Source organism: Mesocricetus auratus, unplaced genomic scaffold, assembly GCF_017639785.1.
Source record: "Mesocricetus auratus isolate SY011 unplaced genomic scaffold, BCM_Maur_2.0 Super-Scaffold_100006, whole genome shotgun sequence".
Lineage (NCBI taxonomy): Eukaryota > Metazoa > Chordata > Mammalia > Rodentia > Cricetidae > Mesocricetus > Mesocricetus auratus.
This window is the reverse complement of record NW_024429190.1, coordinates 67,651,556-67,722,228: the sequence shown is the minus strand read 5'-3', so window position 1 is coordinate 67,722,228 and position 70,673 is coordinate 67,651,556. Positions and strand designations below refer to the sequence as shown.

The window sequence follows — 70,673 nt, the reverse complement described above, 5'->3', positions numbered from 1 at the left end:
ATTAGTGTTTGATCTGTGCATGCAGTTGTGGATATAATAACTGAATAACTGAATAGGTGTTGTAACACCGGCTTTACCAAGCACCAATCAGGAAACAACTATATATTTATAATAACAATAATAATAATAAACACTTGTTTTACCTTTATTTTTGGTTTGGTTTGTTTTTTGAGACAGAATTTCTCTGTGAAACAGTTCTGGCTGTCCTAGAACTCACTTTGTAGACCAGGCTGACCTGGAACTCACAGAGATCCACATTCCTCTACCTCCCAAGTGCTAAGATTAAAGGCATGTGCCAAACACCACACAGCCTTGTTTTACTTTTATTTTTACTGTCAAAGCAATTTCAGTATCTAATCTAAGGTTTCTTTGGGGGCTGGATAGATAGTGCAGTCAGAAAAGTGCTCACTTTGCAAACATAAAGACCAAAGTTCAATCCACAGAATACAAACAAAACAAGAGCTTGTGTGTAGATGCAACTTCAACATAGGGGAATGCCAGTCAGGCAGGTCAATCGCTGTGTTTCCAGGGACAACTGACCTAGCCACTACTTGGTAAGTTCCAGAACAATAAAATACTCTGTCTCAAAACAAACAAAAAAATAGTACTGATTAAGAAACAAGATTGTCCCCCCTAGCCTCTATATGTGACTATTCTCAAACACACATACAAATGCAACATGTATATACCCACATTTTTAAAAAGCAATAAAACATCGTCTGAGGAAGTATGTTTTCTCATTTTATTAATATCTGCCTTTAATTTTTATTGCCTTCGTAGATGCAGATCATAGTAAAAATATCCAATATATCTGTAGAATCTGGGAAGCATTTCTTGGTTCTGCAGCAAGAGGCCACAAACAGCCTCATTTGAACCATGGGACCACAGGCTCTGGGCCACAGGTCTACAAATGAACCAAAATGATCAATAATATCTTCTCTAAGAATTACAACCATGGAACTTTAGGGACAGCAAGTGAGTTACCATGCAAATCAGCAAAACAGAAAGAATCTGAAGGAAAAGAAGAGGACTCAGGCTGCTAGGCAATGGCAAACATCAAGAGCTAGCTAGGAAAGCCACAGGCCCCAGAGCCTGCAAACAGTCCTTGATTGTCACAGTGTTCCTGTTTTGGCTCCAAGATAATGTCCCTCATCTGTTAACACACTCCATCATCAGAAATGACAAGCAGAAAGTGGATGTTTGTTCATTTAGTATTTATTAGTGTTGACTATGCAGAATTTCTACCAGGAAGAAGTTAAATTATCAGAGCACATCTGTAGCTTGGTGTTTCCCAGAACCTCACTTATCTGCAATGGAGTTCTTGTCATCTTAAGTGTGGGAAGTCTAACATTTCCTAACATTATTCCTATCCATAGGGTTCTAATTTAGTTTGACTATAGTCTTCAGCAGTGTTATCTAGGAGGTTAACTCAAGTGAATAACAAATTATTGGCCTTGGCAGATGACTCATAGTGCTTGTGGTTCAAGCTCAAAGACCTAAGCCTGAATTTCCAGAATCCACATGAAGCCAAAACATCTGTAGCCCCCCAGTGCTCCTACAGAACCAGTTGAATCCCTGGGATGTCACTGGCCAGTTAGCCTGGCATCTACAATAGAAAGCATCAGAGAGGCCCTGCCTCAAACAAGACAGAAGTCCAGGACTGACTTGTAGTTTGCATACCCATATTCACACACACAAACAGACATACACACAGAAAACCCAAAAATTCTAAAGTAAATTTAAAAATTTTAAATTATTATGTTATGCAATTAACTCTGCTTTGTTACTTACCCATTTCTCTCTCTCTCTCTCTCTCTCTCTCTCTCTCTCTCTCTCTCTCTCTCTCTGTGTGTGTGTGTGTGTGTGTAAGAGAAAGAGAGACAGACAGACAGACACAGACAGTGTCTTCCTATAGCCCAAGGTAGTCTGTAACTGACTGTGTAAGCCAGACTATCCTTGAATTCATGATCTCCTTGCCTTAACTTCCCAAGTGTGCTGGCACTGCATGCATGTCCCACCAAGCCTGAACATATATTTTCATTTCAGGTTTTTCTAGTAAATGAAAATCTCTGAGTCTGGGACACGGAAGATGAAGTGGCATGCTTTACCCTAGGATACAGCGCTGTGATGTCCCATACTAGAGTGTAACAAGGCTTTTGAAGAATAAAAGGTTTGTCAGTCAGGAAAATGCCATTAAAGTAATATCAAGATACGAAGAAGGAGGGAAAGCAGTCAGCTTTGAACATTCACCACAAAGTCAAGTAAGCTAAAAGACACAATGGATGGAAGAAGAAGTGGGGTCTAGAAAGGGACTGAGTCCAAAGGAGAAATGCCCCACCTACTATCTGAGACTACATAAAAATAGTTTCATAACCTCAATTCCTATCACTCTTCTCATAAACATGTCAGAAAAGCTGCTGGAGGCCCCCAGGATGAATTAAAGAGGAGTTCGTTCCAGTCCTCAATCCACACGAACGTGTTTCAAGAAATATCTGGAGGATGTCTCAATTCAACAAGGTACCCAAGCCTCTCGGAATCCATTGGATGTGCTGTTCTTATGTGGTTCTTCAGTTGGGGGCCTGAAATACAAACAGAACATGTATAACTACATAGCTACACAGCGTTATCTACTCCTGCTTAGAAAACACACATTAAGAAAATAAAAACAAAAAATAAAGTTCATTTGGTAGGTAAGTTGAAAGTTAACAGCAGCAATTATTGACTATTTATGCCTCCCTGATTGCTCAAATTAGGAGCAAATTTAAGCATATGCATCTCTGACGCTTAGTGAATTATCCAGAATGACACCGTAAGTGACAGCTAGTAAATCTAGAAACCCAAACCACAGTTTCACCACTGAATCTGGTCTTTCCCCAGTAGGCTTGTGGCTAGCAAGGTGGCCATGCTGGGTAGTTTCTGTCAACTTGACCCAAACTAGACTCACCTAGGAAGACAGCGCCTCCGTTTAGGAATTACCTCCGTCAGACTGGTCTGTGGGCATGTCTGCGGGGATGTTTTATTGGTCAGTACATGATGTGGGAGGATCCAGGTTACTGGGGCTGTGCCACTCCTGGCAAGAACTCCTGGCTTGTACAAGAAAGCAGGCTATGCAAGCCACGAGGAGTAAGTCAGTAAGCAGCACTCCTCCATGGCCTCTGCTTCAGCGTTCCTGCCCTGACTTCCCTCAGTGACAGGATATAACCTATAAGCCAGAAATCCCTCTCCTCCTCCATGTTGACTTGACCAGTATTTTATCACAGCAACAGAGTCGTAACCAGGACAGCAGCCCCAGAGTGACCTGTAAGCTCTGATGTTTTAGTTGGGAAATAAAGCAGAATTAGTTTCTGAGTGACTATCTCTCCCATTTGCTGTACCATAGCTTTAGAATCCTGCTTTTATTTTGTTTCTCAGAAGTTAATTCAAACATCTTCCTGTTGCCTGCTTCATGCTCTTTATTCCTTCTCAAGCCATTAATTCAAAAATTCTATTTTCTATTTGGGGCTTAATTTAAAGAAACGGTAACATTTTCCTCCCATAGTTTTTTACCCTTAAAGTTTGTTTCAAGAGATGGGCCAATAACCTACTTCTCTGACTGACACAAGGCACCCATTATAATCATTTCATATCACCCTTACATTCAAACAGGATATTCATAATACAGGTCAAGTCGCTGTCACCTTCAATGGAAGGTGTGTACTAGTGACTGTCAAGCTTGGGAGTGCCATGGAGTTGCTGGGAGATGCTAAAATAACCTTTTGGGGTCTATCCTTGTCATTTCTGAGCCAGTAGGGCTGAGGGGAGGCCAGAGATGTTGGTCTGGGGATGCTCTGGGGGCCTCTAGATTACACATATTCTGACCTCGTTGTGGGTTTGATGTCATCTACAACATGTCTGTGTATATTTCTAAACATGTCTGTCATTAAAATAAAAATGAGAGAACACAAATATGAAAATTCTTGGCCTTAATTTTACCTGTGTTGATCATTATGATAAGAGCCTTCACCCATTCAGTCTCAGGATCCAAACAAATTAAATTCCCATTTTTCAGCAATACTCTGTAAAAAATAAAGTATTTTGGTTAAATAGCAATTGTGCTTATTTAATAATATGTTAAATACACTCACAAAAATATCAGCAATATGGAGTGCATACACTTAAACACATTGATTTTTTTCCCAACAATATTAACCAGATTGGTAGAATGGGACATTTAATCTAACTTTTTTTCTTATTTTCAGAAACACTCTTATTTACATATCCTTCCTCCCATTCCCTCACCCTCCCATCCTCTCATGCCTCCAACTGACCCCCCAACCCACCCACCACCCACTCCCCAGGGATAGTGAGACCCTCCATGGGGGATCATCAAAGTCCATCACATCATTTGGGGGCGGGCCTAACTTTTAAAATTGGAGTTTAGTTATTATTTGTTTATGTGCATGTGTGTGTCTCAGCATGAGCTCCTGGGATTAAAGTTCAGATTGACAGGCTTGTCAGTCATGTATTCATATACCCTTTATTGCTGTGTACCTACTGATTTTGTTAGATTTTAGGACCCCACTTAAGACTATTTTATTGTCGAGCAGGAAGAGCATGAATTCCCTAGCTCTGTAGTCCACAGAACTGCAAAGCTCTACCACTATATCAAGCAGCATTTTGTAGTTACTTAAATAAGGCCGGACCATCTTATTGCATTCTAAGCCAATGTGCACATCCCAGGGATTTAAAAGATAACACAATTTAAAATCTTCTAGTAACAAATTCTTAGCAATTAACCAACATAAGAAACATCAGCTTCAAAGCACTGTGCGTAATGGCACAAACGTGAAAATATTCCCTTAAGACACAGAAGCAAGCCAAGGGAAACTGCAGTCATGAAAGCCATGTCAACAAAGCTAGAGAGACAAGTAAAAGGCATAAGGTTCTCAAAGGAGGAAATCAAACTGCCTTATTCCCAGATGGCATGTGAAAGGGTGATGGTGATTCCAATGAAGAAATGCTAAGTCTAAGCACCAAAAACTGGAATGTGAAATTTTATTAACATATTATTCCAATAGCATAAGATTGTGTACATTGACTGAGAAGGTTTTGTGATTTAAATAAAGTTGAAGTACATGATAATCTTTTATGGACATTAGAGTATGATATTAAGTGTGGTAGTGCATAACTGTGATCCCAAAAACCAGGTGGGTGAGTTCAAGACAATTATCTCTCTCTCGGTCACTTAAAATGAGCACACAAGGACATAGAGAGTCCCCGTTTCAAAATATAAAGTAAAAGAATGGAAGTGTTCTCAGTAGATTGGAAGCAAATCCACATCTTGAAATGCAACAATTACTTTTATAAAGCTGTCAATTTCCAGGCTACAATTTAAAAGGATTACATATGAAAGTCTCCTTACTACATGGCAAATTGCAAACTGCTTCTAAAGTTTTTATGAAAAATCAGAAATCCTAGAAGAAACAAGCCACATCTGAAGAAGGAAATGGAAATGTTATCCATTCCAGTTATGTATAGAAGGCTAATAATCAAATCTATGCACTAGTAAAGTTGAAGATGTACAAACAGCAAATTCAGTAAGAAATTTTCATATGACTATAAAGACATATAAAGAATGTGTGTAGTAACAAAAACCAAGATTGAACCCAAATTGTGATTTATTCAATAGTGTATTGAATAAATGAATTCTAGTCATGTTTATTATTGTTGTTATTATGATTGTTGTGAAATACTGTTACTTCACCTGAATAAATGAGCTAAATGCAGCAAGCTAAATGTATTACAAAATATGGTGTTAAGTAACAGAAGCAAGATTTAAAAAGGTACATGTAATCAGTCTAATTCCACTAACTTGAAGTTCAAAAGTAGGCAAAATAAACAGAAATTGTTTTTAGTTTTATATCTAGATGGCAAAGAAAAAGATTTTAAAGAGTGGGAAACAACAGAATTCACACTAGTATCAGTTCTTGCAGAGATATTTATATGATTTTGGGAACATAGACTTTGTTGTGGCTGTCCTAATATACCAGAGATAGAGTGACTCAAGTAATAAAAAGGTATTTTCTTCAAATTCTGAAGACTATGCCTTCAAGACCAAGGTATTGACAAGCTTATTTTTCCTGATGTCTTTGTACTTAACTTACAGATGACTGCCTTCTTCACACTTTCATCATGGTCCAAATGTTAACTACCTTATATACTAGGGACTCAGTGGCTAAGAGCACTGGCTGTTCTTCCAGTGGATCAGGGTTTGAGTCCTTGAATCCATGTGGCAGCTCACAATTGTCTGTAACTTGAGTTCCAAGGTATCCAGTACCCTCATCTGACCTCTACAGGCACTGCATACATGTGGCATGCAGACAAAATACTCATGCACCAGCCATACTGGATTTGCACTCACCCTGGTGCCCTTTCTTTAACTTGCTTCTGTAAATACTTTACCTGCAAACAAAGTCACATTCTGTGAGGCTGGAGGGTCCAACTTCAAGAAGTTAATGGCAGGGTGGATAGGGGTGGAGGCATGGGTATAGGATACAGTCCAGCCAGTAAAAACCAGTCATATCTGGAAGTTTCTGTTCTAGTTTCATTCTAAATTAAATTTTGCCCTGGGTAACCAAGATGTGTGCCCTTACAATGCTTTTATTTGTGGCAGGCAGAAGCCTACCTAGTTTCTCAACATTCTATGAAGAGGTGTTACACTCTTTGTTATGTTAAGTTAGAAAAGGGATTTTACAGATACACTTGGCATTACTGAACAGATAAATGAAGTAATTTTTGAAAGTAGATTTTCAAAAGAGTCCCATGTAGTGATCAGTTTTCTCTGGCTGATAGCCAAAGAAAAAGTCTGTCTGGGAGGAGAGACTAAAGCAGTGTGAGCTGACTTTTCCATTGCTTAACTCCAAAGAGCAAAATGGAAGAACCTAGAAGAAGCCAACGGGAATTAAAAATCACCATGGACCAACATCCCAGAACAGTGGTTCTCAACTTGGGGTTCGAATGACTCTTTCACAGGGGCTGCATATCAGATATCCAGCATGTAAGATATTTACATTATGGTTCAAAACAGTAGCAAAATTACAGTGATGAAGCAGTAACAAAATAATTTTAGTGTTGGGGGTCACCACAACATGAAGAACTATGTTAAGAAGTCACAGCATTAGGAAGGTTGAGAACCACCAGCCTAGAAAGATGTTAATTCTCCCAGAAGCCTGAGTTGAAAGAAGAGGCCTTCTGAGACCACCCCCCCAGGTAAGCCTTCAGTCTAACTCCCATCCTTCCTAAAACAACAAGCAACCATGTCTGTCTGTGACTTGACTCTGGTCTGGATGGTAAAATCAGTACTGTACAGTGCCTTTTTATGGGCTCCCTACAGCCCTGTGAATTTTCTCTCCTCTTCTTCCACTTACTCTTCCCAACAAGCAGAGAAGTCACCACAGCCACCTAGCATGCTGGACTACAGAATGTGAATTAATAGCCACATTTATTCTATACTCTATTATGATAATATTGCTAGCAATAGATAAGTAAAGCAGACACATCCAGATAGATAGATGATTGATAGATATATGATAGATAGATAGATAGATAGATAGGAAGGAAGGATAGAAAATTGATAATAGATAAATAGACAAAATATAGTAAATAGATATATAGATGATAGATGATTGATCCATATATGATAGAGATAGATGAGAGAGAGAGAGAGAGAGAGAGAGAGAGAGAGAGAGAGAGGGAGAGAAGAAATTTTCTATAGTCTGTAAGGTTGATGCATAGTTATCACTAGAGTTATTAGGCCATATTGTATGTCTGGTACATCCAAATGTATAATGCAGAGATTTCCCAATGATCCCTTATTCTTATATCCTTGCCCATGTCTGTGCATCTTTGCTTTTTAAGTATTCATTGACTTCAAAGTTAATTCCACCCAGCAGAGTTTATGAAATCAATGATCTTCTCCATTTAAGAGCTGCCTTAGGGCTTTGTGTTTTGGTTTGGTTTGGTTTAGTTTTTTCTGGAAAGAATGCATGTCATTTTTAGAAACAAGAGTACAAATATTGGGTAATAGTTTTCCCATTCTATGTGGAATAATGTTGTCCAAAGCCATAGTCTTCCATCTCTTCATCTAGTACAGTGGTTCTTAATCTTCCTGATGTTGTAGCCCTTCAATACAGTTCCTCATGCTGTGGTGACCCCCAACCATAAATTTATTATTGTTGCTACTTTACAGCTGCAGTTTTGAATCGTGGTAAAACTATCTGTGTTTCCCAATGGTCTTAGATGACCCCTGTGAAAGGGTCATTTGCTTCCTCCAAAGGTCATGACTCATAGTTTGAGAACCATGGAAGCACACTCTGTAGGGAAACAGCAGCTAGAAAACATCCACGGAGGAGCTCCCACCCTCCTTCTCATCTCCACTACTCACATGACTTCTTTTTTGCTGCAATAGATATCCTCAGGAATCAACCAGACACTTTTGATGAACATAAGAGGAAGAAAGTCAGAGTATATCTGAATACACTGACATCGTAACTCCTGAGTGCCGCAGGGATGAGCTGTGGGGAAAAGAGTAGAAACTCAGCAAGAACAAATAAGTCTGTAGTGATGGAGCTTTCACTTTGATTTAGGAGCCAAGGCAATGGGACACACAAGGCAAACACACAAGCCTGAGCAGGGGATCTTATTATGGTAAGGAAATGCTGGCTAAGCACCGACTGTGTTTGTTAAAACTGCAAATAGGTGACTAGTAGATTGCTTAACTGTGGATACAGTCAGTAACCATGGTAAACCAACTCAAGCCTTAATGATTATATGTGAATTTTATCAACTGAAAAGTATCAACTCTTATCAGCATAGTATAAACAAGTAAATATCCTAAATCTGTTCCTAGTAATTTCTCTATGATCAACTCTCAAAAGAAATTCATCGATTCTTGTAGCCAGCTTATCCTAGCAAGTCAAATGCATGCTTTCACTTAATTCAATATGAAGTTCTGTGAGCTTCACAGTATAAATGCATGCCTGCTTAGGGCTTAATTTAGCCACTTCTACAATCTGTTTAATGGTCAAAACCACCTCCCTCATTATATTTGACATGTCTTTGAATTTTCCCCCAGTACCTAGATGGAAGAGAAAAATGTCTTGCTTGCTTACCAAGGATGCCTAGGCTGATGACAACCAGCAGAAATGCCAGACAGCCCACAGCAGCCATGTCTGTCTGTGGCTTGACTCTGGTCTGAATAGTAAAATTGGTACTGCTACTGTGCCTTTTATAGGCTGTCTGCAGCCCTGAAAGTTTTCTCTCCTCTTCTACTCTCCCCATTGAAGAATGAAAAGTGGCACACTCTCCATTTCACAAGTCCAGATGGAAGCTGGACTTACTTTTCAGGCTTCATTCACTTGAGAGGTTAGGAGCTGATTGAGGCGAACTTGAAGCAAACAGATGCAAATCTCTCATTTCTTGGAGCTGAAACTATGTACATGCAAGGGAAATCGATGTCATTAAAGTCAATGAATGGAGCTATAAGAATGTAAATAATTTTTTTACAAAACCCACTTTTGTGAAAAGAACTAAGATACTTTGCCACAGCAAATATTTGCCTTTGGCTCTTGTATATATTTGCACAGTTCTATCTGAGGTTTTAATAGAATTTACCATGGTGAAATCATATTTATGCCATCAACTACAATGGAAATAGATTTAAGACTAAAATAACCTAGTATTATCCTATCAAGAACAGCAAACTGCAATTATTTGAGGTTTGGGACACCTCAGTTTCCTTGGGCTTGAAGATTATTGAATAGCAAAGGACTCTGAGTTTTACTCCTCTCCCCTTAAGCGGGTTTAAGACTGATCTTAGTTATCTAAAATGGACTGCTTCTTTTTCTGCCACATACAAATCAAACTAATGTATCTACACTACTTTCCTAATAAGATGAGTGACCACAGCAGAAACTAGGTGACCTAAATGGCATCAATTTTTCCCCTATGGTCCCGGAGACTGCAAGTTTAAGCCCATGGTGTGGACAGGGTTGGTTGATTTTGGCACTACAAGGGAAGGAAATGTTCCAGGAGTCTTTACTTGGTGTGCTGGTGGCTGCCATCCTGTTTACAAGAGTGTTTTCTCTGTATGAATGTTTATATCCGAATTGTCCTTTGTTAAAGGACACTAACATATTGGATCAGGGCTCATTCTGTTAACTAACTTTAACTCAATTGCTTCCTTTTTAATGAAAAATAAACTTTCATACAATATATTTTGATCATATTTCTCTGCCCCCCCCAGTTCCTCATAGATCCTTCCAACCTCCCTACCAAACCAACTTTATGTTCTATTTTTCTTCTCCCTTTTAAAAATAAAGTGTGTGTGCATATGTGCACACACACACACACACACACACACACACACACACAGATTCCCCACATAAACAAATCAAAATAAACAAGCAAGAGACTACCGTTGAGTTTGTTTTGTGTTGGCTAACTGTTCCTGGGCATGGGACCTATGCTAACATATGATTAATGTGCCCACTAAGACTCCATTAAAGAAAACTGATTTTTCTGTTGCCCATATGTATCAACCATAGATAGCTTCTTAGTTAAGGGTGTTAGCTCCATTTCTCTCAGTGATAGAATCCCCATCTGGCTTGAACCTCTGAAGGCCCTATGTGTGCTACTACATTCTCTGTGGGTTTATGTGTGCATCAGTCCTGTTGTGTCTGGAAGACAGTTTCCTTGGAGTCATTCATCACCTCTGGCTACAATCTTATGCTTCCTCTTTCACATACATACCTGAGCATTAAAGGGTGGGCTTTCATGAAAATGTCTTATTTAGGATGGAGTTCTCAAAGTTTCTCATTCTCTGCCCATTGTCTAGTTTTGGGTCTCTATGATGGTTCCAGTCTACTGCAGGAAGAAGGCCCTCTGATGAGCATTAAGCAAGGCACTATACAACTATAGCAATATGTCATTAGGAATTGTTTTATTGCTATGCTCCTTTAGCAGAATAATAGTAGTGGTAGGTTATCTCCAAGCCTCGTGATTTATATAGTCTCAGGTTCTTATCATTTTGGTAGTGCCATGTTTGGGTTCTATCTCATGGAATGGGGTCTTAAATCTAATTAGAATACCTTGCAGGCAGGTAGTATCTACAGTAATATGTTTCTATACTGTTTTCCAAAATTGCCCCTCCCTTTACTTCCCCTTTACCTTTCTTGTCCATACCTATTTAATTCTCTTATCCTAATTTTCTCTTTGTCTCTCCATTACAATATATAGCACTCAATCTCATCAGTTGCCTATTTAAAGACTGAATCTCCAAATAAGTTCACATTCTGAACTATTAGGGCTTAGGACCTTTGCACATGGATTTTAAAGGGACACAATTTAACCTATTATAGCATTTATCTAAAGAATATGTAATCACTATAAGCCTGATATAGTCCAAAGGCAAACTTGGCTTAAATAATAAAAAGGTTCCTTGTTCATTCTCAATGAGCATTCACTATGTATCAGGAACTTTTGTAGACACTGTGTCTTGAAAGAGAATTAAAATTGAATTAATTTTAATGTCACTATGTCACAGCATGATTTAGAGACAGACAAAGAATGTTAAGCCCCAAGGGAATCTGTGTTTACTATAATTCAGATCTGGAATTTACCTCAAAGTCCAATGTATTAAAGGCTTCATTCCTAGCTTGGCACTATAAGCAGTAGTGGGAAGTTTAAGAAGTGAGCTCAAATGTGAGTTTTATATTATTACACCCAAATTCCTACCTGGTTGCCAAAATATTGGGTTTCTATTTGATTTATTTCTCTTCTTTAAGCTGTCTGATTTCTTTTTCTAATGATGACTGAAGACAATGGATGTAATTTTAACTGCCTCTCACTTTCAAAGACAAATGTTGAATAGTTTCAAAGTGGAAGATAAGTGTCGGTAAAGGTATTAGAGAAACTGAGCCTGGCTATGGCCTGGTAAACCTGCTTCCCTCTATTTTAGGGACTATGTGTCCTGGTCCAGGTTTCAGATTTATATGAAGCCAAAAAAGAAGAAAGGAAGGAAGAAAGGAAGGAAGGAAAGAGAAGAAAGAGAGAAAGAGGAAGGAAGGAAGGAGGAAGGGAGAAAGAAGCTACAAATGAACATCTGACTCCTTAGGCAACTTATGAGCTTAATGTAAATGAAAGCAACTTTGATTTCTTGGTTTAAATTGGTTTCATAATTTCTACAGAATAAGAATACAACATTCCAAAGAGTTCCCCAAGAGACCTATGGCTCAGCTGAGACTGGCCATGGAGTGCTATTCCACCCTGATGGTGCTGGCCATACTACAATGTGTATCTCCCTCCAGATTTCATAGATTCCCTGACTTACTCCTTGTTCTCTCCCCCACTCCAACCCCTAATTATAGAGTAGTCTACTCATTAATAAAGTAGCAGTACATAAGTCTTTATCTTGAAGTCTAGTTTCTGGGAAACCCAAGTATTCAAATCTTGAAAGCAGAATCTGATACAAAGATTTATATCACAAGAAGAAGCAGTGAGAGAAAGCAGAACTGCGGGGAGAGAAGAGAGAAAAGCAGTAAACTGCACGATGATGGGGTGGCAGGGTGGACAACTAAACCTCTTGTTTTTATACTAGGAAAACTTGTAAAGTTTTTCTCACAATTGTCCCTCTCTTTGAGTCATTTAGAAGTAAAGGCAAACAGCCAAATATACACACCATAAGGCTAGAAACAATGCAGACTTCATTTAACTGCCCCCCCCCGCCACCTGCCCCTGGGGGTTGAAGGATGCTCTTGGGGGCCTTGCATCCCAGATTTTTCCAGTCTGTAAGTTCAGCAATCCATCTACCATGTCTGCTTTTCCTCCAGATGAGGAAGCCTCAGGCCGGAGGACAGAGACATTAAGTTGAAAAGTTGGTGAGTGAGGGAGCACAGATGATGCTTACTAGACAGGTTCTTTGTCTTACTCTTTGTATGGGTAGAGAAATAGTAACACTTTTTTCCCAGATTGCAACACTGCACACTTGTGATCTTCTACCTCTACCATCCCTGCTGGTCTTTGGTTACTTCTGGGAGTCCCAGAAAGATGCCTGTGTAGCAGCCACAAAGCTGCCGAGGGCAGGAGAGTGTCAGTCATCTATTTCCCTCTATCTCTCTTGGAGCCCTTCTTGGGAGTCCCAGTCACGTTACCATCAGTGTTTCCAGTCGCCAGTCTCATGAAATTGTATTGCTAAATGATTTTTATTTCCTGTTACCTTCAACCGATGACTACCACCTCACATGTCCTGTGTCCCACTTCTTAATCATCATACCATTCCTGAAGGGAGAGATGGCAGCTTCTCAGTCTCAGGAGAATTGTATGGGGGAAACTATATTTTTCATATCCATTTCATTTATATGAAAATGAGACATAGCCTTGGAATTGGGCTCAGGAGCAACAGCAAATAATCATAGTTTTCGAACCATTAACATTTAATCTCTTCCTTATTTCAGAAGACACATTCTTGTTCTTCCTTAATTCTATTTAGGAAGGGAAATTAGGCTGACTGAAGCCAAGAAAGCTGCCCCAAGATTATGATAGGATTGCAATTGACTCCAAAGACAATCTGATACTTTAAAATCTGGTTTTCACTACCATAAGGATGTTCTCTATCTTAAATTTACTATGTATCCTATATTTACTACTGACAAGGGTATTGAAGCCTAAAGAGCAAGGTCTAATTTTAGAGGGTCTTAGGTATGAATTATGACTTTGATGAACCCCTGGGTTGTCTCTTCTAAACATTTTCCAGTGCCCAGTCACTTGGAGTTAGGGAGGAAATGCTAGTATTATGGAGTTTTTAGACAGGTTTCAGTGCGTTTATTTTTGTGTTGTTTGAAAACTTCCTTCCTTCCTGAATCATTTGTAACCAATAACCTAGGAGATAAAGTGATTATTATAACTTTCAACCTTAGATGTGTGGGTTAGGGGAACCCACAGAGCTTGTTTCTTGCCGCTCATGGCCTTATTTGTTCATCTTGGAACAAGTTGAAAGATCTGTAATACTCAGTCTGCCAGTGCTACCTTCTTGTCTCTGTGATAGACATTTACCCAAATTCAGGATTTTCTAAGGAGTCCTAAATCCCTAAACAGGTAACAAGCACATTCTTCACAGGTGCACACACAAAAGACTCCCAATTCCAGATTTGGGGTATAGCTTTAGATTACTGAGATTACTTCTTTACACAATTTAGTCCTTAGAAACTGGAGCATAGTTCCCAACCTGGGTAGCATTGTACACAAGAATTTAAAAGACTGACTTTCTTTCTTTCCTTCTTTCTTTCTTTCTTTCTTTCTTTCTTTTTGTTTCTCTGTATTGTTTTGGAGGCTGTCCTGGAACTCACTCTGTAGACCAGGCTGGCCTTGAACTCACAGAGATCCACCTGCCTCTGCCTCCTGAGTGCTGCATCACCAGCACCCAGCCAAATGGCTTTCTTTCAAGGTCTATAAAAAAGTTACTAAGAGGGGTGAGGACCAATAAAGTCAAACCCAATACACACACACACACACACACACACACACACACACACATACACACACATCAGTATTTTACATATTGATGTACAGAATTAGAGCATGAAGATGGGTAGTAATTTCATACATAATAAAGTAGAGTATTAAACCCAAATCTCAGACCCTTTTGTAAAGTGAAATACTCTACTCAGCCATTTACTTTATCCACTTCTGGTGAGACAATTGAGTTTCAAAGAAAAAAAAACATGAAGTTTGCCACTATTTCACTGTCAAATTCATTAAATTGCCAACAGTAGTAGAAGTTTAATCTGTATTGGTTATACCCTGTGATCAGATTGGTGGCTGCCCTGATTGTCATCAGAGAGCCTTCAATCATTGATCGATGGAGGCATATTCAGAGACCCTTGGGGTGAGCTCAGGTAGAGGAGAGGGAGGAAGGAGTGTAAGAGCCAGGATGTCAGGGATATCATGGAAAAACCCACAGAAATGGGGTTCCTGCCTCATGGAAACACACAGAATCTGAACCAACAACCAGGGAGCTTGCATGGAATCAGCCTAGCCCATATGAGACAATTGTGTAGCTTGGTGTATATGTGGTACTCACAGCAATGGGAACATGGCTGCCCCTGGTGTTTTGACTGGCTCTTGAGAACCTATTCCTCATGCTGGATTGTCTTGCCTAGCGTGAATACAGAGGGAGGTGCTTCCCTTCATGGCAGCTTGATATGCCATGCTTTGCTGAAGCCCATGGAAGGCCTGCCCCTCTCTGAGTAGATAAAGAGGAGGCATGGGTTGATGGGGGGATGGAGAGGAGTGAAGGGGGAGTGGGAGGAAAGGAGGGAGCAGAGGCTACAGGTGGGTTATAAAATAAATACATTTAAAAATATAAAGTTAAAAAAGAAAGAAAAATTACTTAGAAAAAGCAATGGAATCAGGTCCTTTTAGTTGGCTACAAGAACCTATATATTTTAAGAGACAAACTTGGGTGGCAAGGTCCTAAGAAACTTATTTTTTTTAAGTATTTTGTTTGTATGGATGTTTACCCTGCATGTGTGCCTGTGTACCATGTGAGTGCCTGGGAACAATGGTGGCCAGAAGAGAGCATAAGATGCCCTGGAACTAGAAGTGGGGATGCGGGGATCTCCTAGGAGTCAGTACCGGGAAATGTTCATTCTTGGGTGGGGAATGAGAGCCACCAGCAAGTGAACAGAGACATGACTTACAGTGTGGTTTATTTTTGTAACCAACTGAATGCCTAAGAAGCAGGAAGAAAACTTGAGAAACACTGATGTAGATCCTAGGGTTAACCTTTAGCCCTCCAAGGAAATAAAACAAACAGTACTTTTAAATATTTTATTTTCAAACTCTTTGTAAAAATACCAATAAATATTTAAAACTCTCAGTTCTAAGACATTAAATAGGCATTGTGTCTTACAGAAATCACTTAAAATGTCTAAGGCATATATAGAACATTGCAGTTCTTAAAGCTTCAACACAAATTGATCATTCCCTGTGATGCTGTAAAACCATTTCAATAAATAACAACTGATAGTCTTTTACCAGTACAAAGTAGATGTGCACACACATTCATCCTACATCGAAATGACTACCTTTGCCCATTCACTACCCCAGCTACCAACACAATGGTCAGCATGGAATAACTGCCTCAGAAATATTAATATAATTCCCTGAGAGAATATGGAAACCTTTAACCTCCCAATTAAGAATGAGGACTGGTTCAACTCAGACTTGATATTAAATAAACAGTAAATTTGATGGCATCTTGCAAGCAGATTCAATTATACCCTTAGTTATTTTACATATAAAATATTAACATAGAATTTGGGAAAAATAAACAAATATGGGTTCTCAGGAGTTATTCAAAGCAAGCAGAAGAAGCCTCATCTCGATGGCCTTGGGGGGGGTCACTTTTCTCCTCTGCTTTAGGAGGCAGGTCCTCCATCAGAACCAGGGCTTCCTCCCTTCCCGGCTCAGCTGGACTTGGCGCTGTCATGAGAAAACAGATGCTTTTGTCAGATGCACAACATTCTTCTTTCTCCTGGGTTTTTTGAGTACAGCCTGGCCCCAGTGGCCATAGTGCAGAAACTTCAGCCCTGGTAGATGTGCTCCTTCGGGGTGGAGGAGAAGTGGGGACCCAGGGTCTCAAAAAGGTAAAACTGCGGCTGTTTGTCTGTCACAGCAGCTCTGAGCTCATGAACTGCTGTTATTTTTCATTTTTATTAAGTCTGAAGCTGAATTTTCCTAAGATTCATGGATAATGGGCATATGTTTGTACACACACACACACACACACATACACACACACACACGCGCGCGCGTGTTGGGAGGTCAAGACAGATGACATTTTTTTAAAAAAAAAAGCAGTGTTACCTACTCTTATACAACGGAGATAGGCTCCAGGAGGGGATAAAGGATCCTGGGAAAATCCTTCTGCACCAAAATAGACTAATTATCAGAAGGATTATTACAATTATAAAAATAATAATCACAACGGTAGTTCTGTGACTTTCCCTGGTGTAGTTAATTTTCAGGAGTCAGATGCTGGGACTCAGATGAGGCTCACAAGAGGCTCACAAAGTGCAAACGAAGCATCACTCACTTGTTCAGTATCTTTTGGATGATCCTCCGAACCAAGGGGGCTTCAGGATCGAGACAAACTTCTTGACCATTCTTGAGAGTGGCACTGCAGAGAGAAAGGGGGACCGTTATAAGGTAGGAAGTCCCATCGGGTGAGCATGGGGCAGCAGGAGGGTCTGGGAGACTCTGGCAGTAACAGAGGTGCCCAGAAAGACACTCACATGACTTCTGTCTTGGTGCAGTGGGGTCCTGGGGGCGTCACCTTCAAGCTCTGAATGTCCTGGAAATCAATCCTGGATACTGTTTTCAAGCACTGACAGCGCAGCTCAGTGGCCACAACTGCCCCTGTGGGAAAAGACACTGGGTCAGCAGGGCTGTGGGCTGCTGGGGCGCCTGAGGCTCCTCCGGGGGAAGGCAGCCGCGGGTCCCACCTGTAGCCTGGTGGCTGGTGGCCAGCAACAGCAGCAGCAAAAGCAGCGCTGCACGGAGGAGTGGCTGGGTGGCTGGGGCCATGGCGCTGATTCGAAGTGTGGCTGGAGTCTGGAGCCCCCGAACTGGCTGGAGGCTCTGTGTCGCGGTCTGGGACTCCAGGGCTCTGTGAGCCCCTTTTATACATAGTGGATGGAAAAGCCCGAGCACCGGGCTGGGGAAATTCCTGGGGCTTCAGGTCCCTGTGTCAGAAGAAAGACAGGGCCACACCCCTGGGCTCATGGGATGAGTGTGTTGAAGACACTCGCGTGCTACTAGCAGCTCCCTCCGGTCCTGCTTGCCCACTGGGGACCCTGGGACGTTCGAGTTCCTAACCCCCACAATGGACAGTGAGTGTTGCCGACCCTGGAGTGACCCCCTGTGATGTGACCTTTGGTGTAGGGACTCCAAATCTTTTTGGAGCAAGGAAGAGAGAGGTTGGAGGGCTAAGGTTGAAGGTAGAAATAAATCCGCCACTGGGTGGCGAGAGGCCAACAGAGAAAAGCATTTATGTGACAGTTTGAGGCTGAAGCATTTGCCATTCAGGAAGAGCAGGGAGAGCCGAGCTTTCCACCAAGTCGTCTTGTGTGTATTTCTGTCCTTAATTGTTTTTAAGGCGAGGTTCCAAAGCCAAAATCTTAGTCGGACACCCGAAGACTTGTTTTATTTTGGCATTTTCACACACACACACACACACACACACACACACACAAACACACACACACACACAAACACACCACTGAATTCCCTCATATTCACTACCGGCACTGCCCTTCCCTATGGCTGCCCCCACCCCTGCTTCCAGTTGGCCCCCTTTTCCCCCTCTTTATATCTTTTTTTTTGTGTGTGTGGTTTTTTCGAGACAGGGTTTCTCTGTGGCTTTGGAGGCTGTCCTGGAACTCGCTTGGTAGTCCAGGCTGGTCTCGAACTCACAGAGATCCGCCTGCCTCCGCCTCCCGATTAAAGTGGGATTAAAGGCATGCGCCACCAGCGCCCGGCCCCCCTCTTTATATCTTATAAGCACATACACAGAAACCTAGATCCCCATGTGAGAGAAAACATGCCATATTTGTCTTTCTGAAACTGGCTGTCTTTGCTTGGCGTGTTCTCTAGTTCCATCCATTTTCCGGTAAATAAGTTCATTCTTTAGGTCAGAATAAAACCCCACTATGTGCACATTCCACATTTTCCTTATCTACTCATTTGTTGAAAGTTACCTAGATGTTTCATATCTTGCCCAATGTGATTTAAACTGCAACTTGCATGGAGACACAAGACCCTGTGACATCTTGCCTTCCCATACTTTCTTTTAGCTCTGCACACTTTATACACACACACAAAACATATATATATATATATTCTGAGATCAGGTCTATAAAAATCCCAGCCAGCATTTCAAACTTCAGAGGACGCTAGTTCCACTGTTTCATCTGCTCAAATACATTCGCAATATCCTTTCAACTTGGTGGGAAACAGAGATCAGCATCCATTGTTGAACTGTGCTCATTTCAGTGGCGGGAGGGGGGGCAGCCTGGAAGATGACCTCATCTTCTGTGTGGATTTGGTATGACTTCCTCCTTCCCTCTGAAGTTTTAGAACTTCTGAAATTGAAACTGCCCAGAGGTCTGCTTTTCCTAATACGAGGGCTTCAGCCTTAATCTTTGAAGCTCAGGTTTTAGAGGTGCAGGTGGGGCAGGCTGAGCTAGTGCACTCACCTCCTCTATTCCTTGGGAAACAGAACTGAAGAACAGTGGGGAGTGGGTACTCAGCATGCAGCCCCTTTATCCTTGGAGAAGAAAAACAAATCACATCTAAAGTCTCATTCCAAGGCTCTTCAAGTCTTGGGTGTTGGTCTCACTGTCTCTATAAATACTGACATGTCTATTTTATGATGGAGAATTTCATGATCTTTTTACTTAATGTCTGCTTCATTTTTGGCCACAGGTTTTAGAAAACTTGGATTCAGCATCAGGGTACGGAGGTTTTAAGAGTAATGTTGGATTAAACCGCTCTCACAGAGCGTGGGAAAAAGCCAAATGAATTCCCTGTTTTCGAGGCTTGCGTCTCCAGGACAGTGTTCCACACAGGCCAGCACAGCCAGGACAAGCCAGCCCTCAGTCAACCACAGGGCACAGAGCCCTGCCTGTCCTTGGTCTCCTCATGTCATTTGCAACTTGTTAAGCCTCTCCATGCCTACCCTAGAGAGGCTGTGAGAATGAGATGTGAGTCTCCATTCGTAAAAAGAAAAAGAACCAGTAAAAGACTGCATGGTGCTTTACAGATGTTTGTCAAATAAATAAAATGGACACAAGCTTGTTCAATATTTCCTAAACAGACTCAACATGTTTTAATTCCTCCCATGGAAGAAAAATAAAGTCTAACAGAAAGGTGTATTATCCAAGTTTTCTTTCACAGTTCTTTTTCTATTATCCATTGCCCCTAACTCTCAGTAACTGCACAGAGCATCCTATGGATGTAACAGCTTTTGGATGCTGAAGCAAACTCTAATGCAGAACGTCCATATCAAGGCCACAGTGTCAGTATCCAAAGGTCCTCCTTGTATCATGTGCTCAGAGTGAAAACACCACCAGACAGAAAGCTTGGTCAAGAGTGGGCAGGTGTGCTGGAGTGTTGTTGTGCAACACAATGAGGAGAGTGTGTGGACTCCAGCAGTTTTCACAGTTTTCCTTTCATACCCTTCCCTGTCACTCCACTTCTTCACAGGAAGGAAACCAAAGTAGCACCAAGTACTAAAGGAGGCAGAAACATGAAGACTCTCAAGCTATGAAAAGTGTGGCAGAACTTAAAAAAATAATTGATTGGTTGATGGATTGATCGATTGGCTGATTGATTGAGGCAGAATCTCTATATGTAGCCCAACCTAGATTGACACTTTCTATGTAGTCTAGGATGATCTTGAACCTGCAGTAGATGCCCTGAATCACCCTTTCAAGTGCTGGTATTTTAGGCATGTAACCACCATACTTAGCAATAATCAATCGAAGGTTTACAAGCAAAGTAAAATAAAGTGTGTTTAGGGATTTCTGAAAGGAATGAACGTGTATAATCTACTGGGAGGTGAGCTTAGATGAATACTTTGTGTGCTTGCATGCATGTGTGTGTGTTGTGTGTATGTGTGTGAGAGCACATGTGTGTATGCTTGTGTGTATGTGTGTGTTTGTGTATGGGTGTGTGTATGTGTACATGTGTGAGTGCATGTGTGTATGTGTGCTTGTATGTATGTATATGTGTATGTTTGTGTGTATATGAGTATGTGAGTGTGTGTGTGATGAGAGGGATAAACCATTGAATTACTTTGTCATCCCACTTTCATTTTATCTATGCAAAGAAAATTTGAGAAAATAACTGTCTTATTTATTGGGAAGGATGTACGAAATTAATAGTCTTTGTAGTAAAAGTCGGTTCTTTGGTATTAAAAATCTGTGTATAAACGCATTCTGAATACTGTTCCTCCCAGCCCTCTCACCTCTCTGTCTTACCCATAATATTCCATCCTCCCTAACCAGTCCCTACCCTAGATGTCTTTCAATAAGATCAGGAATAACTAGAAAGAATGAAGGAGGATTAAAATTTGTATCAGGGAAAGGGAAATGAGAGATCAATCTGAAGGCTGTAGAATCTATGACAGGCCGATGAATAACAACACACATTTGACAGTGGTTCCTCTTCCTAACACCACTATATTTTCTAAGCTTAGTGGGAGATTTGCCAAAAATATGAAAATATTTCTTTGAAGTTTGAAAGTTATGGCACATTATTTTCTAATTGTAGTTTTAATATGTGTTTATCTTTATAAAGCTTATAAAGTCAGAAAGGCAGCATATTTTTCCTAACTTCTTTTAATATTTTATCCTCATATTTCTTTCTAATTTAAATTAATATTTTTATTTAATACCCTTATAATTTTTGGTTATTGTTTTATTACTTAACTTATTTAATGACTTTTTGTTAAGTTTAGTCCTTGAAAAATTCTGGCATCATTCCATTCCATCTTTAGATAAGAAAATTAAGACTTAAGGAGGTCAAGTACCTTGTTCAACATTATGTACCTAATATCATGTTTGGTTCAAGTTCTTTGGACCCTTTATTCATTTTATTTTGAGTTTTTTTATTGTTTCTTTTTAGGTTTTCTTATCCCATCCATCTCTCCTTTCCAAATCTACATGTAATCAGGATCTCCTTTTTATATATCACATATATAATGTCACATATATAATTATATATAATTCTACTTTGTATTTGTTTAGTGGCATATACCCACAGTGCACTGGTTAGAAATGTTTCTGAAGCAAAGGAAAGAAAGCTCTACTTGAAATGTCTTAAAGGAAAGCAAGGGGCTAGTGTGGTATGCTCATAATCCCAGCATTCTGGAATCTGAGGAGGAACACATGGTTAGGGTCAGCCTGAGCTGCAACATGGGTTCTAGGCTAGCCTAGGATACACAGCGAGATGATGTCTCAAATAACAAGGACAACAGCTAAAGCAATAGCACATTTGTTGTCTCAAAACAGAAGTCCACAGGATAGGAGTTGTTGTTCAGGGATGAACAACTGGCCTTTTTGCCTTTCTGTTCCACTACCCAGAAAATGATCGATGTCATAGACTGGGTGGCAGTTTTCACAAGGTAGCTCTAGTGGTGTCAACCATCAAGTTTAACTATAACCACATTGAGAGAAGGATCTTATCTTTTTCCTTGTATCTGATTTAATTTATAATTATTTCCTATTATTAAAAACAGATTTTCCCCCTCACATAATATATCCTGGTTACAGTTTCCCCTTTGCCTATTCTTCCCCTCTTCCCCTCCCATCAGGATCCACTCTCTTGCTACATCTCATTAGAAAACAAACAGGCTTCAAAGGGATAATAATAAAATGAAATATAATATAAATCAAAAACTAACATATTGGGATTGAAAAAAACAAAAGAAGAGAAAAAGAGCCCCAAAGAATACACAGGAAACAGAGACCCGCTCATTCACACACTCAGGAATCCCATAAAAACTCTAAACTGGAATCATTTGCCCAAATGATCCGGTGCAGACCTGCGCAGGCCCTGTGCACGCTGCCTCGGTGTCTGCGAGTTCATGTGAGCTGTGCCCCTGTTGGTTCAGAGGGCCTCGTTGTCTTGGTGTCCTCCACCCCCTCCGGCTCTTCCACTCCTTCTGCCTCCTCCTCCTTAGGGTTCCCTGAGCCCTAAGGTGATGGATTTGTTGGAGACCGCCTGTTTAGGATTGTGTGTGTCAAGGTCTCTTGTTCTCTGCATACGTGTCTGGCTGTGGGGCCTCTGTATTTGTTCCCATCTGCTGCAGGAGCGAGGACACTTCTCTGATGTTGACCGAGCATGGCACTGATCTATGACTACAGCAAAATGTCCCTGAATTATCTAGTCTCAGTTTCTTGGTTATCCAAGCAGTGTTGGGTGTGAGTTCTGTCTCCTGGGAGAGGCCTTAAGTCAAATCAGACATTGGTTGGTTTCTCCCACAGGCTTTGTGCCACAATTGCCCTAGCGTATCTTGCAAGCAGGACAATGGACACTCAAAGAGTGTGATGTCTTAACTTTCATATATGGAATAATCATAAATAGGTAGAGAATTTTTCCACCCTTAATAAGCATAGTACTTATAACAGCACATAGGATTCTGGGTAAACATGAAACATGCTGTCTCTCTTACTGAGTTGACACACGCACACACACACACACACACACACACACACACACACAAGAGGGCATGTTAGATAACCCTCATACACACTCCAAGGCACACAGGATTTGTTTGATGCTTTTCTAAGCACTTTACAAATACTGGCATAGTCAGTCTTTGAAACAATACTTGTAGAGCAAATATTATTGTTATCTTTATGGAATTGTGAATAAGAAACTAAAGCCATGAGGTGAAGCTTCTTCCCTAACACAAATCAAAGACAAAGATAAAAAGCTCTGTGGTGTATATAATAATTTCAGTAGAACAGTGATTTCAAAACTCTGTGGAGTGGTACAAACTTACTCTAAAAGGAAACACAGCAAATGGTTGTAGAATTCATAGTTGAGTTTCTGTAACAGCATAACTCTTCTTCTACAGCAATGACTTAGCTTGTTATATTTTCTCAAGTCACCCAAGACTGTAAGAGTAGCAACTTTCCCAAAGAGAAGCTTCAAACATACACCCTCACCAGCTAGAGGAGTTTCCAGCATCAGCAAAATGCCCTATGCTCACTGGTATGACTCGCTGAAAATAGCAAGCATTGGTATTCTAAAAGCTCATAGCCAAACCTAATCCCCCTCTCTTTCTCTCTTCAGATGCAATCACAATGATATTAAAAACCTGAGTAATGTTCTTCAAAACGTCAGAATCATGGAAAGTGAGGGAAAAACGAGAAACTCGGGAGATGTAATGAATAACTGCAGTATGATACCTTAGATTGGCTTGTGATATAAAAAGAAGACACTAAGAACATAACTGATGATGTCCAAATAAAGTCTAGAGTCAGTTAAATTTTTTTTAATTTGACCAGTAGCTCCTATAATGCCAACAGTGGGGGAACTTAGTGAAGGTCTTCCAGACACTGTACTGTTTTGCAACTTTTATAAATTTAGAGTTGTAAGCTCCTAAATCAACCTAGAGCATCACCCAAATGACATTAAGAAACATGCATGCCCTACCAGCTAGCTTCAAGAAAGGAAATTGGATTTTTCAATGAGTACATACTTACTCAAATATGAAAATCCAAAATATCTTTTACCTTAGCTGAGACACTTCATCGTGTTTCATAGGATTAAACAGTTTGCTTTTGGCATTAATCATGCTGTCTGAATCTTTCATATATTTCTTGTAACTGAAGGGCAACAAAAAAGTATTTGCTGTAATGGTCTTCAAACCCAGCTCAACACTGACGTAAGTGAGTTCTCAGTGGATAGTCAGAGTCTGGTTCATCCACTGGGGCTGCCAGAAGAATGAAGCATGCAGTGAACTGGCCAGCACTTGTGGATTAAACAGGACTTGACTTAATCTAAATCACTTGTTTTTGTAAATGAGGTACATCCAAAAAGAAGTGATGTTAACGTGATCACTATGTTGTCAGTAACACTGAATCAATGAAATCTCTGTAAATCAAAATTGAAACATTTTAAACACAGGCATGCTACATCGTAACTCAATAAACAAATTCACCCTCTTGTTTAAACATGTGTTTCTTAAGGCATGAATTGCAAGAATTGAATGCTAGCTAAACTATTGTGCAGCCTCTAAACCCGTATAAGCAACAATCTTAACCTGGAACTGGGGATCACTGCATAGATGAGGTTGTGATCTTATAGTAGAAAAAGAAGAAACAGAGGGTTGCCAAAGTTACAACAGAAAAGAAGTGAGAACATTTCTCTTGGAAAATATTACATAAGAGACTTCTCTTGGAAATAAAAACAACACTATTGTGACTGTGATGTTACATAAATAAAATTTAGGAACTTGAAAGTTGAATACACAAACCTCAAATGAAAGTTGCATACATAGCATGAATGTCTAACTAAAAGTATGGATCACCACACACACACACACACACACACACACACACAAACCCTTGATTTTTAAGTGTATTTTTACAGTATTTTGGATGCTCCTTATCATCCAACTTGTGATCAGAAATACTTTTGTTGTTACTTGCTTCTAGGCATTAGGTAGGGAGTGTGAGGCACAGGCAGGTTTTTAATGAATCTATATTTAATAAGGTAAAGTGAAAAGGAAAGGGAAGAACAGTGGGTGGAGCTCCAAGAGAGGCATATCCTCGGGCTGTATCTGAAACTTGGTGTATAACTGATACAGCTTTGAAAGCACTGGAGCAATGCTGATTTGCAGCTGAATTAGTTCTTGATAGACATTTATGAATAGTTAAGGACACTTAAGAAATTAAAGGTACAGTTACATGTGGTGGAAACTACTCTGGAAGCCATGGCTTGCCTCTGCTTTTTTGCAGATGTGTCAGAAATGTCTGTCTTCAAAGAACATTTGCTGAGTTCACGTGATTGTACTGGCATGGGATTGGAGGATGTGAAAGCGCAAATGTGGGAATGCTTGGCAAACAGATGCCTTAGAAAACAAGTGTAACATGAACTGAAGCACAAAGCAAACTACTGGCAGTGTCAGGGGAAAGGGTGCAGTCAATGTCATAAGTAACTTGGTCCACTCTCTGAACATACCGAAGTCAGAGGTTGAAAACAACAGTGTCATTATGTTTGGTTGACTTTCTGTGTGCTAAGTGTTTTGTCTTTGACCCGCAACTGTCTTAGAGTCATGTCATTAGTTTTCCTCTCCTGGTAGCTATTATTTGTTGAATATTTACTTACTGATACTCCATAAGGCATTCAGCTGTATCAAAAATAAGGGTAAGGAAGAGACCAGATGCCCATGGGCTGATTTAAAGTAGAAATGGATTACAATGCAGGTTAATAGCTACTCTGCGGGTAAAGGAATACATACACATCCTCATTTCTCATTTCCTAATAGCCCCTAGGTTTCTCCAGAATTCCCCGGTAAGAATACTGATTCTCCAACAAGGCTGCTAGGAGCTGATTGTGTTAACTGTGCCTGATGACTGTGCAGCCTTCAAATTGTATTCCTTTTCCTACAAACACTAGATAACCACATGTATATTGATAGAATAGTCCCCATGTCATATTGCCTCAGAGAGGAAGATTCTTTCAGTGTTGTCTGAGCATGTCTCCCCACCCTGTGCAACAGTGCTGAGAGGCCAGGCCTTTAAGAGCTGATCATACTGTGGCACCTGGGCCTCCCAAGTGGATCAATGCTGTCATCATAAAAGGGTCTTTGTAGCTGGGGGGTTCCTTGAGAAGGATTTCCCTCTCCCTCCCCTGCCCTTCCTCTTCCCTCTCCTCTGCAGTCTCTGCTTCCCCTCTCCCTTTCCCATTCCTCCTCCTCCTCCTCCTTCCTTCTAGGATGGTATGAGGCAGCAAGAAGACCCTCAACAGATGCAATCCCTCAATTTTGGAGAAACAGTTATTATGAATTATGGTTCTGTAGTATTCTGTTACAGAAGCATAAGATGACCTACACTTATGACTTTAACAGTTTGTCTTTTTTTCTAATTTTGCTAGAAAGACAGTTTAGCCTCACAATCACTAAGCATCATGTGTATTTTATAAAATGATAGAACACCATTGTGGTTTTGTGTGTTATTTGAGTGTTTCAGTTGTTACCAAGAGTGAAAAACACCACCAGTGCCCATCCCCAGGCCAGAGAATTATCTGCATGAGGCTTTATGTTGAAATTTGAGGTTTAAAATGTTCTCTCTCTTGTCTAATTTCTACTATCTATAATGGACATGAGACTACTACAGATGCCTGTCTTTAAGACCAACTAACCTCTCAATGCATCATTAATCACAAAGGAAGTTGTTTTTTAACCACGGAAGCCTTAGAAGGGAGGTAGAAAAGTAAAGATTACAAAAACAATATCTGCGGAGAGCAACATACACTTGTGTGGTTTTGTTTTGCTGATAGGGACCATGACTGTGCAGCGAAGGCTGAGTTTGTGGGTATTTTTGGCTGATGACTTCCAACTGCCATCTGGGTTGCAAAGATTGAGACAGGAGAGTTCAGGGGCAATCTAACTCTATTGCTCTGTAAATGTTCAAAAAGCTGTGCTACATATCTTGGGATTTTCCAAGTGACAAAGTCCTCTCCTAATGCCCTTGCTGGTAAAGGAGGCTGCTTTAAAGTGGAGGTGTGGGTGAACCAATCCAGAAGTTGTGAGCACGGGAGAACTGTCCCAAATACTTGTTTGTCATGTGGCACCATGATGAAGAACAGATGCAACCCCCCATGCCTGAGGCTGGTGGGAGAGCTGTCCCTGAGGTCATAAGAGTAGGATAGTTGTCCCTGCCCCTCATCAGCTGCAGCACTTGGGAGAGTAGTCCCTGCACACCATGCCTGGGCAACACAGTAGTTTGGCCCTGAAAGTGTAGGGGTAGGGAATCTGACCCTGAGAATGTGAATGTAGCAGAACTGACCTCACCGATTGCTCATCACTGCAAGGGGTTACCTAGCCAGGGCAATGCAGGAGAGTTCACCCTGGTGGTGAGGGCTAAGTAGAGCTGTCAGACTGACTAACCCTGCAACTACCCAGGCCAAGAACCAGGGTTTCGAGTTGTCCCACCAATGCACAAATGTCACAGCATCTCCAGTACTCCTGTGTGTGGTAGTTCTCTTCTGAATAATAAGTATCAAACAACCTGGCACAGGCCATATGAGCAGGGAAGCTGTCCCTGTCCCCAACCAACTGCACATTCACATTCAGGCGAGCAGGCCCTGCACCTCGCCTGGACAGTACAATAGAGCCAACCCCACCCCAACTTCCACCCCATCTGTGATCTGCTGGGACACGTGAGGGAGCCCGTACTGCAGACTCAAGCCTGCAGGATCTCCATGTCACAGGGCAATAGCAGGATAACCAAGAGGAGTACCTGTGACTATCCAGCATTGATAGTGTAACAGAAACCAGAGGTCTTGAACCAGACAAATGATTCTTTGCAATGAACACTTGCATGTAAATATATATATTGGTGAGAGGGTTTACTGTGTGACTTGCTGTGTCACACTACAGCTTCCGTGATGAGACTGACTTTTCTTTTTCCTCTTTTATTTTATTTTATGGGGTGGGTTGCAAGGGCAGAGGGTGGACACAAAGGGACAGTGAAATGAGTGGAATGGAGGCACATGATGTGAAAGACACAATGAGTAAAATTCACCACCTGGCAACATTCCTGGGACCCCCATGGCTGCTTAGCATACTATATGATATCTCTGATGCTATGGAATGCTAAGGAAAATTGAATTACAAATAAGGTTCTTCGGAACCCAAGAATACTGCAGAAAGTCTACCTAACAAGTCTACATCCTTAGAGCAACAGTGATGGCATGTTAACAGGTCACAGTAGAACTCTAAGTTTGCCAGGTGAAAAACATGTACAGGCAATAGTATGAGAATAGGAGCTGTTTTTAATACTTTATTTTTAGAAATATAAACATTCTTCAAGAACCAGTGTGTGGAAATATAGTTTCATAAAATTTCTTGAAAGTATCAACATATTAGCATTATATTTTCATTGTCATTTTTTGGGGGGTTTTTTGAGACAGGATTTCTCTGTATTGTTTTGGAGGCCGTCCTGGAACTCACTCTGTAGACCAGGCTGGCCTTGAACTCACAGAGATCCGCCTGCCTCTGCCACCTGAGTGCTGGGATTAAAGGCTTGCGCCACCAACACCCAGCTTCATTGTCATTTTATTTTGTTATTTTTATGATAAAATGGAGTATAAATTTTAAGGGAACAGAATCAAAGCTTAATTTATGTACTTATTTTTAAAGGCAACTTAGTCCCACTAACATTTATTGACAAAGCTGATTGCAACACAAAAATAAAATGCAATTATGAGGCAATGTAATTAAATAAATACGAAAATGTTCATCAGCTGTCATCCAACCCATAATGGCAAGAAAATTCAGTTCTTAGCCCAAACTTTCCTTCAAAATATTTTTGTTCAAAGTTCTGGAGCTGTTTTTTGACATGTGATGTGTCAACACTATTTTTGGCTCCATAACAAAGAAATGGTTTGACCTTATGACAGCTTGGTTCAATGCATTTATTTAGGTCTCAGAGGATAACATAAATATCAGAAGACTGCAGTTAGATTGAAAGTAGACAAAACTCCAGTATCCCATGTAACACATAGCAGATTTAGGCAGCTAGTACCTAGCTTTCCAGGAGTTTCTTGATCACTTTCTTATATAAGGGTGCTTGCCGGTCCAGGCAAATTTTCCTCCCATTCTTCAGAGTGGCTCTGTCAGGGGAAAGGGAAGGAATGCACTCTTCAGGGCCTTGGTTGGAAGAGATAGAAAGGAATGAGCAGAGAGGAAAGGACAGGCCTGGAAGATGTGGGCAGGACTCACATGAGCTGGGGAACCGCACAGTGGCGTCCTGCCTTGATCACCTCCAGCGTGGTGATATGCTTAGGATGGATCCCAGAGGAGATGGTCTTCACACACACACAGTGAAGATCTGCATCGCCTTCTTCAGGGCTAGCTGAGGGCAAAGGGGGAGAAGGGAGAGAGGAGTAGAAGAGGTAATGGTGGGTGACCATACCATCAGCCCGTGTTACCTCTAGGCCTTTCCCTCACCCTCGGCTATAGCACCAACTCTCCCTCAGAAGGCAGGTGAGCGATGAAGTGCAGTTGACAAGCCAATTAGTATGACTGGTGTCTAAGAGCTCACCTCCCCACCCTTGAGGCTCCTGAACCATCTCCCAGCCCCTAGGATCCCTTCACCCTCTCTCACCACTGGTGAAGGCAATCACGGCTGGAAGAAACAACAGGCCCAGAAGCAGCAGCCCAGGCCTGGGGCAGGGGCCTCGACATACCGCAGTGGCACTCATATCAAGAGGGTGGCACTAGATCCAAGGACGAGCACAGGGCAACTGGGGCCTGGGACTCTAAGTGCAGACCAGTGGTTCCTGGGACTTCCAGTCACTTTTAATCTCCACTGCCAGCCCAGCCCGGAAACCTGGGATACAGGATGAGGAACTGCCCTGGGGAAGCAATGACACTTGGGGAACAGTAACTGGGCTCTGGCCAGCCAAGATTAAAACAAAACAGAGAAAAAGAAAAGCTGAGGTAAGCTATCTTGACTAGTGACTGGAGTCACATCTCCAATGTGAACTTATATGAACAATGGCAGAATTAGAAAGAGTAGAACTTGAATTTTGCCAAAGGTATGCCGTATGTGACAAGAGTTTTCTGCTGTCACTGTACAATTTACAGAACATATGTCTTCAGGACCAATTTGCTGCCTTTCCAACTTTCAGTTGCATTACCCCAAACTGTCTCCTGCCTTTCTTGCCTGTCACTCTCCTGTGGATGACAGTGAGTTTGACTGCTGCGTGGTTAAAGATGTGTGGTTTGCAATTTATTTTCTGCCACTAGAAAGGCTAAAGTTACTGTCTGGACAATGACTTCTCAACTTTATCCTTATGTGGAAGCATTCCCTAGTCTTCTAACTGCTGTCCAATCAACTGCAGGATGCAAGATCTGCTGTCCTCATTGCTCTTTTTAGAAAAATCACCAGTTATATTAGAATTCGTTGCTTTGATAACATCTTTGGGCCTAGATATTTCTCTTTTCATCTCAAATCTAGAAAAGACTGATAAGAGATTGTGCTAGGACAGTTGGAAATCTCTATATCACCTTATGCTACATACAGTTATAATTATGTGGCCATTTATCTGCCTCTCTTGGATAGTGATATCGTCAAGATAATTCCCTGAAATACATGTTTCTGAACATTCAGCATTGACCACAATGGCTACTGCCAAACATGTCATAATTTCTATGTGTTTAGGGAACTGAAACTTAAGGCCTCTGCTAGGTCAGCAATAAAAAGAATGGATAAGAGGGTTTGTATATGGACATCAAGGAAATACTCTGGGCTGCTTAGCCCCAGATTTCAGCATTTGCAGAGTAAAGGAATTCAGGCAATAATGTCAGTTGAGGCAAGGCAACTTTTCTCTACATTTGAAGAAAATAATCCAGTATAGGTACACAACAGCAAGAGACACCATCACCTCAAGAACATTAAGCATGGTATAAATGCTGCCATGCTAAAACCTAGTCTTGCCAACTCCCAGTGGGAGGAAGACTGCCTAGGGTAGGCACAAGACGCCACACTGCTTTTCATTATTGGAGCAAAGTAATTGAAAATTGTCTCCGTGTACTGCTTCATCATGTGTTTATGGACCCTTGTGTAATTATTACTGAATAAGTGTTTATTTTAAAGACGAAACATCCTCAGGGGCTGAGCCTCTGCTGGTGAAGAGGCAGAAAAGGGAGCTCTCCAGTCCTGTAGAGCTTGAGTGAATGACATGCTTAACATATAGGTGTTCCCCCAAAGTCCACGCACAAGTTGGAATAGGTGAAATTCTCTCTTTCTCCATGATCGGTGTACACCAGGAGAGTTCTGTATCAAGTAGTATCTTGTGTGCCAATAACATGATGTGATATGTAGTGGAGTCCCCTTAGGGAAGGACAAATATGTGAAAGTATCATGCTCCTGTGGCTAAAGAACAGGAGTCAATTATGCACTCTGATCATTTTATATTCTACAGCAGGTTTCTTTTGATCTTGTTGGGAATTGAACCCAGGGCCTCTCACATTCCGGGTGAGCCACTGAGCTACATTTCCAACCCAAGGCAAGTCTCGTGATACCTTAAACTTCAGGTTCCCTCCCTCCCTGTGACATGGGGAGCATTAGTGCTTCTGCTAACAGCCAATTCCTAACATTTATACATGAGCTATTATGTGACTACAATATTTAAAGCATTTGAGTTCAATTCTTTTCATTCTCACATCAGCTCTGTTAGATGGGCAAGAGATTGTTTACATTTTAGACATGAAGAAACTAAGTCACAGAGCAAATCAGCAACCTGACCAACGTGAAACAACTACTAGGTGGAGTTGTTCTGACTCCAGAGGATGGACTTGTAATCAGATTACAGGGATCTAGTAAGATTATTTTATTAATACACACAGAATACTTAATATGCCTAGCATTTTAAGCAATAAATTCTTGCTAGTGTATGACATTAAAAATGGCACAGATCATCAAATTAGTGACTTTACCTGACAATATTGTGAAATACCAAACATTTTTTAAATAGATGCCTAGGAATATTGCCCAGTGGCAGAACACTTGCCTACCATACATGATGTCCCAATTTCATTGTAATTAAGAGAATGAGAGAGAGAGAGCAGCAGGTAAGACTCATCTAGCCAATTTACATGTTTCAGACAATAGTGAAGTTTTTAAAAACAGAGAGTGTTAATCCCCTTTTCATTGCATGCTTTTGGTGCTACTGGTGTCAAAAATATTCATTATAAAGTAAATGACTACTGCTTACAGAAGTTATATTCTATGACTTTATTAAGTTTGATTTGAAGGTTAAAACAAATGTTAGAAAACATTGCAGAGGTTGTTTGGAAACAAGGCATTCTAGATCTAAGACACTGAAAAAACTCTTATGAACAAGTATCTACTGAGCAAGTATGATCTGCTTGGATCCAGACAGTTCCTATTATCATTGACCACTGTGAAATTTGTCAATACATATGTATATGCATATATGAATATAACAACAATCAATGAAAAAAGAGGTGGTCATGGATATGAATAAGAACGAGGAAGGGGCTATGGAAGGATTTGGAGGGAGGAAAGGGAAGGGGGAAGTGATGTAACTATATACTCAAAACTAAAAGAAATAATTCAAAAAACACAGAAATAAAACTTGACATAGTGCATTTAGAAAGAAATGAAAATTACATCACAATGTAATGTTTAGCCGAGAATTGCAGAAATAAACCATAAATTGCATGTTACAACTTGGTTAGCCCATTTTCATCGTCTTTACCCACCCTTTAACACACCTCAAAACACAATGTGATTTTTGAGACAAAATGAAAATGTATCCCCATTTTAAAGTGGAAAATGATTCTGGAATATCCAGATATCAAAACCTCGCCCTTCTTGCACAGTAAGTCAACAGATGGTTGCTCAATAACCTTCCAATATCTTCAGGACTATTTTCTTGATGGCAGGGGCATTTGGGTCCAGGCAGATTTTCTCCCCTCCTTTCAGTGTGGCTCTGCAACAGAGAACAGGTCCATGAGGGTGGAGAAGAGACTATAGGTCAAGGTGAAAGGTCCCCTAATGACAATAAGAACAAAGAACTAGGGACTTACATCACTTCCACGTTGGCACAGTGGACTCCTGGCCTGAACACATTCACAAAGGAAATATTGCTGAGTGGGATTCCAGAGACTGTATTAGCACATCTACAGCGCAATTCAAGATATGGGTCCACATCATCAGCTTCATTGGAACACAAGAATTAATTAGTGATGATAAACTATTTTTCTTCTTCCCTTACTTGGAAATTGAAGGTATTTGTCCCTCTTCCACACAGACATAGTAAATTTTCCCTGTAAACTTTTAATAACAAAGCTTGTAGACTGTCTGCACACATGAAATGCCCAAGTATGTTTTAGATTTCTTAGTCATTACACCCTCCAAACCTAGAAGCCACAGTACAATCACTTTATACACACCCACAGCCTCCCACATACACACCACAAGCTGCCTGGACACAAGCTGAGAAGAAGCAGCCTTCCACTTTCATCTTTCCCAAAGTTTCTCTTACATTTTCCAACTGTAGTGGGAACCAGTGCAGTGAGGAGCAGGACCAGCAGCGGCCACACCTGTAGGTTATGGAGTGGTCTGGCCCTGGCGCAGAAGGATGTAGGTCTGAGTCTGAAGCCCATGGTGGAGAAGACTGAGCTAGAACTGTTCCCAGAGCCAGGAGACTCAAGGTGAGAATGAGCTGTTGCCTAGAACACTGTCGCTTTCTATGCCTCCATGCCTCTTTTTATACTGCTGAAGAGGTGGGTAAGGGGAAGTAAGTGAATGTGGTGATGTGACCATAAAAGGATGGTCAAGTCATACATACCCAACCCACTTTGACCAGACAGGTTAAAAATCCTACAGAATTAGCTACAAGCTGTGCATCAGTTCAAACACATTCCTACTGTCACTCTCTACATCTGACTCTTACAGATGTATAAACACCCAGCTTAGAGGTAAGACCTAGGCCAAAATGCTGTAAGCATTTTGGCTGTGTGAGGAGGGAGTCATGAGTCATACCCTTCCTACAATGCAGTTTGGGGACTTAATAGACACCATTCATACTTTCAGACACAGCTCCTTGAGAAGGAGCTGCCCTTCCCTTACCAAATGACAAATAAAGTTCCTGTACTGATTATTGATAAGTGTCAGAATTTGTTTGGCATGTGGGGTGGGAATATGAGTCACTTACTATAAAGGGTTCCTTTGCATATGCATTTATGGGCTTCTTTCTGTCTTAAGTAAATTTTCTTTTGCAATTTCATTCAAATTAGTATAAATGAAAACATTCTCCTTCATGTAACAAACTACTTGTTTCTACTGTATGAGTGTTTGTGAATATCAAGGTCAACATACCTGTTGTCCCTTTTATTTTAAAGAAGCATTAATACACTAAAGATAGATGAAAATTAAATATGTTATTTCCTCTTCATACTGTTACTCCAAAAAATGGTAGTCATTAGTAGTTACCATTGCCAAATAGAAATTTGGCATTTATATTCTGTCTGCATTTGTATGTATATATGTATAAATTTATGGAGACTCACATTTAATACATGTGCACAAAAAGATCTTTCTGCACAAGGGAACGAATTATTCTAAATGGGTAATTACATAATTTAATCTCTTTCAAAACTCTGAGTGAAATATAAAGGATTTAAAATGTTTCATGATCTTCATTTCTAGCCAACACAAACAACCCTATGTATGGCTGCCAAATTTATTGGCTTCACTGTACACTTTTAATCTATATTTAACAATATTTAAACTTCTTTCCATTTTCAATTGGTGAGATTTCTATAATTCTTTTTTCTTAGTTGTAAGAACAGTTGCTTGCTGTGGACCAAGCTGACCTCAAACTCACTATATAGCAATGGTTCTCAAACTGTGGGTCTTGGCTTTTTGGGGGCAGGGGATGGCAAATGACCCTTTCACATGGGTCACATATCAGATGTCCTGAATATCAGATATTTAATTGTGATTCATGACAGCAACAACAAAATTACAGTTATAAAGTAGCAATGAAATAATTTTATGGTTGGGGGTCACCACATCATGAGAAACTGCATTAAAAGGTCTCATCATTAAGAAGTTTGAGAACGCTGCTATAGAGCCTAGGGTAGCGTTGAACTCATGGTCCTTCTTCAGCACCCCAAGTGCTAAGATTACAGGCATACACCATGATGATCTGTTTTAAGACAATCGGTAAATGTATCTTGTCAGTAAGGTTGAGGAGAAAGTACCAACAAATCGATTGTCCTGTAAGTTTATTAATCAGTTGAGATAAAATATCTATCTGGTAGCTTCTATTTATTCAAGAAATATTAAATACCCATTATGTGCCTAACATTATAAACTTCTTGTGTGACTTATTCATTTAACTTTTTCTATCTGAAGAAAGACCTAAAATATCTTCCCAAAGCATTGGGAATTTAAATAATACTCTATATTCACTACTAGGATTATTACTGTTAATTTCTATGCCTATGATTTATATAAACCCTTTCTGTTTCAATGGTAAAAAAATAAAATATGGAAAACAATGGTGATTTGTTGTGGAAATGTGCAAAGAATATTTTATAACAGCCATTCAATTAGAAGCAGCTAGTTTATATAGAATTATAATTTTACAACTACTAGAAAATGACTAGATAGTGGAGGCTCCTAGCTTTAAAATAACTTTATAACCTTTTTCATTAATTTTTCACTGTCATCTCCATTTTCTACAATGTGTGGTAAGTTATTTTATCTTAAGCCACCTTATAAATAGTAATCACTCAGGAAACAAGCCAGTTTCTATGACCCAAAATAAAACTTATCTGCTAGCTACTTTTTTTAAATGGATACTGGAAGGTCATTTATCCATTAAAATTAGGACACATAGTAGCTCCGCTCCACACGGATCATTTTTGAAGTGCTCTCCCTCAGATAGCTCTATTAAGCAGTACAGAAATGAGTGGTTACCCGAAAATCAGGTGTAAAAGCATTCGTCGGCCCAGAAAATTCCAAGGTCAGTAAAAATTTCCACTTGTTAAAGCTGAGATGGTCAGTGGGCAGAAGGTTTTCTATGGGAGCTGGAGGCAAATGTTTTCTGCTTGATGTCGAGTTGACAGACACTGTGCAAATGTCAACAAGATTGACACTCAGCTAGGGGTTCTCCTTTCTGGCCCTGGAGGGAGGTGCAGATGAGGAGGGGCCAGGGAGGTGCAGATGAGGAGGGGCCAGGGAGGTGCAGATGAGGAGGGACATGTACAGGATGAATGAAGGGTCTTTCCAGATGCTGCCATCCTGGAGCCTTGCTACACTTTCTAGGTCTGAGAAAATATATTTTTAATGACTGCATTTGCTGAGCACCAAATGCATGGCCGTGACTCACTTCCACTGCAGTCATTGTTTGAGGACATTGTAACCTAAGATGCCTTCAGAACCTGAGAACCCATTATTATTCGGTATCACTGATTCTTTTTTTTTTTTCTGCAAGTCAAATCCACTCTTATTTTAGTGGCTTAAAATAATTCTTCTTTGGAGGTTCTGTTATTATCTAACTTGAACTTTGGCTGTTGTCCTCTCCCCAGGCTTCCTTTGGAGAGAGGGGGGATTAATCAGCCACTCACACCACTGAAAATTCAAAATGCTGCCCCTGCTTGGGAATTGGATGGTGCTGGCTGCTGTGATTTCTCCCTACTGTGATCCTCTCTCTACCCTTCCCCTCTCTCTCTACTGTAGGTCTCCCTCCTCTCAAGAAAGCCATTGTCTTGTGCTGGGAGATTGTTCTGAGGATAAGAGTACTCATCCCAAAGTCTGATGACCCACATTTGATCCCTAGATCCCAACTGACAGGAGACACCAACTCTCCCAGTTGTCCTCTGACCTCCACACACATCCACAGAGTGAAGATATGTAACATGGGTTTAAAAAAGAAAAGCCATTCATTCCTGGGAAAATGCTGTGTCTTCCATGAAAAATAAATCATAATCATCCTTAAGCTTCGAGGATCCTGTACAATGTCTGGTCTGCTAAGCAATGAAGTTTGATTGACAAATGGTGATAGGGTCATACATTTGATAATGCTGCAATATAATTGACAGGAAATATATAGAATATAGGCTTTTCTCACATCTTTTTTTTCTGAATTTTTTTTATTTTAATTTTAAATAGCTTGTTTTACATGTCAATCCCAGTTCCCTCTCCCTCCCCTCCTCCCGCACTCCCCTTCTACCCTCCCTCCCACCCTATTGCCAAATCCTTCCACATAGGGGATGTCTAGAGTCTATCATTTTACTCTTGGTAGGGTCAAGGCACTCCCCTAAGAGTCCAGGCTGAGAGAGCATCTCTCTTTGTGCTATAGGCACATGAAGACAGATTGTATACCAGGAATAGACACTGATCCACAGCTCAGAGCCCCATAGGTTGTCCAGGCCTTCTCACTGACACTCACATTTGGGGGGTCCAGATCAGTCCCATTCTGGCCTCCCCACTGTCGGTCTGGGGTCCAAGAGCACTCCCCTGTTCAGATCAGCTGTCTCTGCTGGTTTTGCCAGCCCATTCTTTGCCAATTTGCTCATCATTCCTCTCTCTCTGTCACTGGGTTCCTTGGGTTCAGTTCAGTGCTTAGTTGTGTGTTTGCCTCTGCTTCCATCAGTCCCAGGATGAAGGCTCCCGGATAGTTATAGACATCAAGTTCATTATCAGGAATGGGCATTCGAGGTGGTCCTTCCACTATTGCTTAACATAGATTTAGAAATAAGTTCTTTGAGTACTAAAATCATTCAAATATAGCAACATAAATTTAAAAACTATATATGAATCCTAATGTCCAGATCTCAATTTTCTCGCTGTGAATAGGAGTTTGAGTTAGGGAACTGAGGACAAGAGCCCTACTTCCAAGACAACCCAGAGAGCAAGTGAGGTAGATGTCATAGCAGTGTTCAATCCTAATATTGATTGAAACAAAATCTTAGACTTAGCCTGTATGTCTCCCTGTGTCAGTATTTCTCCCTTCATATTTGAGATATAAATGGCCCCTCTCGGAACACTGGAATCATTTCTGCTAAGAATGAACCAGGAGTTAGCCCAAATCAGATGCACAGTATACATGCTGCTATTTTAATCACAGAGGTAACAGAATTCCCCAGGTGCTCCTCTGTGTGATAAATTCCTCATCCTGTGACATCCAGGAAGGATTTTCAAATTAAGTGTGTGAGAGTTTACTCATAAAAATTCTTTTCCTCATGCAAGCATTAAAAGCTATGATAGGTATACAAAACTACTAGTCATATTTTACCATAAATCTGTCATACCTTTAGGAATTAAATGTGTCACACTCAGAGGCAAGCAGGAAAGTCTGGTAGAATCAACAAAGGATGCTACAAACTGAAAAAAAAAAACCCTGCCAGAGACAAGGCAGGCGTACAAACTTACTTTTAACCAATCACATATTTAATTTCTAGTGTGTGGAGAGTTTCAGGTAGATAAGAGTGATTTAGAGGTTACTGTGAGGGATAAAGGAGGTGTATCCCTAGAAGATGAATGTTAGATTAATTTCTCCCAGGTGCTTTCAGCCTTGAATGTGTTACTAGAAGGATCAGCTGGTAATGCCAGGCAGGGTGGAAGCAACTATTGGAAGAAAAAGTACAGGCTCAGGCCCCCAAGACCAAGTTCTCGGCACAAAGGAGATTTATTTGTCCCAGAGGGACAGAGGACAGGGATAAGGAACAAAGACAGGAGATTGAGGAAGAGGGAGAAGGGGAAGTGAATGAGGGAGAGGGCTAAGAGGTATTTGTCCCAGAGGACAAAGGGCTGCCTCTGGATAGAGACAGACACGGCACATAGGAAAATGGCCTATTATACGGGTAGAACTGGAACCCTGTGTTAGGATGAGGTACTTAGTTTTAATTGGTCATGTTAATTAGGTGAACCAAAAGAGGCTTCTGATTGCTGGACCTCAATAATTTGGTAGCTAGACATTGGTGGTCAGTCTCAGGAGGAGGAAGTGGCCAAAAAAGGGAATAGACCTTGGTGGCTTGCTTTAGGATTGTAATCTAATGGCTTTAGCAAGGCAAAGGGAATGGGGAGAAAGACAAGGCCTGCTTACCACACTCAAGCTGGCCATAGTCCCTTCCTCTGCCACTGAGGCTTCTGTATAAGCTTTGCTTTGGTAGTATACCGAAGCCCATTTGTTCTCTATAGAACGACCAGTTGTAGAATGGCCATGATACCCAGAATTGCAAGGATAATACAAATTCCAGTGATTCAGGGGTCTAGAAGCAAAGTACAAGTTTCACATCTGGATAAAGCAACAACAAAAGACCATGCAGATGACAAATCAAAAATAACCAGCTACTTTACCTCATTCAAGCGACTCCGGCGTATATGAATCAAACCATCTACTTTGTTGTAAATGGGATACAGTTTTCACTGCCTTGGGAGTACTTTTCTTTTCGCAGATAGGCCATTGTGCAGTGTTTTACTCACTTGTGCATGTGTTTCTAACGACACCACTGTGTACTTTTATGGACAAATGAACATATGGAATATTCATTTGTTCACAAAACGTATTTCATCATCCAAGGGTGTTTGCTGTGTTTTCATTTATCACTCCTAGGCACTTTATCAATTGGAAATCATTGTAATGAATGACTGTTCAAAACACTGGAATTTAGAGTTCAAGTATTCACATCAGTCTGGTTGTTTCTTCACATTTCCAGTAATTTATGAAGTAATAAAATGTATTGTTTAAGAGATTAAAGAAGCTACTGTACAAGTTCAATAACTTTTTCAACTTAGAGGTATTTTCTACTTTTCTGTACAATTAAAAATCTTGGCAACAAACCATGCTTTTTAAACTACTTTGGGCTTTCTCATATCTTTGAGCCTCTTCCTCTCTAAATTTTACACAGGTACATCAGGACATGACAATAGAAAATGTATCCGTTGGTATTTTATATGTAAAGAGAGAGGTTACATGGTGAAGAAAAAAACAAAGCTTTTATATAACTAGTAATATATTAATACACAGTCATATGTGAAAGTGCATACCAACATTGGTATATATAATAGTTTGATTGTAGCAGAAAGTTATTTGTGTATGAATTAGATTGGAATCCTTTTGGCTGTTCCTAAAAATAAAATGGTCTATTTATACAAATTACCATCTTATTGCTAGAGAGAAAATGAGGCTTCTTTGGCCTAGATCATGCCTCTATTTAAATATCTACCATGCCTTAAACTCTCTCTTAGGAACTGCGATGAAATGATAGACACTATCCTCATCAAGACTGCAGTGATACTGGAATAGACAGATCCCAGACACTTTCACACACAAAATGTTACAAAGGAAAACTGGATAATTCTATGAGAAAATAAAAAGGATCCCTAATTCGGTGGGGATGGGTAAGAGAGGTTGTTGTGAGGAAGTGAGAGAAAATATAGAAGTCTGCCACGTGAGTTCTGGGGGAGATGTTATGGGCTGGGAACTTCTGTAGACAAGGAGAAATGAGACAGGTTAGTCAACACCTACCATGAACCATGTTGCCAACTTTAGGGCAGTATCCAATCACTTGGGTTGTTATTAGCTCACTTAGTCAATCTGTGCCATACATTGGGGATACAGAGATAGATAGAATATGGTGGCTACCTTAGGAGAGTTCTTTGTAGATTAGGATGGAGAAACCAACAAACAACAATAACAAAGCAACATTTGTTGTAACTCAGTCATCTAGTATCTAAAAGATACTGAGCTGAAAACGGCAAGAAAAAGTGTCATTAAAAGGTATTGCTGGACCCTAATTGTGAAAGATGAGTAAGTCTGCCTTTGTGGGGGGGGGGGAAAGGAGCAAAGCTCTTGCAGGAAGAGCACTAGCAAATGAAACAGAATAAGCCTGACTAGAGAGCTAAACTCCCAACTCACAGAGTGCGAGGGAGACGCAAAGCTTGAGAATAGCATGAGACGAGATGCATTGCCACCTGACTTTCCAGGACTTAGTCCCATTTATTCTATGTCTAGGAAATAAGGAGTGGGCTAATTATCTCTGTGTCACCGGAACAGGCTTCGGCGGTGAGTTTTAAAAGGGTAAATCTATTTTGGCTCAGTTTTGAAGGTCTGAGGTTCTGGTTCATGACTAATTGGCCTTGATGCTTTGTCTCCGGCAGTACATTATACCTGGCAGGATTGCATGGTAAAAGAGACAGACCTTTTCACCCATGGGGGGTGGGAAGAAAGAGGAATATGATGAGGGTTGGGGTCCTCACATCACCTTGAAAGGCATATCCAATATGGTCTAAATGCCCCTTCTGGGCCCCACCTCCTAGAGACTCCCTTGCCTCCCAACAGCACCAAACCAGGGACTCCACCTTCACCTCCTAGAGGTTCCCCTGCCTCACAGGAGCACAAACTTTGGGACTCAGCCTTTAATGCATGGCCCTCTGGGACCTGCTTGAGAGCTGAACTAGAGCAGAGATGAAGAAATCTTATCATATTTCTGTTTTCTAAGGTCCCCAGAAGCTATTGATACCCTGAAGGAATAGCCAAAAGGGCCATAAGCTTAGAGAAGGGTTGAAGTAGTGCAAGAAATTGGAGAGATGGGGCCTTTGTGCAGGCCAGAGAGCTGGAAGCTCGCTGTGTGGAGAATGTGGATTCAGGACAATGAAAGTCACCATCACAAGAAATAACAAACAACCTGAGTGAAAATCAGACATACTTTATTTTTTCTTCAAAACAGTAATATAAACAAATGATACACTTTAAAAAGTATAATCTTAAAATAATGGATATGATGTCTACATTAATTTCCTCATAATGAAGCTCTCAAATTCTCACAAAGACCCACTGTAGGCATCTAAATACCTCAGCAATGCACCATATGTTTGGAGGAGGCAAAGTGATGTATTCACACTCAAACATGTTAAGTATGTCTTCAAAACTCTAAGAGTATAGATATTTGCTAAAATTTCTCTTACTAGAAATCTCTTAAAAGTGTTTTTATGAAAACCAGGTAAGAAATTTACCTGATTCTTATATTCTTCATCTACCTATAGCGTGCAATTAGTGATCCAAATATTAATACTAATAAACTAGTTAATAAATAGCACACAATCACTTTGATGATAAGTCATGACACTATGCCATACTAAGAAGACATCAAATGTCTAAAATTATAAGATGAGAATACATTAATCCTTCTGGAACTTACACGTTTAGGAATTCTAAATAAGGAAATGTATTCTACACAGATTTCTGCATGACATACCAGCTTGCTAATACCATAAAAGTTATATACCACACCAGGCACAGATGTAAGAAAAACTCAACACACCCAGTTGAAACAACAATAAAATAGCTCCCATTTCATCCCCATCAACAGCATCTAACAAAACTTCATTAATCTGTTAATTCCACAGCTTTCCCACGAACACTACAAGGTATACATATGTATACACACACACACATGCATATATTTTCTGAGACAAAATGCAATAGTCACTTTCACTTCAAGACATTTTGAAAGGTTAACAACCAAAGATTCTTGACTTACATGCTAAAATGCCACAATATGCAATAGTATAACAGATGGTAGAAATGAATCGGATATGCTTTGCTAAATACACTCATAAACTGAGGGGAAAGCTTCAGGGACAGCGGTTTCCCTTTCCTGTTCAAAGCAGGGAGTTTACAGAGAAAATTACTGGGGAAAGCAGGCGATAAACTCCTTCTTGTCTTCATTGCAGCCAGAGTCCTTGGAAATTTTTCTATTGACCACTGGGAGATGTTTCCAATGCAAGTGCATTCCTCTTAGTTTTCTTATTTGCACTGTTGAGAAAAGAATTATATCAGTAACTAAACTGCCTCACTCTAGCCTAACACCCCACAACCCCGGCACTCACACGGACACCAGTAATGAGCTCTGGGTTATTGCTCAAGTATGTGGAATTTGTAATAAAGATTTCCCGGGAACACCCCAGAACAGCTTTCCCTTTTGAATCCTTTATTCTAAGACCAGTTTAGAACATAGTACTCGAATCTTAAATCTTACAGGGACAACAAAGAACTTGTCAGTCTGCAGAGACTAAGAACCCCAAAGACCAAGATATCAAATACCTGTCCAGTATTTTCTGGATGATTTTCTTCATCAAAGGAGCTTCTGGGTCCAGACAGACCTCCTTCTGGTTCTTCAGCTTAGCTCTGCAAAGAGAGAAGGGAAAAAAGAGATAATGCACAGGTAAGTCACAGTGACTGAAGATCGAGGACTTCCCTCTCCGGAGGTCACCTGCACCCCAGAGAAGTATCAATCAGAACTCACATGACTTCCACCCTGGGGCACTGTGGACCTGCAGCAATCACCTCCAAATTAGCGATCATTTTCGGATTAATTCTCGGAGATACGCTTAAGCAAACGCAACGCAGTTCTGTTGCCACTGCTGCAGCGGCAGGACCCCCTGCGAAAGAGACATGGTTATAGGAGGGTTCTAGCAGAGCTCTTTCTCAGCTCCTGGGATGGGGTGACTGCAGTAGCCAGCTGGGGTGTGTCAGGCACCGCGCGCCCTGCAGGTACTGTGCTCGTACCTTCAGCTAGATGCTGCGGCAGTGTGAGCAGCAACAGAAACGCCAGCCGCACGAACAGCAAGCGGGAACCGCCAAGGATGCGAGCTGAGCAGCAGGGCACGGGGCTCATTGTGAACAAGATCCTGGACCAGGGAGTACCGATTCGAGAGGTGCTGGAGGTGGCTGTAGAGCACTGCGTTGTTCTCAAACCAGCTGTACCCCCCTTTTTATCTGCCCTTGTCTCTTCCTCCAGGCAGGAGAGTCAAGCTTGGAGATGCTGGGGAAATTCCCTGGACTTGGGAGTTGGGGGAGGGAAGGCTCCAAGGGGCTGAGCAACAGGCTTAGGGAGGAGGATGGCTAGGGGAGTGGCCCCTTGCCAAATCAGAGGAGACGGTTGTAGTCCCGCCCCAGGAGAAGGCTACTGCTCCTGCCAGACACCCTTTGGGGATTTCACTCGCTCCTGTGTCAGGACTGTTGAGACCAGATTGCACAGGGAATGCACACCCCTGCTGATGCCTTCTTTCCATGTAGGAAGACTGCAGCCTTAGAAAACCCTCGTAGGTCTTTAACTGTCATTACTCGGAACGCTATTGTTGGGCCTGCGGAGGTGATCCAGCAGTTCATAGCACTGACTGATCTTGCAGAGGACGGAGACCACATGGTGGCCCCAGAGCACCTCTAGCTCCGGTTCCAGGGGATCCCGCATCCTCTCTGACCTCTCTGGGGTACCTGCAGAAATAATAATAAATAAATAAATAACTTAAACCGTGTGTTTAAAAAATGAAGACTAGAACTGAACTAAATACAAATAATTTTTTTAAAAAACTTTCCCTCTACTTGTACACACGGCTCATTGTAAGGTTCCTCCAGTTACTTAATGATTCTTTGGGATTCTGCCAGATTTGAAAGCCAGGGAAATATGATGAAAGTGTCTTTATTTCCATTTGAAACCAGAGGTAGGAATGGCCTTCAAACTAAAAGTTGCTTACTGGAAGTCCCATGCTTGCAATTTAGCAAGTGTGTGTGTTTCTAGTTGGTTTACTAAACAAGATGCTCAAAAATCACCCAGGAAATTGCTTTGGAAGGATTCCCTTTGCTATTCAATTAGGAAAAGGTTTTTTTGTTTTGTTTTGGTTTGGTTTTGGTTTTGGTTTTTCGAGACGGGTTTCTCTGTATTGTTTTTGGAGCCTGTCCTGGGACTTGCTCGGTAGATCAGGCTGGGTCTCGAACTCACAGAGATCCACCTGCCTCTGCCTCCCGGGTGCTGGGATTAAAGGCATGTGCCACCACCGCCCAGATCAGGAAAGGTTTTGTTCTTCGAATGAGTAAGGTGATTGTAGCCTGAATCAATACCAGGGATTCCTTATTGTGCCTTCTGCTGGGGCCTCTCTGCCAGGTGGGGATTTGACACAGTTCTTAGAAGCTAAAGGAAGCTGATGCAATTGAGAGGTCTATCTGTGAGTTTGGTGCATAGGTTTGAATCAGTTTGCCAAGAAGATAGCATCCCCTCTGACTCCCTCCAAGAAGCTTCTTGGGATAGGGAGGGATGACTTCCCAGAGGCATCTGAGAATTTTTCCACTGATTGATGGAAATTGAGGATGCTCTAGAGCCTGGAAAGGCCTCCTGAAGATGAAGGATGAGACGCCTGGTAACTAAAGGTCTCACACTACATCAGGCATGACTGTCACACTAGGCTGTAACAAAAGCTTTCTTTTGTAGAGATTTAACCAGATCTCATCTGGATAGTTCTCACAAACCTTGACCTCATTGTAGACTGGCAGAGGAAATCTGTCCACATGATAGCTGTAAGAATATAGTCTTGGAGGGGGACTTTTTATTTGTCCCCTGCAACTATGGGAACCTCTGTGAACTCCTCCACCTCATCTTTTTGTGGAGTAAGAACACCTCCATGGCTGAGCAGGAAGGTGTCTTAGACTTTTGAACTTACATTCTGGAAGGAAACTTGGTCTGGCTGAAGGAAGCTGGGGGGTTTGGCGATGGCATTATGAGAAGCTAATGGGAAATGCTGAGACCAGTAGCTTCCTGATACTGTCAGCATCATGCCTGACTCAACGAAAGTAACCCTTCATCCTTCTGGGGAGTGGCAATCTGTAGCAAGCAGCCTGTAGATTTGTTAAATTGGCTGTTTGGAGATTAGAATATATCTACAGACAAAAGATAAGCTTCATTTCAAAACTTTTTTATAAAAACTGACTATAAAGACTTTGAGCAATGAAACTCAACCACAGAAAATATACCACAGTCTATTCAGGCTTGATGAAGAAAAAAGTAGTTTAATGACACCATGTACATACACACATACATGTACATACACACATACACACCTGGGTTAGTTTAAATAAGCTAATTTAAATATAAACGAGCATACAGATTAGTTTGGGCACAAATTGATCAGATTATGGAACAGATCCAAAAATGAGAGTGTCCAGTCCCCTTAGCACTATTATAGATGTACTTTCCCTACCTGGATTGCACTCTGAATCCATTTGTCATTTATTACTTATAGACAAGAGGGAAGAAAAAACAAGATATCCATATCTGGCACTCTGGTAATAGAAAGTCCACTCTATAAGTAGACTGTTGGGTTGCCCAACCTAATCAGGAAGCAGTCTGTAACCTAACCTGGCCTTGCATTGAAATTGGTCTGGCCCACTGCCTTGCCTGGCTCCCAGGTAGCAATCTCCGGCACTGACTTATGCCAAGACCAGTAAGAATGTGCAGAGACTCTTTGAGTTTGAGAATGACAGCACTAGCACCCAGTGGGTACAAGGCACTTGAAAACAATTACTTTTATGCCATCAATTTAAAATGAAGTCAATTGTCTTAAATGTACTGTGTCCAAGAAGTAGAAGAATGCTATGCTAGTTATTTACAATAGTAATAAAAACAATCAGTAAGTCTACAGTCACCCTTAGAGTCACAAATGTTTTCTGTTATCTAATTTTAGTTATGATGGCACAGTTATTTAATGGGAGTGAAAATATTTGAATGACCTGTGGCAATCAGACCACTTTCATGTTCACTATTTCCTGGGCCTTGGACTGATTCTTTGAGACAATTGAGAGAAACTTTCCTCACTTTTAATTAGCCACAGATATCAAGGCCATAATGAATGAAATAAAGAATTGGAAGCTGTGCCACTTATCAAATCCATTACCAGAATGTTTTAATGGTTCCCAGGTTCCAAGCTACTTTTTTCATAGTTGTTGGTACACATTCCCCAGGGGCTCTTCACAATCTGGCTAACTACTTTATTGCATTGCCCAATGGTATCTTTAAAGCTATTGAATTCCTCAGTCTACCTATACTTGTCTTTGAAGGCCTCAATAATATTAAAAGTCCCAAAGACTTCCAAGTGACCTGAAACATTTCCCCATTTAAGGCCAATCAAAAGTGCCACGTGCTGTGAAAAGGCTCTTCTGACAGAGCCGTCTGAACATTTCCCTTTCATCTTTGGTCTTTGAGCATCTGATATTTTTACCATAACTGCTATGTGAAATGGAGTTTTAAATCCTTCGTTCATGCTGCTTTTGCCTTTCTTAAGTTCACTGCATAGTCTACAATCAAGGTCGACGCTTTGTATTCCTCCAATAATCTGTCATAAGTTTCAGTTTCACTACTGAGCCATCTATGAGATCTGATGTTGTGGAATGAAGACCACTTTATATTTTAGTGTTCTACACTCTTACAGCCTATCCTAAAACTACAGAGAAAAGGATGGGATGGTCACGTGTTCTTTAACCCCTCTACTTTCAGAACTCTGCAACTTTTGTTGGCTTATTCTCACATTGGATATTATTTCTTGCTTTTTCCTAAAGAAAACTCAAATGATAAATTTCATTCTTCAGTTTCTGCCCAGACTACTGAGAAACCAGAAAAAAAACTTGATATTAAAGAAAGGAAAGCCACACAACTAAAATATTGTCCATGTTACCTATTTTATGTGACCTTAATGTTGCTGGAGAAAATCAACAAAGATGAAAATCTAATTAAGTTACACTGTGCTGACTGTCAACAGTGTGACAGGGTTACTCTAAAACATCTTTGCGAGCAGTGTGGCCTTAAATTATGTGACTGAAGATATGATATAGGCCCTTTTAGGTACTTTGTTAAATTTTATTTTCTTTCTGTCTGCCAGCCTTTATATGGTGTTTAAAAAACACTATGTTAGTGTAGTAGTTAAGTATGCTGTTATATCAATATAAGAAGAAAGTAAGCGGCTGTAGAAGAGTCACTTCCTCATGCAGAAGGGAAAAGCCAGTGATCCTTGGGTTAACTATGCAATGTCAGTAAATCTGTCTTCCTCCCTCCATACTGGATTTGACCACTCAGTGAAGAGGCAGTATCATTCAGAGGATAAATTTGTTTCAAACTTTCCTCATCGTTAAGGTACATGTCAAGAATATTTTCTTTCTCCTTTCTTCCTTTATTTCAGTCTTTCTTTTGTCCATTATCCACTATTTTCTTGCTGTCCATTTCTGATTAACTCTACTTGTTGAAGGAGGAAATCAAATGAAGCTAGACTGAATCCATAACGAATGAAGTTTGCAGTAACCTTGCCAATTTCTGAATAAATGGGATCTCTAACATGCTGCCTCTTTTTGTGGAGCTGTCCAAGCCTAAATGATTTTGGTGAACAGTCATAACAAATGCTTATGGGGGGAAGATGGTAATTACTGAAAGACTTGGGCTTCTCAGAAGAGGAAGAATTTATAGTTTTCTTCAGAAATTTTGGCTGTGCTAAGCAAAAAGTAAATATGTAAGTAACAGAAAGAAAATCTTTTTGTGGGAGCTTATCTAACTAATTTTCAGGGCTGATGAGGTGGCTCAGGGACAAAGAACACTTGCTGCTATTGCAGAGGACCCAAGTTCAATTCCGAGAACCCATTTCAGGAGTCTCACAACTTCCTTTAACTCCACTTCTAGGAAATCCAATGCCACCTTCTGGCCTCCGAGGGCACTTGTATGCCCTCCATTCACATGCACACACAAAAAATAATTTTTTAAATGAAACAAAATCTTAGCTAGTTTTGAGAAAGAATTTTGTGATGCCATGAAAGTCCTTTATAAATAAGGTAGACTTTTGACACTCTGCTCAAAAATGGCCATTGGCTGGGCAATTTCTAACCATAAATTCCAAGACTTCTCAGTCTTTGGGCTAAGATCAACTGCAGTCTCTGGCAGCTACTACCTTCATGCCCATGTTTTTCTTCTCCTTTTGGCAAAACATTCACCTCTGCAGAGCCTCACAGTGTAAATAAACATATGCCTCCCACTTAATGCATAGTAAAACTTCCTTCTCTAACAGAAGGGATTGAGGTGTGTTTACATATTCATCATATTATGGATGTTATATACACGTATGTATGATATGTATACTTTTGCATATTATATATTTATGCATGATTTATTTATTATCTCTACAACCACAAGTCTGTTTTCCTTATTACTGAAAAAAATAGCAAAGACTTTGTACTTCCCAAGCATCCAAGATAATGTTTTATGGACAAGTCACGACCACTAACCTTTTGTTAGTCAGGTTATGAATTCCTACTTTCACGCACTTTCAAATATTGTTTTACAAGAACCTGAAATTAGGAAATTGCCCTCACTGACATAAAATGTGTTGTAATGCTAAGCCCAAAGCCACAAAATCCTAGAAATTCTGGCTAATGTCAAATTATGAGTACCTTGTTAGCCACTGGAATTTCAGAGCATGGTTCTCTCTAAGGAATACATTGACTAACTTGCTTCAGTGTTTGACTTTGAGTCATTTGGCTTTGAAAAAGTTCACTGTTAGTAAAACAGACCTAAGTCATTTGCTTTGAAACAGCGTGTACTTTGGGGAAAGTTTATATTTGTTGCCTAATTTAAAATTGAGAGTAAACCAATAAATGGTATGACATGGTATTATGTCATAGAAAAATTGCAATAATGGCTAGTGTATTAAAATGAATCAAAAGACTGGCATCTGTCACAGTGTGGCTATACAAGATAGTTCTTAGTAACGATATATAAATAGATAGGTTAAAAAATTTATTTAAATTGGAAACAAGCTTGCTTCACTTGTCAATCCCAGTTCACTCTCCCTCCCCTCACCCATTGTCCCCCAACAATGACTCCATCCCCTCAGCCAATCCCCTCTCTGCTCCCCAAGGAAGGTGAGTCCCTCCATGGGGGATTTCTAAAGTCTGTCATATCATCTGGGGCAGGGTCTAGGTCCTCCCTCATGTATCCAGAGTGAAAGAGCATCTCTCCATGTGGAATGGGCTCCCCAAAGTCCATTCATACGCTAGGGATGAATACTGATCTATTACCTGAGGCCCCCTAGATTGCCAAGGTCTCCTCACTGACACCCACATTAAGGGGATCTGGATCAGTCATATGCTGGTCTCCCAGCCATCAGTCTGCTGTCCATGAGCTCCCACTTGTTCAAGTCAGCTGTCTCTGTGGATTTCACAAGCCCGATCTTAACCCTTTGCTCATTACTCCTCCCTCTCTGCAACTGGTTTACAGGAGTTCAGTTCAGTGTTTGCCTGTGGGTGTCTGCCTCTGCTTCCATCAGCTATTGGATGAAGGCTCTAGAATGGCATATAAGGTAGTTATCAATCTCACTATTGGAGAAAGGCATTTAAGGTAGCCTCTCCACTATTGCTTAGATTGTTAGATAGGGTCATCCTTATAGATCTCTGGACATTTTCCTAGTACTAGATTTCTCTTTAAACTTATAATGGCTCCCTCTATTATGGTATCTCATTACCTCTCTCCTCTATTCTTCCCTCACCTCAAACTTTCTGCTCCCTCATGTCCTCTCTGCTCCTCTTCTCCCTTTCTCTCTCTCTTAGTTCCCACTCCCCTCTCCCCATGCTCCCAATTTACTCCTATGATCTTGTCTCTTTCCCCTTCTCCAGGAGACCATGTATGTCTCGCTTAGGGTCCTCCTGGTTCCTAGCCTCTCTGGTGGTGTGGACTGTAGGCTGGTAATTCTTTGCTGCATGTCTAAAATCCATATATGAGTGAGTACATACCATGTTTGTCTATTTGTGACTGGGTTACCTCACTCAGGATGGTTTCTTCTAGTGCCATCAATTTGCCTGCAAATTTCAAGATTCCATTGGGTTTTTTTTTCCACTGAGCAGTACGCCATTGTGTAAATCTACCACATTTTCTCTATCCACTCTTTAGTTGAGGGGGATCTAAGTTGATTCCAGGTTCTGGCTATTACAAATAATGCTGCTGTGAACATAGTGGAACAGATGACCTTGTTGTATGAATGCGCATCTTTTGGATATATACATAAGAATGGAATTGCTGGATCTTGTGGTAGACTGATTCTCATTTTACTGAGGAATCTCCATACTGATTTCCAAAGTAGCTGTAGAAGTTGGCACTCCCACCAGCAGTGGAGGAGTGTTCCCCTTTCTCCACATCCTCTCTAGCATAAACTGCCATTGGTGTTTTGGATTTTAGCCATTTTGACAGGAGTAAGATGGTATCTCCTAGTTGTTTTGATTTGCATTTCCCTGATGGCTAATGATGTTGAGTACTTTCTTATCAGCCATTTTACACTCCTCTATTGTGAATTCTCTATTTAGTTCTGTAATCCACTTTTAATTGGATCCTTTGGTGTTTTGGAGACTTGCTTGTTGAGTTCTTTGTAAATTTTGGAGATCAGCCCTCTATGAGATGTGGAGTTGGTGAATATCTTTTCCCATTCTGTGGGCTGCCGTTTTGTCCTGTGAAATGTTTACTTTGCCAGAAACTTCTCAGTTTCAGTAGGTCCCATTTATTAATTGTCGATCTCAGTGTCTGTGCTACTGGGGTTATATTCAGTAAGAGGTTCAGTGTGGCTGGATTTATGTCTTTGATCCATTTGGACCTAAGTTTTGAGTAGAGAGATAGACATGGATCTGTCTGCAGTCTCCTACATGCCAGCATCCAGTTGTGCCAGCACTGTTGTTGAAGATGCCTTCTTTTTTCCATTGTGTAATTGTAGCTTCTCTGTAAAAAATCAAGTGTTCATAGGTGTGTGGGTTAATATAATGGCTTTTAATTCAATTCCATTGGTCTACCTGTCTATTTTTGTGCCAATACCAAGCTGTTTTCAGGACTGTAGCTTTATAATAGATCTTGAAGTCAGGGATGGTGATGCCTCCACAAGTTCCTTTATTGTATACGGTTATTTTGGCTGTCCTGGGTCTTTTGCTTTCTATATAAAGTTGATTGTTATTCTTTTAAGGTCTGTGAAGAATTGTGCTGGAATTTTGATGGGTATTGCATTGAATCTGTAGATTTATTTTGGTAAGACTGTCATTTTTACTATGTTGATTCTACCAATCCAAGAGCGTGGGAGATCTTTCCATTTTTTAGTATCTAATTTATTTCTTTAAAGTCTCAAAATTATTGCTATCCAGGTCTTTCACTTGTTTGGTTAGCATGAACCAAGATATTTTATGCTGTTTGTAGCTATTGTAAAGGATGATATTTCTCTGATTTCTTTCTCAGCCCATTTATCATATGTATATAATAGGGCTACTGATTTTTTGAGTTAATCTTGTATCCTGCCACTTTGCTAAAGGTGTTTATCAGCTGTAGGAGTTCCCTGGTAGAATTTTTTGGGTCACTTATGTAAATTATCATATCATCTGCAAATAGTGAAAGTTTAACTTCTTCCTTTCCAATTTGTACCCCCTTGATCTCCTTTTGTTGCTCTAGCTAGAACTTTAAGTACAATATTGAAAAGATATGGAGAGAGAGGATAGTCTTGCCTTGTTCCTGATTTTAGAGGAATTGAATTGAGTTTCTCTCCATTTAGTTTGATGTTGGCTGTTGGTTTGCTGTATATAACTTTTATTATGTCCAGGTATGTTCCTTTTTTCCCTGATCTCTCCAGGATCTTTATCATGAAGGGGCGTTGGATTTTGTCAAAAGCTTTTTCAGCATCTAGTGAGATGATCATGTTTTTCTTTTTCAGTTTTTTATATGGTGAAGTACATTAATGGATTTTCTTATGTTGAACCATCCCTGCATCCCTGGGATGAAGCCTACTTGATCATTGTGGATGATTCTTCTGATGTGTTCTTGTGTTCGATTTGCTAGTATTTTGTTGAGTATTTTTGCATCAATATTCATGAGGGATATTGATCTGTAGTTCTCTTTCTTACTTGTGTCTTTGTGTGGCTTGGGGAACAAAATAATTGTAGCCTCGTAAAAAGAGTTTGACAATGAACCATGTGCTTCTATTGTATGGAACAACTTGAGGAGTATTGGTATTAGCTGTTCTGTGAATTTCTGGTAGAATTATGCACTGAAGCCATCTGGGCCTGGGCTATTTTTGGCTGGGAGACTTTGCATTATTGCTTCTATTTCATTAGGGTTTATAGTTCTGTTTAAACTGCTCATCTGTTCTTGATATAGTTTTGGCAAGTGATATCTATACAGAAAATTACTCATTTCCTTTAAATTGTTCAAATTTTGTGGAGTTTTCAAAGTATGACCTGAAGATTCTCTGTATTTCCTCAATGTCCATTAATATGTCCCCCCTCTTCGTTTCTGATTTTGTTAATTTGAATGTTCTCTGCCTTTTGGTTAATTTAGATAAAGGTTTGTCTATCTTGTTGACTTTCTTTAAGAACCAACTCTTTGTTACATTGATTCTTCGTATCATTTTCTTTGTTTCAACTTTATTACTTTGAGCTCTTCTGGATTACTTCCTGGTGTCTACTCCTCTGCGGTGAGATTGCTTCTTTTTGTTCTAGAGCTTTCAGTTGTGTTATTAATTCTCTAGTGTGACTATTCTCCAGTTTATTCATGTGAGCACTTAGTGCTATGAACTTTCCTCTAAGTACTGCTTTCAAAGTGACCCATAAGTTTGGATATATTGTGTCTTCATTTTCAATTCTGGGAAGTCTTCAAATGCTTTCTTTATTTCTTACTTGCAATTTCACCTTGTTCAATTTCTGTTGAGTTTGTAGAGTTTCTGCAATTTGTGTTGTTGTTTAATTCTAACTTTAAACCATGATGATCCAATAGGATACAGGGGGTTATTCCAAGTTTTTGTATCTGTTGATGTTTGCTATGTTGCCTAGTATGTAGTTAATTTTAGAGAAGGTTCCATGTGGCACTGAGAAGAAGGTATATTCTTTTATGTTTGGATGGAATGGTCTATAGATGTCTATTAATCCCAACTGGGTCATAACTTCTGTTAGTTCCTTTGTTTCTTTGTCAAGTTTCTGTCTGGTGGTCCTGTCTAGTGGTGAGAGTGGGGTGTTGAAGCCTCCCTCTATAATTGTGTGAGGTCTTATGTGTGATCTGAGTTTTAGTAATGTTTCTTTTATGAACATGAGTTCCTTTTTATTTGGGACATAGACGTTCAGAATTAAAACTTCTTCCTGATACATTCTCCTGTGATGAATATTAAATGATTTCATCTCTTTTGATTGATTTTAGTTTGAAGTCTAGTTTGATAGATACTAGGATAGCTACACCAGCTTGTTTCTTGGGTCCATTTGATTGGAAAATCTTATCCCAATCCTTTACTCTGAGGTAATGTCTGTCTTTGAAGTTGAGGCGTGTTTCTTTTACTCAGCAGAAGGATGGATTCTGTCTTCATATCCATTATTAGCCTATGTTTTTATAGGCAAATTAAGACCATTAATACTAAGGGAATTTAAGGACCATTTAGAGTTAATCCTTGTTTGTTTTGGATTTGGTGGTGGTGGTATTGTTTGTAGATTTATCCTGCTTTTTCTTTTGGCTTTTGGTATTATGTATTGTCTGTGTTTTTGTGAGTGTAGTTGACTTCCTTAGGTTGGAGTACTTTTTGTATGGAGGAATTAGTGTGTATGTATTGTTTAAATCTGTTTTTGTCATGGAATATCTTATTTTCCCCATCTATAGTGATTGAAAGCTTTGCTGGGTATAGTAGTCTGGGTTGGCATCCTTGGTCTCTTATTGTTTGTAGAATATCCATCCAGGACCTTCTGTTTTCAGAGTTTCCATGGAGAAGCCAGGTGTGATTCTGATGCATTTGTCTTTATATGTTACTTGGCCTTTTTCCTTTGCTGCTCTTAGTATTCTTTCTTTATTCTGTAGGTTTGGTGTTTTAATTATTATGTGATGTGGGGACTTTTTGTGGTTCACTCTATTTGGTGGTCTGTAGGCTTCTTGTATTTCCATTGGCATGCCTTTCTTTAGGTTGGGAATGTTTTCTTCTGCGATTTTGTTGAATATGTTTTCTGCCCTTTTTAGTTGAGTTTCTTCACCTTCTTCTATACCTATTATTCTTAGGTTTGGCCTTTTCACAGTGTCCCTTATTTCCTGGATATTTTGTGTTAGGGATTTGTTGAACTTAAGGTTTTCTTCTGTCAGTAAATCAATTTCTCTTACTGTATCTTCAATGCTTGAGATTCTCTCTTCCATTTCTTGTATTCTGTTGGTTATGCTTGCATCTGTAGTTCCCGATCATTTCCCCACCTTTTCTAATTCCAGCATTCCTTCAGACTGTTTTTTTCATTGTCTCTATTTCAGCTTTCAAACCTTGCACTGTTTGAATTGTTTCTTGCAATTTTTGATTGTCTTTTCTTCCATTTTTTAAAGGATTTTCTAATTTCCTCTCTTAGGGTCTCTATCATCTTCATGAATTTGATTTAGGGTCATTCTTCATCTGTGTTGGGATGTTCACGTCTTGCTGGTGTAGAGTCCCTAGACTCTGGTGGTATCATATTGCTTTTTCAGTTGTTGAATGTGTTCTTGTATCATCATCTTCCCATCCCTTCTTCCAGTGGGTACAGGTGAGGTCTCTTCCTCTTCTGATGGGTGTGAGTCCAACATTCTCTTCCAGTGGGTACACAGAAGCCGGGCCTGAGGCGGGGGCTGGAGCTCACCTCTGCCCTGAATGGGGATGGGAGTGGCCCAGCAATCTCAGTAGGCTCGCAGTTGCTTGGTCTGCTGGGGGCCAGTTGACCTGCCTGCAAACCCCAGGCCAGGAGATCCCAGAGTGCAGTAAAAGAAAATTTTATGTCAATGTTTATAGTCATCTTTCTGTGATTTAAAAATAAAAATAGGTAATCAAGTTGAGGTTCTATATATATTAAAAAATTCTCTTCAGCCATGAATACTTACTTGTCTTGCCAAATTCTGCCCCGACCTGCAGGACATTCAACGTGGGTCTGGTGGACTCCTAGGAGAAAGATGGAGGACAGGGTGATACGAGAATGGATGACAAGACAGGATTCTGATCAAGTCGACATCTTTATTCATCACAAAGGGATTTACATGGGAGAAGTAAGTAGGGGAAGGGGTGAAAGTGTAATTGCAACTGCAGGGGGAAGAGGTCAGGGGTAGGACCTTCTATGTTGTTTGCTAACCTGACAGCAGGGTCTGATCCTATCTATTACAATTTACTATTGCTCAGGCCTATCTCCTGAGGACCTTGTAGTTTTCCAATTAAGCTACTCTATAACTGACAGATAAACTTCAGGCCTGTTTCTTGGAATTTGCTTTATGTCATAAGAGGTGGCAGTCTGGTCTTAGTGTCATGTCTTCTCTATGAGTACGTGATACAGCCTAGCTGACTGATGCCTGGAGGCCCCTGACAAAATTCTAGCCATTCATATAATTTCAGTATAAACTTGAGCAATTTTACCTTAATAAGTGAAAATACTAATACTGGTCCCTTTAAAACTATTGAGAGGAACAGACAGGACAGCTATGAATACTTTACAAATAATTGCACGGTTGTAAAGAGAAGCCTTCCTGCCAGCCTGTTCCAGAGCCGCATCAGTCCCAAATGAACACACAGGAGGCTATATTAATTATGAAGCTGTTGGCCTTACTTGTTTCTTACTGGCTAGCTCTGACTTAAGTATTTATCCCATAATTGTTAATCTAAGTATTTCTCTTACCGGAGAAGTTTCCGGGCTTCTTATATCTATGGCGGTTACATCTTGACTCCCTGTGTTTCTCCTACCCAGAGTCCTCCTGGACTCCTACTCCCACCTATCTTGCTTACCTATTGTCCAACAGTGCTTTATTGGCATATACACAGGACTTCCCCAACACACGGTATATGTAAATTAAGGTAAAATTTACATAATGAAATGCACACATCTCCTGGGAACAGTGTGTTGAGTTTTTAAAAACTGTCAATAATTGCTCAAGACAGAATATTTTCATTCTGTAGTAAAATGCATGTTATCTCCATGAAAACTCTCTTCTTAAGAAAAAACCCACTGCTTTTAGTTTTGCCCATCCCTATCTTTCTTGTAGTCTTTTATGCAGAGGCCCTTTTGTTCAACTTAATGTCCCTGAGATGCAACCATGTCATCATGAATACTGATAGTGTGTATCTTTTTCCTATTGAATAGTCACTGAATATTCACTGAAACAGTCAATTATACAAATGTGGCACTACTTATTATTTATTTATCCATCTATGCATTTAGATTTCAGTGACTTCCCCTTTAGAGTAAAGAAGTTGGCTGTTATTGAATCAGTAAGATGACTCAGTGGGTAGAGTTGCCTGTGGCCAAGACTGACAAGCCCCAAGACAGATGTGGTAGAAGGGGAGACCTGAGTCCTCATGTAGTTCTCTGACTTTTTCCGGTTCACATGCTATACTCATGATCATAAAATGTCTTTGGTGTACGGTAGGGAAAATAACAGAATAAAGTTACCACTGCTCCTTGTTGTGAAACGTGCCATCTAATTTTTATATTTGTTTCAGTTTGAATAGTCTCCAAGGACCAATATAATTTCACAGTATTGCTACTATATAATCTGAGAGAGGATTGACATCTCTGTGTTTTAGAAAATTTCATTTTGGAATCTACTTCCTGTGCTATGAGAGGTTCAAATTACATGCAGAGCCCACACAGGAAAGAACCAGGCTGCTCTAGTTTCATATTTTGGAAAAATCATTAAGTATATCATGATTTTGATGCTGTGATAAATGGCAAATTTTTAAGTTTCACTTCCAATTACTTGTCACTATAATACACCTAATAGTAGATTATAATATATCAACTTTCTACCTTGGAATTTTTCTAAATTAATCTTACAGTTTAGTTAATTTTGTACAGTCAATTCTTTTCTGCATAAAAGATTGTTCTCTATTCAAATAAAGATACTTACATATCTTCCTTCCTGATATTTATTTTTGCCTTACTGTACTGATATTAGTCTATAACATAATATGGGATTTAAGTAGTGAAGTGGAAGTAACTGTCTTGTTCTCCTTGTAATAATATTATTTGATAATTCTGTTAAGGTAAGCTATGTATTAACAGTTTTGTCCAGTATTAATTACTGAGTGAGATAAAAATTTCTGACTGTGATTGAAGTTATGCCTGCAGTCAGCTTTTCCAGGTTTTAATACTTAAAGCAATTAATAGGCATATATGTATATATATGTACATATATACACACACATATATATATGATTGTTTATTTTCTCATGAATTGATCCCTGACAACAATGAAGCATCCTTCACTACCTCTGAAAACACTCCAATCCTTGATGTTCACTTTGTCTAATGCTTATAAGGTGTAGGAAGTTTCACAAATTTGCATGATACAATGTATTTTCCCCATCATTTAACTGTCAATTCACATGTGTCTTTGTATTTACAGTGTATTTAATATTCAATGTAATTATGTCTTGTTCATCTGCTGTGATAGTCTCTGCCTTTTCACTGTAGTTTTATGAGATATATATAATATAAATGTTGTCTTTATGTTGATCACATTACTTTTTTCCATTTATGGTATTCTTTATTAATGTTTTCCATATATAAATAATTTTGTGTTTATATTTGATGCCCCTTGAGTTCATAGGAGGTAGAAAAATTAGTTTCTAATTATCACACTTATTCTGTTTGAATCCTGGTTTATAGAGCTAGTTCCAGGACAATCAGGGCTAGTGGGAAACCAATGATGCTAAAATAGACTTTGACAATTTTTTCTTTATCCTTTACTCCAGGAAGCTCACTAAAGGACAAATACCAACACTTTCTAAAATGTCACAAAGCAATGGGGCTGTTGTCTGTGACATTCCCATAGGCAATTATCTCCATTTCTAAGATACTTTTGAAACTTTCCAAGTTGACTAAATCTATGCAAACAGTCACCTCCAATGTAATGGCAGCTGCACAGTTTTATTTTTCTTGACATTCTCTAGGCCTTTGATGTGACCCAAGCCAATGTCTGTAAGAGTGAGCAAGATTAATTGACAGAATTTTGTGTCTGACCAGAGGGCCTACTGGAAGGTTGTTATAGTCCTTCAACCACTTATTTCGGTCATGCGAGTGTACTTTGGCCCCACACTGAAGTAGCCACTCAGATGCTGTCCAATAAGGGCCAACATTTCTGATTCATTCATAACTAGTTTATTAAACAATGTATTCAACCATTCCCAGAAGTATCCGGGGTTACATGGAAATTATGGGAATTTCATTAATCTGCATGACTGCCCAGAAATTTTCTCAAACACCATCATTTGATGGCAACCCAGTGTCACTACCAATAATGGCTTACCAACAGGACCCTCACCCTGCACTTTTCGCATTCCTTTCTTGCTCTAATGGTATCTTCTGCTTTTTGTATATGTGCTCAACTTCTTGAGCTTATTCAGTGAATTCATCGTTTCTAACATACTGATCTACTCAAGAATTTTTATTTTCTATTCTTTTAATGGTGTGTTCCATACATTCACTTGTTGTGATTTCAGTTGCATTTAAGTCTTTGAACATATCTATAGATACTATTTTAAAGTCATTATCTGTCAATCCTAACATTTCATTTATTGTGAGTCCAATTTTAAGGACCATGGGTCCTTTGGGTCATGATCACATATACCTAGCATTATTTGCTTATATAAAAAATATCACATACTGAACTATGTTAAGAGCCTAGGTAAATTTACTTGTTTTTATTAAATGTGTTGACTTGAGTTTGAGAGTTTGAGGCTAGCTTTGGCATTCCCAGTGCTACATGAACTTGGGCCTTACCATCTTGCTTACAGTCACACAGCAACCCATTTCTGCAGGCCTTCACAGTCCCAACCTACAACCCAGACTGCACAGGCCAGCCGTTGGCCATGGCACCGCGTTGATCCTTGCAGGCTTGTAAATTTAATTTCATTCTTTTGCAACTTATAAGAAAATATAAGTTTTGGTCTTTATGACCTTAGATTAGGCAACAATTACTTACCTATGACTCAAAAGCACATGAAATCAAAGAAAAGTTTAAAAATTTCCAAAGAACATTGTCAAAAAAAGAATAAATAAAGGCTGAAGTGAGGTTTAATCTGCTAAGAGCTTCTTTCAGAGAGAACCTGGTGTCAATTTCCAACACCCACATGGTGACCCACAACCATCTGTAACTCTGGTTCAAGAGTTCCAAGGGCATACATGGTGAACGGTTTTACACACAAGCTAAATACCCATACACATAAAGGTAACAATAATTTAAAACTTTAAAAGAATGAAACAGCCTAAGAGATGGGAGAAAATGTTTGAAAATCCTATATATTAAAAAGATCTAGTATCCTGAATATAGAAATAAAAAATTCTTACAGTGCAACAACAGAGGCATCTTTGCCCAAAACAATGAAAGTATAGAATATGTGTTCCTAAAAGAATATTGGGTAGTTAGGGGTGCAATTCAGTGAAAGGGCACATATTTAGCACATATAACCACCTGGAACAGAGTTCATATCTTATTTTACTTGCAACAGAAAGCCTTTCAAGAGTTCATGTTTCAGAAACAGTTCTTTCAAACATTAAGGATAAGACAGGGATTGTCTTGTTGTGACTAAGAGTACTATCTCCTCACAGTCTTCAGAATGAGGAACACAACTTTCATAATAATGATTTTTCTCATCAGTCTCTAATAGCAATAGTAATGGTCACCATACATATAAAACAAACTTTAAAATAATTTGACCACTGAGATCACAGCACTTGGTGTCTCTCGATTTCTTTCTTCTGACTAAATGCCATATGAAGTCTCTTACTTCTTCTTTCTCAGTTCTTCCTTTTAGTCCCTTCAGCAATAAATTTAACTTTTCCTAAAGTAAATCTCTCTCTCTCTTACTCCCCCTCCCAGAAATCTTCTCAGTTTATTCTCCCTATCTTCAAATCCTTCTGTAATGGTTTTAAAAGATACTGTTTAACTTGCAAAGCAAAATCATTCTACATTTAAGAAAATCCATCAGCACTCGGGAGGCAGAGGCAGGCAGATCTCTGTGAGTTCAAGACCAGCCTGGTCTACAAGAGCTAGTTCCAGGACAGCATCCAAAGTAAAAGAGAAACCCTGTCTCAAAAATAAAAGAAAAAAGAAAATCCATTAACTGCTAATCTGGCTGAGAAAGAAATTAAGATGGGTTGAACCAGGATCACATAGATCACTTGTTCTCTGCCTTCCTAATGCTGCAACCCTTTAATACAGTTCCTCACGTTGTGGTGACCCCCCAGCCATACAATTGTTTTGTTGCTTCTTCATAACTGTAAATTTGCCATTGTTGTTAATTGTAATGTTAATATTTTATTTTTGAGATATCTAAAATGCAAACTCAAAGGGTTTGCAACCCACAAGTTGGAAACCATTGATATGGATACATATTTAGAGATGTTAGAAGATTATGTTTCTTAGATTTAACCTTTAGGACATGATGATAGGTTGGATACAAACAGAAATATTAAAAACCACTCCTATTGGTTTGATGAACATAAATGAATATATATTAATGGCAGCCATTAAAATGTGAAGTACTGAAGAGAGATGTGCCTACATTTAATGGAGTTAAGAATTACTAGATACAGAAGTTTGAAATGTCTTTGAAATAGACAAGTTTGATATCACAAAAGAGATAATTTTTAAGATCCTGAACTCAGGGAAGATATTGCCTATAAGTATATATGTGAAGAACATTGTATAGACTCCTCATCTTGAGACAGATAGAAAAAAGACCACAGTTGGACAGAGGCTGAGGATTCTAATAGAGGCTGAGGTACTTCCTCTTTATTGTGTTACTCAGCATTTTTCATCTTCTCCAGGATCTACATTGGTATTTCATAACCACTTTCTATAAAGCTTATGAAAGCCCTGCAAAATAAGGACCCAGTTGGTTGAACACATGCAAGAGAACAAATGTTCCAGGGAGGTCATGTGGTTGACTACAGATCATTCAAGGAAGACTTTTGAATCTAAAGCCTGTTTTTTTGTGTTTTCCTTCTGCCAATTTTCTTCCACCCAAAGTATCTTCAGACTGGTTACTGGTGGGACATCAGGGGTTGTTTCTGATTGATTACTCTACTATCCACTGTCTACTGGGTGGAGCCTTCCCCATACCATGTACAAAAGCCACAAAACTAGGCCTCTCCTTAGAGATGGCCAAGAAATATCTTATAGACTCTGTGTGATCCTAATATTTTGCTAGAGACAATGTGTTTGGGTAACAAAGATCAGTATATTTTAAGCAGAACAAAAGTGAATTTAAAAGATGTTTGGTGACTCATGGAATTTCAGGGAAGAATCCAAGTCACTCTCAAAAGATATACATAAGTAACACTGCCCAAACCCACACAGGTTAGAGAAAGCAACATGTTTCTTCATAGTCATATTAGTGTGGTCTGTGATGGGTTTTTTTGCTAGAAACTCTATAGTTGCTGCTAAAAGAGCTACTTCCACTACAATTAGCCATTTCTCAAGCTCCTCTGTCCCTCCTGGTGGATCATCCCACACACCACGTTCTTCACTAAGAGTTTGAACAACATGGAGCCTATGATAATTCTCTAGTGGCGTTTATTTATGAGTATAAGAAAAACGTCTTTTGCATGTTTTTCACTGTCTGTTGGTACTTGCCAAGGTCTTAATTATGAAAAAAATAGCTTTGGAAACAAGACATACTAATAACTCTAGCCAGTGTTAGCTTGTATTTGTTTAACTGATGTGCTTGGGTCAGGAGTCTCTAATAGTGCAGGCTCATGGTAACACTTCCACAAATCATTTAACACCTTCATAGATTGCATCATATGTAGCCAACTCTTGTTGAACATAAGAATTACAGTAACCCCAGCCATGAACTCTGCTTCCAAATATTCTATTAATACAATTGAAATGAGAAAAAAGAAGAAAATTGAAATGACACTTTCCTCGATTAAAATTCATTAGTATTTGAATCATGAAGTATTCTAAAATTTCTCAAGACATAGAGTTTAGTGAATATTTTTATTTTTCCCACCTTTAGCTTCTGGAAATCAAGGAGACTGGCTTTGACTAAGGTATTCTTGAGATAATGTACCAAAATTTTAGAGAGGACAATAATCATTCTATAGATGTTATGGTCACTATAGGCCAAGGTGAATCTTAGACCACCCTCCATGTCCATCTATTCTTTAATGCCACAGTTTTATAGTTTCTTCAAGAAATCTCACCTTGGTTCCTGACCCTGACCTTCAGAGGCTGCTACTGTGTTTGTTACACAGACATCATTGATCATCAATTGCATGGGTAGCAAGGCTGCTCTCATACATTGTTAACCTATAATAGACACAGTCGAGAACCAGAAAAAAATAAAATAAAAAGGCTTTTTTTCGCTAAGAAATGATCTTTAGTAAATTGTGAGCCTGACTTGTGACTAAGATCTTGAATCTAGGTGCATTCATTTCCCTTCAACCCCTCTCTGACTAATTTTTGTGGTAATTTTCTTGGTTTCAGACAGTAGTTTCTCTGGTGGGTAACCAGTTGCCTCATGGTGGTAGCAGAAACCTAACTAAACCACTTCATCTTGACTTTACATGAGTTGAGGTTATGTGAGCCTCACTTAGGAACTCTGGCTTCCCACAGCCCTAAAACTTTTAATATCGAGGTCGTGAGCTCGGTGTGCTGTCATAACCACATCCATTTCTATAACCAAGGTGTGAGCTGAGGCACCAGGGCTGATGTGATGTTTCTTTCATTTCCCCAAAGTTTAAGCCCATGATATCCCTGTCCTCTCTGAATATTGCTGAGTTCCAATTATTACTGAAAATGATGAGAGTGATATGGTCACTTGGCATCACTCAGTCCTTCACAAAGCTCTCATGTTTTCTAAGGGAACCTAACATGGAGAATCTGCCATTGCCTCTCTCTCTCTGCTGTAATCAGAAAATACGTTCTCAGCACCACTACAGTAATGTTTTCAATTTACTAGCCTTTTGATGAATATTTAGGGATTTTGCTCCCTTCTTCTTCTCCATGTTCTAAATATCCATGCACCAACCTGTAATAGTAAGGCGCTGGAAGTAAATCTTGGAGATACTACAGATCATTGAACAAACTCCTAAGCCAAATCTTGTCCAGAATTTTATCACTTTCCTTCTTTCAAATGATTGTTTCAACTCTATCTATCTGGAACTGTGTAGTCTGTTCTCAGGGGAGTGTAGGCCTGGAATCATACTTTCGATAAGTCAGGGACAATTTTGTAGTCATTAAGACCTTTCCAATTACCACTCTTTCAGCTGCAGCACAGCCTTCAAAAAAAGTCAGCCTGGGGAACTAAGAGAACACTGGAGGGTCTAAGCTAGAAGAAAGTTCCTGCTTTGGGTTAGTTTTTAAAACTAGAGACCATTGACACTGGTTTGTAGATGAGTTCCCAAGTATCTACCAACCCATCCACCTTGGAGAAGTCTCATAAACCTTTTCACTCTTGCTGCTGTTAGTCATTCATTGGAATGCTCCATGTAAGAAGAAAGGTGACTTCGCAGCTTATGCATCATTTCTAGGAGGTCATATCAATATTAGTTTGTAGAAGGGGAGTCAGTATAGACTTGAGTCTTCTTAGAGCTGCTAGGTTCACTGTTTGGCAGCCCTGGGAAGGATGCCCCATCAATTCTATCTCAGCTTAGTGGTCACTTAGAATTTTTGGATTCCCTTTTTCTCGATTCAAACACTCTTTATGCAGACTTCAAAGTCTTCAATGGTATGATGGCGTGCAAGCCTAGATTTAGGTTTACTAACCTCCTACCTGTATACTGTGCCTTGAGATTTCCCCATTGTACAAAGATAGTAGAAATAAGTATGGGAGAATACTTCACTCCAATGACTGAGTATGCAAATCCATGGCATGCTATGTATGCACAGCTGGGATTGTAGTGTTTTCTTCATCATCTGATGGCCATATTGCCTAAGTCAGGAGTTGATTGCCTCTGACAATCCTTGCTGATATCAAGTGAAGTTGACTTTAATGACCTCCATGTTGCTGGAACAGAGGACGATAGGCAATGGCCTAAAAGGAAAACAGGATGTGGTATAACATGACGCACTAAACTCCCTGCTGAATAAGGCCGCTAGCTTTTCTCTGCTGTCTTCCTCTTTTCGTCTGGCACATGATCTGGTGTTGTCTTACCTCCATTCATGAAATAAAAAAAGGCCAACTATGTCAATACTAGAAGACATTGCTTGCTCCTGTTCTCTTAACACTTAAACTACATTTTACTTTTCTACATTTTAACAGATGAAAAAGCAGAGCAATTCCAATTTCTTGACTCCACTAATCCTCTTCATATGTCTTTCTTTATCCTGTCACTAGTCAACCCAAGCCTGTCAAATAAGAACCACTAACAACAAATGATAAGATCTTTGTGTCAAGTACATTTTATGAATTATCCTCATTTAATTCTCCCCAAATTTATTTCGTAAGTGTTTAGGATTTAGACACATTGGTTGACTTGACCAAGGCTATAACAGATGGTGGACTTGGAATTCAAAGCCAGACCAGATCAATACAGGTAACCACGCCTTGCATCTCTTAAGACCCACTTCGCCTCTGTACAGCTTTCCTTCATACAAAGAAAGACAGATATCTGACTTTCCCAATGGCAAGAGAAGTATGCCAATGACACCACTGTATATTTTTCATGATCCCATCATCCACTCTGTCCTCTTCACCAGGCATGGCTTACACTGTCTTTTCTTCTTATATGTCACTCCTTCATTCATTATTTTGTCTTCTAATTAAAAATCTGTATTAAAATAACTGAAGATATAGCAATAATAGTAGCAATGTTTTCATAAAAAATAGCCATGATATTTGAAGGATAAGGTTATAGCTGATAAGTGATGAAAGGTGGTTATGGGGTGTGTGTGTGTGTGTGTGTGTGTGTGTGTGTATGAGTGTGTAGTTCATGTATGCACGCATATTTGTATATAGTGCTCTGAGAGGAACTCCAATACAATGGCCTTTGAATAAAAACCTAAAAGATATAAAGAAGAAATCAAGGAGCTCTAGAGAAATAGTTCCAGTAGAAAGAGCAGTTGGTGTAAAGATTCCAATGCAGGAACCTATTCTGTGTAATTTAAAAACCAGTGTGGTTTAGCAGTGTTACAGTAGTCAAAGATGTCAACTGATGTCTCATAGGGTAGAATGAAAATTTTGGATCTTTGAATGGAGAGTAAGATAGTCTTTTAAAAATAAAGTTTTCACATGCTGCATGAGAAATGCAATAAAAGAAGATAAAGAAAGATAAAGACCCAGGTGAAGCCTATTATAATTATTCAAGTTCAAGAAAGTCATTCATTAGTCTCCATCATCTGTGGAATGGGTGAGAAGTTGTGGGGGCATGGAATGTCTTAAGAAGAAATAGCTGGCAGGACTTCCTGATGAGTTCAGCGTGAGGCATAACATACATTATACAGTTTGGGTGACTGAGATTATCCAGGATAAGCACAAGCATGAGGTTGCCATCACTGAGACAAGGAAACCCAAGAAGACAATAGATGGGAAATGTCAGAGTTTTTGGTCCTACCAATGATAGGATTTCATATTGGAATGCCCTACCAAAGACATGAAGCAAATATTTTTGAAACAGAACTGTGTATGTAATTCAGCAGAGAATTCTGGGGAGTCATTTTATATGGGCAGTTTTATAGTCTAAGAACTGAAGTGAGTCACTTAGGGGAGTGAGTATAGAAGAAGAAAGAACATAATATCTTACCATTCTGCTAGTCTAGCTAAACATCAGAAGCCCCATGGAGCTTTAAAAAATGTGCACACACCACAGCTCCACCACAAACTCACCAGTTACATTTTTTTGAGAAAAGGGCTCAAGAATCAATGTAATTGACTTCCCTAGGTAATTGACTATTTAGAAACTGAAATAGTTCAAGTCAGTCTTTGTAATAGGAAGTTGGTTAAAGTCAAGAAAATACTTTTTTCCCATATTCACTGCCATATAAACAAACCCAAGATACCGTTTTCCTTTTCAGGATTAATTAATCAGCTCCCTATGGGTTTTGATTTCTATCATCCTTACCTCCAAGTTTTACTCTATTAGCTCACATACTCTTCAAAATTAAAATATAATTACATAATTTTTCTCCTTTCCTGTTAGTCCTCTAGTCTTTCCCATGTAGCTCCCTACTTGGTTTCTCTTATGTATACAGCCTCTATATCTTTGTTGGTGTGTGTGTGTGTGTGTGTGTGTGTGTGTGTGTGTATTCCTATAGCATAAATAAACCTGCTCAGTATGTATCACATTATTTATATGTGTCTTTAGGGCTGACCACTTGGTATTGGATAACCATTTGAGGATTCTTCCCTAGACATGATTGTTTCTCCTGCTCTCAGCATTCCTTAGTTGCCTGTAGTGCTTTGTCTAGTATCGAGGCCCCATGAGATGTCCTCCCATTAGAGTGTTGACTGGTGGCATCCTTATCCAGCCTCAGCTCACATACACCGTCTTAGGTAATGCTAACTTACACCTGTATTCAGGATTCTCCTTTGCCATGCATTTGATAGGAATGTTTTCTGTGATCTCTCACCTAGTTTCCTCTTACTCATCATCAACCTCAATTCTATCACCACTTCCTTTAAGGAAGTTAGTAAGCCAGTTATCCTCAAGGTAATGGATTTTGAAATACACATAGAAGTTAGGAACAAAAAGTTCATAAAGGAAATAATACAGAAGCATATGGAAACCTCTGTTGACAGAAAATCATCAGAATGAACAACATAATATATGCATTAAATATCTAAAAACCTCTTGTTTTCTGTATTACTAAAGAGACAACATATTTACCTTGTACTTTCCCTTTTTCCCCACCTCTCTGTATGTATATGTGTAAATGATAGGTGATGGGGAGAAGAGGAAGGGAAGGGAGAACTGGGAGAGAATGTGTTAGCTATTAATTGTCTCATTAGACTATAGGCTCTTCAAGATCAAAAAGCTGCTTGTTATCCATTTTATTCCTGGGATCTTTGTCAAGTGTCTGGACTTCATATCAGCACTAAAATACTATTTTGAGAAGAAGAGGGTGTGGGGAGTGGATGAAGTCCTGAATAGTTGTATATTGTTGTCAAGCGTATAGACATGCCAGAACCCCAATGCTTCAGACTCATTAGAATGGCAAGGCCTTCCCCAGCTCACTGGGTCAGCTCAGAGCTATGACAATGCTTTCCCTGGTCTGAATACAAACGATGATCGTGTGTGCAGAAATGATTAATCACAGCTTCCTTCTCCCAGGTGACTTCCCCTTCCATAAAGCCCGCTCTGAAGCTTAGATAACCATCCGTATCCATGGAGACTCACCAATCTAACTGCCTAATCATGGGCTGAACAAGGACAACAGTTGACATGCCAAAACGACTGGAGCAAAGATCATGAAGCCTCAATCCCACATAAAGAACTATAGGTTCCCAAAGAATGCTGACAATGGGAGAAATAGTCTTCCCCAGAGAAGGACACACCAACTGGTTATCCAGTACCACACAGTCAGCCCTGAAAACATATCTACAAGTATACAAGTATTTATATATTTAGGTGTGTGTGTGTGTGTGTGTGTGATGTGGTGTGGTGTGTGTTTGTGTGTGTGTGTACAATTAATGTAAAAGGAGGGCACAAATTTGAAAGAGAGCAAGGAGGGGTATATAGGAAGGTCTAGAAGAAGGAAATAGAAGAAGGAAATGATGCAATTATATTGCAATCTTAAAAAGTAAAAGAAAAAATGCTGCTTCCAGGCTGCTGGTGCACCTACATTAGAGCATACAGCCCACCGGATCCTGGCTTTTCTGTATACTTGTCTGCCATTCCTTCATTCCCATCACCCCAGTCAGGACAAGCCCAAAGTCCTGCAGGCTGTGACAGGAAGAGGTAAAGATGGCAGGTGTAGAAGCCTATATCTGGGGTAAGGTGAGCCTGCATTATCAAATTTTATACTGCAAAATTTTATGTGTTATTCAAGCTCAGATTGGAAAACAAGGTTTTGCATAACTTTTATGGATGTTTATCATATTTAAATAGACAACATGATGTCTTCATTTATAAATGCTAAATGAAAAACTAAGCTCAGCAAAGCAAATATTACTCTGGATCGCATTATTTCTGGAGAACTTCAGAATCCAAAACCTGCCTGATAGCTCAGTACAACAATCATTATTTCTTTTTATCCTCTGAAAATTAAAATGACATCAAAGTGAACAGATTTGACATCTTATCGCCATATGTGGGTACTTCTTTTACTTACCCCTGAAAGCTTTGTTTTGGTCTTCTCTTAAAAATTTTGCTTCTAGTCTTTTCTATTCTGGTCTATTCATTTTTTTCCGAAAATGAAAGATTGATGGCTCAAAACAGCTCAATCAGAGACAGTATTCAAGGGCAGGGAGGTGGAAGCTCCCATCATTCCATAACCAGGACACCTGTCAGCTGCACCTGAAACTAAACTCAGTCTGTGGTTCTCCTGTCCATGGTTCAGAAGCTTTAGAGCTGGGGTACCTGTTTCTTTCTAGTTGAAAACTGGTTCTGCTCTCACTCATGGTAATGCTGTGGATGAGGGCCTCCATATCTTGCTTCCCAATATTGGCAAAGATCTTAGCTGAACTTTCTGAAAATGAGGGTTGGTAATCTACTCAGGGACTTTTACAGCAGCAGAGACATGACACTGGGTGTTATTGTTGGCAGCTAACATAACCATCATCACACACATTTTTTTTTTGCCAAAACCACCCCCTTCCACCCACAATTCATTCTCCAAAAGGAAGAAGGCAAATCAGAGACACAATCAGATCCTCATGTTTCTTTAAATGTATCTGGTGTTGGGGAATTCGTGTAAAGGTCCCAGTGCCTTTGGGGGTATAAAGAGACTGCACAGCTGATTTTCCTGGATCACATGGGCATCAAACTGGGTCTGAGATTGTGAAAATAAAGAAAAAAATTAATTTTGTTTTCAAATCTCCTGTGTTTTAAAGCAACCGAAGAGTATAAAGTAAAACAAATGTTCTTGACTATATTTGATTCCATGTATTTATGAAGTCATATGTTGTTTGTCTTCTCGGTTTCGATTACTTCATTTCAGTAAGGGACAGATAAGTGCAAGCATTTCTAAATCAAGTTCTGCCTCACTCCTCATGATTATCCTTGACTTCTTATAGTTAACTTAAAATCTTTCACTTTTTTTAACTTTAAAACTGTCTTTTCTCATTTTGCATACTAATCCCTGTTCCCACTCCCACCCCTCCTCCCGCTCCCTCCACCTTCCCCTGGCCCCACCCAGCATCCACTCCTCAGGAAGGGTAAGGCTTGGTTTTGATGAAACCTACTCTTTGGTCTCACCTGTTAGAACACAGATGAATGAAGAATGTGTAGACATTCTAGGGATTTCCACAAAATGTTTCCTCTTCCGTCTCTGTTATTTCAATAATGAGATTACCTGTCTTCCTGGCAGTGAAGTACAGTCAGAGGCTACAGTGCCAGAGCTGCCAGCAATAAGCCCTCAGAAATTATAACTGAACGTCCTGAGTAGT

At 39.9% G+C, this 70,673-nt stretch overlaps 5 protein-coding genes and 1 pseudogene across 5 annotated transcripts; all 6 read right to left on the bottom strand.

Moving 5' to 3' along the window:
- Nucleotides 1-728: 728 nt before the first annotated feature.
- On the bottom strand, nt 729-9,401 carry LOC110340543 (C-X-C motif chemokine 15). The gene is made up of 4 exons (XM_021226016.2): nt 9,150-9,401; nt 8,423-8,552; nt 3,973-4,055; nt 729-2,579 (listed from the first exon to the last, which is right to left on the bottom strand). The coding sequence occupies exons 1-4, from the start codon at nt 9,316-9,318 to the stop codon at nt 2,482-2,484; spliced, it is 480 nt and encodes a 159-aa protein (XP_021081675.2). The 5' UTR covers nt 9,319-9,401; the 3' UTR covers nt 729-2,481.
- A 6,449-nt stretch (nt 9,402-15,850) lies between these two features.
- Nucleotides 15,851-17,678, bottom strand: LOC101827575 (C-X-C motif chemokine 2-like). The gene is made up of 4 exons (XM_040746603.1): nt 17,541-17,678; nt 17,331-17,454; nt 17,132-17,215; nt 15,851-16,518 (listed from the first exon to the last, which is right to left on the bottom strand). The coding sequence occupies exons 1-4, from the start codon at nt 17,620-17,622 to the stop codon at nt 16,503-16,505; spliced, it is 306 nt and encodes a 101-aa protein (XP_040602537.1). The 5' UTR covers nt 17,623-17,678; the 3' UTR covers nt 15,851-16,502.
- Nucleotides 17,679-29,236: 11,558 nt separating this feature from the next.
- LOC121140873 (platelet factor 4-like) lies at nt 29,237-30,154 on the bottom strand. Its single transcript, XM_040747385.1, has 3 exons — nt 29,943-30,154; nt 29,558-29,690; nt 29,237-29,448 (listed from the first exon to the last, which is right to left on the bottom strand). Exons 1-3 carry the CDS (start codon nt 30,037-30,039, stop codon nt 29,361-29,363), a joined length of 318 nt encoding a protein of 105 aa, XP_040603319.1. The 5' UTR covers nt 30,040-30,154; the 3' UTR covers nt 29,237-29,360.
- Nucleotides 30,155-32,561: 2,407 nt separating this feature from the next.
- LOC101837507 (platelet basic protein) lies at nt 32,562-34,061 on the bottom strand. Its single transcript, XM_005068160.4, has 3 exons — nt 33,853-34,061; nt 33,395-33,524; nt 32,562-33,297 (listed from the first exon to the last, which is right to left on the bottom strand). Exons 1-3 carry the CDS (start codon nt 33,971-33,973, stop codon nt 33,207-33,209), a joined length of 342 nt encoding a protein of 113 aa, XP_005068217.1. The 5' UTR covers nt 33,974-34,061; the 3' UTR covers nt 32,562-33,206.
- A 7,954-nt stretch (nt 34,062-42,015) lies between these two features.
- On the bottom strand, nt 42,016-44,180 carry LOC101835923 (alveolar macrophage chemotactic factor). Its single transcript, XM_005068088.4, has 4 exons — nt 43,894-44,180; nt 43,631-43,766; nt 43,429-43,512; nt 42,016-43,140 (listed from the first exon to the last, which is right to left on the bottom strand). The coding sequence occupies exons 1-4, from the start codon at nt 44,000-44,002 to the stop codon at nt 43,080-43,082; spliced, it is 390 nt and encodes a 129-aa protein (XP_005068145.1). The 5' UTR covers nt 44,003-44,180; the 3' UTR covers nt 42,016-43,079.
- Nucleotides 44,181-58,782: 14,602 nt separating this feature from the next.
- LOC101836189 lies at nt 58,783-59,390 on the bottom strand (annotated as a pseudogene).
- Between the last annotated feature and the right edge of the window lie 11,283 nt (nt 59,391-70,673).

What these genes read in the sequence shown, in the direction of transcription:
- LOC110340543 (XM_021226016.2), bottom strand. Translation starts at nt 9,318, where the DNA reads ATGGGGAGAGTAGAAGAGGAGAGAAAACTTTCAGGGCTGCAGACAGCC. An exon ending in CATCAGCCTAGGCATCCTTG is followed by an intron (nt 8,553 to 9,149) that starts GTAAGCAAGCAA and finishes TTTTCCCCACAG; the next exon opens with CTCATCCCTGCGGCACTCAG. An exon ending in TGCAGCAAAAAAGAAGTCAT is followed by an intron (nt 4,056 to 8,422) that starts GTGAGTAGTGGA and finishes TATTTTTTACAG; the next exon opens with AGTATTGCTGAAAAATGGGA.
- LOC101827575 (XM_040746603.1), bottom strand. Translation starts at nt 17,622, where the DNA reads ATGGCCCCAGCCACCCAGCCACTCCTCCGTGCAGCGCTGCTTTTGCTG. An exon ending in CACCAGCCACCAGGCTACAG is followed by an intron (nt 17,455 to 17,540) that starts GTGGGACCCGCG and finishes CTTTTCCCACAG; the next exon opens with GGGCAGTTGTGGCCACTGAG. An exon ending in TGCACCAAGACAGAAGTCAT is followed by an intron (nt 17,216 to 17,330) that starts GTGAGTGTCTTT and finishes TTCTCTCTGCAG; the next exon opens with TGCCACTCTCAAGAATGGTC.
- LOC121140873 (XM_040747385.1), bottom strand. Translation starts at nt 30,039, where the DNA reads ATGAGTGCCACTGCGGTATGTCGAGGCCCCTGCCCCAGGCCTGGGCTG. An exon ending in CGTGATTGCCTTCACCAGTG is followed by an intron (nt 29,691 to 29,942) that starts GTGAGAGAGGGT and finishes CTTTGCCCTCAG; the next exon opens with CTAGCCCTGAAGAAGGCGAT. An exon ending in TGTGCGGTTCCCCAGCTCAT is followed by an intron (nt 29,449 to 29,557) that starts GTGAGTCCTGCC and finishes TTCCCCTGACAG; the next exon opens with AGCCACTCTGAAGAATGGGA.
- LOC101837507 (XM_005068160.4), bottom strand. Translation starts at nt 33,973, where the DNA reads ATGGGCTTCAGACTCAGACCTACATCCTTCTGCGCCAGGGCCAGACCA. An exon ending in TCCCACTACAGTTGGAAAAT is followed by an intron (nt 33,525 to 33,852) that starts GTAAGAGAAACT and finishes GTTCCAATGAAG; the next exon opens with CTGATGATGTGGACCCATAT. An exon ending in TGTGCCAACGTGGAAGTGAT is followed by an intron (nt 33,298 to 33,394) that starts GTAAGTCCCTAG and finishes TCTCTGTTGCAG; the next exon opens with AGCCACACTGAAAGGAGGGG.
- LOC101835923 (XM_005068088.4), bottom strand. Translation starts at nt 44,002, where the DNA reads ATGAGCCCCGTGCCCTGCTGCTCAGCTCGCATCCTTGGCGGTTCCCGC. An exon ending in TGCCCCAGGGTGGAAGTCAT is followed by an intron (nt 43,513 to 43,630) that starts GTGAGTTCTGAT and finishes CTCTCTTTGCAG; the next exon opens with AGCTAAGCTGAAGAACCAGA. An exon ending in ATCCAGAAAATACTGGACAG is followed by an intron (nt 43,141 to 43,428) that starts GTATTTGATATC and finishes TTTTCTCAACAG; the next exon opens with TGCAAATAAGAAAACTAAGA.